Source organism: Etheostoma cragini, chromosome 5 (genome assembly GCF_013103735.1).
Source record: "Etheostoma cragini isolate CJK2018 chromosome 5, CSU_Ecrag_1.0, whole genome shotgun sequence".
Lineage (NCBI taxonomy): Eukaryota > Metazoa > Chordata > Actinopteri > Perciformes > Percidae > Etheostoma > Etheostoma cragini.
Genome location: NC_048411.1, coordinates 23,300,501 through 23,372,589, shown reverse-complemented (window position 1 = coordinate 23,372,589; position 72,089 = coordinate 23,300,501). Strand labels below are relative to the sequence as shown.

At 39.9% G+C, this 72,089-nt stretch overlaps 1 protein-coding gene and 1 long non-coding RNA gene across 2 annotated transcripts in view; one reads left to right on the top strand and one right to left on the bottom strand.

Annotated features, from left to right (window-relative positions):
- LOC117945313 overlaps window positions 1–8,659 on the bottom strand; it is a 24,126-nt gene extending 15,467 nt beyond the window's left edge. The window contains exon 1 of the long non-coding RNA XR_004656771.1: window positions 8,649–8,659. This is a non-coding gene — a long non-coding RNA (uncharacterized LOC117945313). The remainder of the gene's footprint in view (window positions 1–8,648) is intronic.
- A 7,521-nt stretch (window positions 8,660–16,180) lies between these two features.
- On the top strand, window positions 16,181–60,767 carry rtn4r (reticulon 4 receptor). The gene is made up of 2 exons (XM_034872317.1): window positions 16,181–16,742; window positions 58,336–60,767. The coding sequence occupies exons 1-2, from the start codon at window positions 16,721–16,723 to the stop codon at window positions 59,715–59,717; spliced, it is 1,404 nt and encodes a 467-aa protein (XP_034728208.1). The 5' UTR covers window positions 16,181–16,720; the 3' UTR covers window positions 59,718–60,767.
- Window positions 60,768–72,089: the final 11,322 nt, after the last annotated feature.

The following is a 72,089-nucleotide window of genomic DNA, read 5'->3' as shown; positions in this document are numbered from 1 at the left end:
TGGTGCACTAATGCACAATGCTATCTTGTGTACTGGAAATATATGACATGCATTGGCACTGGAAAATATTTGAAAGGGTACTTAGGCCAGAATGTCTAAGTTTATATAACACATATATCAATTGAAAAAGCAAACACATTGTCATAACCAGCGCGGGAAATTATGTTTTTTGGTCAAACAGGCACTGTAGCTGGCAGTAACCTCAGATCTACTAGCCACTCATGTATTTAACATCTCATTGACTTTGCTTGGCAGATATTTTTTAAAAGCAACATTTTTCATGCCATACACAATTACCGGAAGCAACTGAGGGTTCAATGTTGTGGGCACTTCAGCATGTGGATTGGATGGGCCAGAGATCAAACCACTGACCTTGCTGAATAACACGATCCAACCCACTCTACCATCTGATATACCGTCACATGAGTATTAGTCATACATTGCCAGACCTATCTCTACAGCGCTGTCAGCGCTGCAGTATGATCTGGCTACACCAGCTATTTATTCTGGGATTGGGTGGGGGTTGAGGAAAGCTCTGGCTTGTTAAACCAATTAAATGTTCTGGGTGGCGCAAGCAGGGATAGCCTGAGAAGAGGAGCAATGTACATCTGTTGAGCCAGACTACTTGTGTTCATAACATACATTATTTGTACTTTTGAAAATGTTGGAGAATTGCATCTTTTGTGAGAAAACTTCTTAGAATGTTTGTGTTAAACGCTTGGGCATAGTAAATATCCTCACTGCTGTGCCTGTTAATTCAAATAAGGATTGGAGTAATTGTCCATCATTTTCTGTGGATAAGGTTGCTGATGTTAGGTCTGGCATAATCCCCTCCTCCTCCTCCCCTTTTGTCAATCCTCAGTTTTTTCTCACCTATTTCTCCACAAAACTTAACTGATCTAGTGCGCTCTATGAAGTCTTCCTCTAGCCCTCTGGGCATTTTACCAACGCCATCAACGTCAAAAATGTCATCAGTTCAGTAGACCCTTATTTGGTTATCAATTGCTGTCTCGAATCTGGTCGTGTGCCCTATAATTTTAAGTGGCTGTTGTTCAGCCTCTCTTTGAAAACAAACCTGGATCCATCTCTACTCAGCAATAAGATAACCTATCTCAAAGCTCCCCTTCATATCCAAACTTAGAAAAGGTTGTCTCAAATAAGCTTACCAAAGCCCTAAACAAACATAATGTACTCAAAAAATTAAGTAAGTACAATGAAGTATTAAATAAAAAGTTTTTGACAGAAACACTCCACAGAGACTGAGCCTCTAAGAATTAAAAGTGGCATCATGATGTCCTCTGATACTGAAAATTGTTCTGTCCTGGTGTTGTTTGATCTCAGCTCAGCATTTAATATTGATGATCACTGTATCATGACAGACAGGCTCAGAGACTGAGTGGGCATCTCTGGGAGGGCCCTTGATTAGTTTTATTCATATCTTTTAGGTAGAAGTTTTTCTGTGCCTGCTGGCTTTTATACGTCTGAGTTTGCTGACTTATCATGTGGGGTGCCCCAAGGTTTGGTTATGGGACCAATTTTATTCTCCATTTAGATTCTTCCACTTGTGCAAATTATTTTAAAATGTAAAGGAATTTTGTATCACTGCTATGTGGATAATATTAAATTGTACACTTGTTTTTTTCCACCTTGGAAACATTAATAAAATAGGGCGTGTTGTATTATATGCTGAGTTAGAAATTATCATACATGCCTTTGTTTTCTCTCGCCTTACTAAATCCTCTATAGATTGTTTGCAATTGGTGCAGAATGCTGCTCCTGGGTTGCTGACAACGTCAGGGAGGTCATTCCCCATTAACCCATTTCTGGCCTCATCGCACTGGCTGCTGGTTAAATTCAGGATCCAGTACAATATTCTTGTCATTACCTACAGAGCCATCAATGGTCAGGCACCGGCTTATATACGTGATCTGCTGCACTCGTGTGTTGTTAGCAAATCACTGAGGGCCTCTGATCAGGGCTTACTGGCTGTTTCCCATACTAGGCTGAAAACAAAACATGGAATGTGGAACACTTTGCGTCTTGTTTTAAGAAGGCTGCCTCTGCTGACATTTTAAAAAAGCAGCTAAAGACGCATCTTTTTAGTCAGGTGTTCGTTTAACAACATTATTGACTGTATTGATATGTAATCTTTGCTGTTGTCTTTTACTGTGACTTTCTGTGATTTATTGGGCTTTTTATGAATATCTTATTTTTTTATAATAATGTCTGTATATTTATTTTTTTGGGCCCGTGAAGCACTTTTTAACTCAGATTGTGATAAGTGCTAAATATAAATTACCTTGACTTTCTTTCTTACTGGGGGAAGCAGTCAAAAGCCTTCCTGCCTACAGCCTCAGCTTCATGCACTCATCAACACTGTATTTTGCAAATTGTCAACCTGAAAAAGGTTTTCCAAGTAGTACAAATTTATAAATAATGCATTCATTAAGATGAAATGCTCCATTTAAAGAGCACAAATTATATCAACACAAGATGAAATGGTCCAGTTAAAGAGCACAAATTATGATAAAACACATTGTTGCATTATGCTGTACAAATTAAATGCAATCAAAGGAAATTGATTCACAATAAACATAATTTTCAGACACGCTGTATACAATTATGTAAGATGTTGCAGACATACCTGTTTTAACTTCCATTATTCTTTGATGTCATGGAAATGATGCCTGCTTATCAACTGAAAATGTACCTCCTTTGTGTGTTCAAAGGGGATGTAAATCACCATTTTCCATAATATCACAGAAAATACTGCTTACATCAATATAAAGTAAATGCCTTAACTTACATAAGATATGTATGCAAATACGGGGTCTGCAGTTGACAGCTACACTGTGTCAAAACATGTCTCACATATAAAGAAGTCTTGGTGCTCAGTTTGTTTGAGCAAAAGATCACCACTAAAACATCACAGGTTTATGCCAGTTATGGGCACATTTAAGCTGTGAATTTCTTTGTTCAGCTGGAGTGAATCATGCCTGAAAGAAACTGTTTCATTATCACAGCATAATTGAAGTCAGCAACATAGCATGATTAATCAAAGTGTTTTTTCCAAACCGTCTAGAATTCTCCCACATTTAGAGGAGCACATCCAATTATGACATCACAGGCACATCACAACAAATTAGACAGGGCGGTTTCCATCTAATGATGTTTATCAATTGATGTGTAGATGTAGAGACTTAATCACATTTCCTTCACTCTGTGTGAAACTTCACGGCTAACACATTTGTGTTTAGTGATGCTGTAAGTGTATCATGACTGGAAAAGTTATCTACATATAGGATGTTCAAGTATCCTGACAAAAAGGGAGTTTTTTAAAACTCTACGCAAATGCATGTTTCCTTTAAGCCAATTAAGGTATTTTTATGAAAATACTTCTTTCATCATTCATCACAAAGCAAGTTGGCCTTGTCAAGAGTCAAGAGTGTTTAACACAACACCTTTGTGAATAGTGAAATGTGTCAGAAACACAGATACTGGCTCGGGGTGCTGCTGGTATTTTTCTACCAGCCCCTGCCAAGGATTTAGTCCTGTGAAGATGGCCTGCCGAGCTGACGGTAATTAAACTCCACATTTCCATTGATCTGCTTCATCTCTTCCTACATCCTCCCTGCTGCCTCCTCCCTCATTCCTATTCTCAATCTAAAGAAGGATGCTGAATAAATAATGCAGGTTTCCAAGCGCGGGTGTGTTAATTGGCCTGTCTTATGAGCCCAGAGGGTTCCTGCTGACCTTTTTGCAGAGATAGCCAGTAGCCCCGGTTCAGACGCTGTAAGCCATGAGATTGTCTTGAGGCCAGATCTTCTACTTCAGCAGGGATGGCCTTTGAGCACATCATCCCAGGTCTAATACCCCCTTACCTATAATCACGCCAGATAGCTATAATCACTCCAAGTCTAATTGCTTAATTCTTAATTTGAAAGTAATTTAAACCAAGCAAACATCAAGCAACCCATTGTACATTGCCTTCCATACATGTACAGTAGTTCTACACATTAAAAACAGGGGAGCATCAAGTACAGGCCTACTGACCATTGAGAAGCAATGTGGGTTTAAGAATAAGATATGCTAAATGAAGAGATAGTGTAACTTATAAACTGCTCCCATCCAATGTTTTCCCCTTTAAATCAATGAAATTCCAAGCCTCAAGCATTGCTAACCTTAAGGTTACTACTGCCCACTAATTGATGTGCATTACTCCATACAGAATTGAAGCCCACACATAATGAATCATCATCATTTTTGATTAATGCAAGTAATGATCAGTATCATCATTTCAAGCAGCAATGTGCTTTGAATGCTCGAAGTAGTACAGGGCGTTCAGGGTTGGACTGTCTTGATTTTGCTTGAATTCTGCACATGTATTAATGCTTTTTTTCATCAAAACTTATACATTTCTACTGATAAATACCAGAAAAGCCCAGAAGAGCCCCATTCCTAAATGCTAACACGTGGCCCATCTCGGTGTGGTGCCTAGCTCTGCAGATGGCAGGTTCAAGAGTTAAATCTGTGACTGTGAATTGTGTCACAGGCTGATGTGAGCCATCAATCACTTGTGATTTTTTCAGAAATATTTTGGACATGGAGGGGTGGCAATGCACAATGCAAAGCTGACTCTTGAACATCCGACTGTCATTGTTGTGGCACAATCCATTGGGATGTCCCACTGGTCCCTGTTATGAGAATAATGGATTTCAATCCATTGTTCATTAATTCACTTCTTTACTAAACTCATGAGTGCCTTGTGTTTAGTAGATAGAGCACCATGCTCTATCAAGAGATGATGCCAGCATGGGTAGGAGTCATTATTTTACTTACTGTAGAGTGGATCATGAATTGGTTTAAATGTAAATACTGGTAGCCACATGTGTTGGATAGATGCTCATGCCCAGTGGAAAACACCTTAGCTCTGTCTGTTGTGAAATAAGTAGGCTTCTAATATGTGTTGGAGAAGGCTTTAGCCCCTTGGGACTTTTTGGGATTTCATAGGCAAAACTGGCAAGTAAGTAGATGTATCCTGCCGGGCTCAGGGTTACAGAGCTTCCTCTTTCACTTCCTGCCCAGGGCTACTTTGAAGCCCATTGTACATGGTCAAATTCCTTAAATCAAATGGACTGCCTTATCTGTAATTAATCTGGAAAGAGTACCTGTGAAACGGACAAGGAAGATTTACACAGTATTTCTAGGAAACTGTGTGTGTGTATGGTATGTGTTTTCTTCAAGGCTTGGGCTGTTTTGGCAGGCAGGGGAGATTTTTAAAGGAAATGAATAGTTGTCAAGCCAGACTGGCAGATTACTCACAATCTGAGAAATATAGCATGTTTTTTGTGGTTAATCATGGGCATGGATCATTCTTTTTAGTGACCAGAGGCATGCAATCTTGATGCTCGTGTCTTATCGCCTTTTGTAAGATTAGAGAAAAAAGATTTACATTCCATGCAAGATTGATTGTACATTTTCACATAATCTTAATATTTCACAGGAAATCATATTCTTCTGAAAGATTTAACAGCAGGCAACATTCAAAATCAAACATAGACACACCATCAGACTGTATCACTCTGGGTCTATCACTGTGCAGCACATTTATGCCACACTTTTTTTTATCGTAGTATTATACCATCTTCCTATCTAGGGAGTAAAAAGATCTAATTATATGATTTCACATTATAATCTCAGTAACTGTGGCCAGGGATTGCATTTGAATTTTAATATTGGACTCCAGCAGATTGAAAGATCATTAATTGATAAAGCTGTCTCAAATAACTTTGTGGCGTATCATGTTACATTTAGTGAAAAGAAATGACTTTAGATGGTAACTGTCTTAAGGAATTTGACATATCAGATTGTACTGGGGAAAGCACTGCATCATTGCACTTGTTGTGATGCTTTCCCCTAAAACGAATACAATGAGAGAACAGAAAAAAATAGACTAATCTTATAATCCAATCTGATTTAGAACCACAATGAGATCTGTCTTCACTCAGCTTGTGAACATCGGAAGGTCCCAAAATAGCCTGGAATTTTGAGGAAAATCCTACATTTTCTGAATAAGGTTTAACTGAGGCAACTGTTTGTCTGTGGTTTAACTATTTCCTATGGAGAGGTTTGTAATGAGTGTGACTTCTACATTTAAAAGATAACTAGCAACTGTGTCTCTATAACCACACTTTGGGTACATCCCAATCAGTTTTTCAGGGTCTGAATGTAATAGTAAGGGAAAAGATCAAGTCTAGAGCAGGAGTAGTTGAAATGAGGTTGTAGTGGAGATTACATTATATGAAGTGAGGCAAATTACCTAATTCCATTTAGAGACGGTGTGTAATCGGCTTTATCTACCATAGAGATGGTATTAGAGCCCTAAATAATCTAGAATGAGAAGGATTTAAGAAATAAGTAACCCATAAAGTAGTGCCTCAGCTGGTGCTTGTCACTTCACCTTGTAGACTTTTAATCTGACCTCCATCGACTTCAAATCCAAGTCAGTGCAATCTGGTTTCTTTATATGAGACTCCATTATTCAGAGTTGTTGCTTGGTTCGGGGCAAATCAGGACAAATTGTAATGGAGTTTGGCTGTTACACAGTGACAAAAAGCAGACCATTTAAAAGCTAAGTGTTGGATGTTAGGGCGGTTGAGCTTGTTTTTAAAATGCAATGACCACACACTCCTAAATAAGAACCAATAAATAAATAATGTTGACTTTAAGAAAACCTTTCAAGTGACAAAGAATAGCAGAGATACATGTAAAATACAAATATTTAGAAGCTGTGGATAATGCTCTTAAAATGTTGTAAAATGATTGCCCGACCCCGGCTACTGCCTTAAAGGGGTCCTAAAGATGATTACTGTGTGTCTGACCGGAAAGATTTACTGAATCATAGACTCTTGATCATGTATTTTTTTATTTCAGAGTAAAGCCAGCATTTCAGTTTGATTGGTTGGTCCAACACTTTGTTACAGAATGAGATATCTCCAAATGTTTGTTTAGATATTCATTGTCTCTGAGATGATTCCCTCTAACTTGACGTTTCATCTAGCACCAGCAGTAGATCAAGGTTTTCACTTATCCTCTGAACTGTCACATCACAAAAAAGATTTGCACCAAATTGTGCACAGGCATTTGAGTTTGGTGATCCTAACTTTTTATCTAGTGCCACCATCAGGTCAGCATTTCAAGTTTTGTAATATTTTACATATCATAAAAACTGCTTTGTATTTGCTGCTAATTATCAAATGTTACCATGTTGATTGGCTAAACTAATATGGTGAAGATAGTAAACATACCCACTGAACCTTAGCATGTGACATTGTTATTATGAGCATGTTAGCATCCTGACATTAGTATTAAGTTCAGAACACCACTGTGCCTATAGCCTAGAGCCTGAGAGCTGCTAGAGTGACTGTAAACTATCAAACTGCAACTTTTGAATGATGATGCCAAACTTTAGAAAAACTACATTAAATGTAAAAATGACTTAGTCAAGGTTTAGTAGACTCTACTTATTTTTTGTTCCAACATCGTTTTGGAGCTGCCTTCCCAACACCCACAATTTATTTAAAATACATTTCAGGTGTGAGCAGCTCTTCTGTTTCTTATTTGCATTGCACTGTGAGGGACTAGTGTCCATCATAAGTCAATTGTTATTAGTGTGCAGGCTGCATGTTTGAGTTCTCTTGCTTACCGGACTTATCTCCGCTGTACTGCGGAGGAAGGTCTGGCAACAGGAGCATACACTCCTTATAGGAGAAAAGACATTCTGCGATGTTTCCATTTCTTTAAACCAATCCCTATCGTTTGGGCAGTGCTGAGTCCAGGACGCAGCAACCGTGGTTCTGTAAAACAGTCATGGGAAGGAACTTGTTTCGGTGGAAAATCAGCCCCCCAGGAAAGAAAACAGCACGTGCATGCAGGTATTTGCAAAAATTGGTGCTTCACATGGACAAGTGGCAACATGACAACATGAACTGAAAACATGAACTGTGTGTGTGTTTGGGTGTGTACACATGTGTGTATCTGTGTATGGGTGTGGGTGTTTCTCTGTGCATGCATGTGTGTAAACATTGGTTGTTCACATTGGTGGTGTCAACTTGACAACATGAACTGTGTGTGTGTGTTTTTTTGTGTGTGCTTCTGTGTGTGCGTGCATGCATATGTGTGTGAACATTGGTGGATTAGCTGTACAAGCTGCAACGTGACAACATGAATTGTGTGTGTCTACAAGCAAAGGAAAGTGGAGTGTGGAGATGTCTTTTATCTCCTGGATGATAATTATACTCTTTCCCATTCATTTCCAATGGAGTCATTTTTTACCGTAAACAAAAACCAGTGTGACCAAGTTGAATAAGTCACTCAAAATTCAACAACAATAGTCACATTGAATTTTATGTGTTCAAATGCCTTATGTGAAGGATATCATACCGTCTTGAAGAAATCTGATGAAAAATGCCAAAATAATAGTACAGGGAGTGTACCATACATTTTTTTAACTCAAATCTTCATCTTTAAATAATGACTTACCCACTATTATCAGCCACCCAGAGACTGAGAAATGTTAACTACTTTATTGAAGTACTACTAGAGATTTGATTTTTCTATCTGAGTGAATGGTTTTTATCATATGGAACCAAAGGTCAGTTTTGGATCTGTGGAAATAAGGTCCTATAGCATGAAAATTTCACTTTATGAGGTTTTTTAACATTAATATGCGTTTGCCCAGCCTTCCTATGATCCCTCAGTGGCTAGAAAGGGTGTTAGGTGTAACCCGAGCCCTGGGCATCCTGCTCTGCCTTTGGGAAAATCAAAGCTCAGATGGGCCAATCTGGAATCTTGCTCCTAATGAGGTCATAAGGGGCAAGGATACCTCCCCTTTCTCTGCTTTGTCCACCCAGAGAATTTGGCCTGCCCATGAGAGGGAGACATCATGGCTTTCAAACCACACCCCAAGGCACCCCCAGCCTCCACCTTGCCCCCTCTCTCCTCCTCAAAAGCTACAGACTCAGAAATGGCACGTACTAATGTAAGCTGTGGGACTGGCTCTAGTGGCTGTTATTCAGCACAATGGCTGGATTTTGGGAAATAGACTTCAGATACAGTATTAAAAGACCACTATGGTCTACAGAAAAGCATCCAAAGAGCACCACGTTATGGGACCTTAAAGATTTAATTAAGGCAGACAGATGAGCAAACTTAAGAATAACATCAACAATGTTCTCGCTTCAAGTAATAAGTTGTCGTCAAATACAAACCAATATCTCTCAATCAGCTGCAAGATATTTTCCTAAACTCATGTGGTCACATGTTCGTGAATCAATTGTAAAGTAAGTTGGGCGATTTTGGATTTCATCATTTAGAACAATTGTCATTTATTTAACGTTAAGATTGTGTACTCTGCTGTAAAAGGCAGCGGGAAAAAGTAACAGCTGACATCTGCTATCTGTGCCCCCATCACCCAGTAGACGAGACCAAATCAAATCCTCATGAGACAGACGCACAAAGGCTGTGTTCATCCAAGCATCACTCTTTCTCTCTCATTCTCTCTCTCTAGCTTACGTTTTTCCCCCTCTCTGGCTCTCACTTGAAAAGGAAAAGAAAATCAAGGTCAGGCCCCCGATCACGTGAAGTTGCAGGAGCATAAATTTCCACACACTTGTCCTTTTCGACCCACTGACAATCTCATGGAATGTAGCCTTGTCAAGCAAGGTAATGACTAGTAAAGACATATGGCATGTTTGCATGGGACACTTTGTTACTGCCTACTTTCCTTTTCCTATCTCCATTCCTTTTTCATGACACACACACACTCCTCAAATTCATATAGGAAGTGATGGGTGGGTGCTTGATTCATGAGTCAAAAGCCACAAGTCCACATTGTCAGTGTTTGAGTATAGGAGAATCTAATTAAAATGGCAATTGGAAAGAGAAGAGAGAATGACTGAGACAGGGAGAAAGTGAGTAAATCAGCATAATTACAGCGTAATGCAAACAACTCCACATTGTCTTTATTCCAATGAGTTAATGAGGTTACAGACTAGAAAAAACAATTCCATCACTGCTGTTGTCTTCGGCAGGCCACCGAGGAAAATGAGCTGTCACCTGATCTTAATGGCGACAGGGTTTTCACCCAGGCCAGAATTAATATCTGACTCCCAGGCCTAATGAGCAGAAGCAGAAGGAGCAGAGTGAACTCTTTGCCCTGCAAGTTTGGTGAAGAAAGACTGGGATCAAAAAAGGGCCCCGGGCCTTTGCAACACACCAGCCCTTTTTTTTTTGTCAATAACCTAGCTTGGAAATTAGTAACTCTGCCTACCGAGTGAATCTTTCCAAGCACCTCCCTACGGTACAATCTTGAATACATTTGTGGCTGCATGCATAAAATGACTCATCAAAATTAACCAAAGTCAAATTATGAGTAGTGGCCCATAGGGGTCCATAGGGTGGCGGACCTTCTGGCATTTGCCCAAATTCCAGAAAGCCAGAAGTCAGTGGGGCAGTAGTCTTTATATAGCTGACAAATTGGTGGGGCACCATTTAAAAAGATGGGCTACATACCAGTAAAACTAGAATACTCTGTATCTCACTCTGTTAGGATGACAACAAACAGCATGGTTCCACAGAGTTGTACAGAGTTGTAACATGAACCCAGTTGTTTAGGTGTCAATAGATGACAGCAAGCCCGGTTACAGGCATTGCCCTCCATCTGGCCAAACAAGTTAACGTCATGCATTGATGCATCCAGATCCATTCTATGACAACAACAGAGTAGGTACACACTCAACATATGGACCACCACCACAGACGCAGGATGATAAAATGTTTTTTAACTCACCAGGGCTGAGGGTTCACTAAAGAGAAAGCTGACGCTGTGGTTCTTCCTCTTGGCAAACTTAGGTTATTTTGTAAGCTAACTACTCCATGTTACTTTTACCATCGGTTTGATCAATAACAATAGACCGAGGCTTGTGAGCACCAAGGCATTTTAATTCCAGTTTTTCCTCCAAAGGGTTCAAACCTTTGCTTGAGTATAAAATTGACTTTGATATTTTTTCCGAGTTAGCTAGCGACGTTAACACAATCTACCCTTTTCAATCTTCTTGCCGACTGCCAATCATATCTGAGATGTGGAATGACACTGTCTACGGGCTGCCAACCCCACTGGCCATCACAGTTTTGTGATCTACATTAAACACACTAAAACTCTAAGCTTGCATATTAATCATTTCCCATGTACAATGCCCATTGCATTGTGTGCATTGTTTTTGTTTCTCTCTCTACTGACAGCACTCCAAATTTACAAACAATAGAGCTTTGTGTTGAAATCGACCGGAATTCTCCTTTAACATTGTTTTATTAGCTTGATACTTCAGAGCTTCATTTTTAAAATAATTTATATTTATACAAATGTTTAATTATAGTTTATATTAATGCTATTATGTGCATTGTTACGAGACCTATTGCAATCTGCTTTCAACTATCAGTTTTTAAAAATAACACCATTGCTCTTAACTGGTTTTACCATATTTCACATACACAACATACTGTTAAACTTATCCAGCAGGGATTCCTTACTTTCGGGGAAATAGATTAATAATAATGGATTTTAGAGAATGAGTTTCGTTGCCTAAAGTAACAAATGTACTATTCTAGCTCAGTTATGGCCTAGCCATGGCCAAATGCAGCAGAGGATGTTATGTAAAGGCAAAAACCAGCAACTCTTGTGCTATTCTTGATCAGTTACACATTTTGGAGGAGTATGGAAGAGATGAATGCTCAGTGAAGAAGGCAATATACGCCTTGATGGGAGTTTATGATGGATTGATGACCTTGACATACACATAACATGAGTTACCATCACCAATCATTTTTTCATCCCATAGTCTGGAACGCTCAGTTTGAGCTTCCATTCACATGCTGTAATTAAGTGGTTCTTATACTGGAGCTCCAGTGGCAGTGGGACACAACTAACTTTTCCATAACCAAAGGAAGTCATTTATGCCAATGTTCTCCTTTTGATCCGTCAGACTTGGGATGAAGAGAACAGTGGAGCCTCAGTCTAGAGGACCGCTTCCTTTGAGACCCAACAGCTTGACTCATTTCATTACTGTTATGAATTAAAGATCCCCAATCTCCATTTTTTTCCATTCACATGGCAATGATCCACCCTTAGTTAATTTAAACTTGTTCGTTGTGCAAGGCCTCCAGCCTTAAAGCTCCCCATGATAATTTACCTGTGTCCTTTTCACTTGCTGCTGCATTTCATTGTGATATACTATAATAGAATGAGCAGAGGAGGAAAGAGTTGGCATATCTTATAATGAGCTGGGGGAGGTATAGTAATCAGTTACAGTACACATTTTACTTTCCTGGCACAAGGAGTCGCCTTAACCAGTGGGCCAAATGAGTGTTGGGATATATTAAGAATGGGTTATACTCTGGTCATATATTGCTGTAGCAAATTTGTGGCAATCATGTCAACACTGTATCTGTGACTTAACTAACATCCTCTTTTATGTGCAACTCAATTTCTTCTTTATTTAATGATGTTTCTGTTTGGGTTACTTCCCATACACAAACAAAGTTATTTCACAGCAAGTATGTAACTTGTCTCCAGAACTGGGTTACTTCAGAATATATTTTCTATAGTCTATATTTCTGTATTTAGATGACAGCAACTATATGATTGTTGGTTTAGGGAATGCAGTGTTTGAGTGTATTCTATCTGTTGCCCTCCATCCTTTTTAGTTGTAGTGATAACAGTATTATTAATGATTTTTCTCTTGAGAAAAGCCTGTCAAAAATCCAGCACAAGAAATGGCACGTTGCCTGTTACAGTACACTTTGGCGCACACAGTATACAAACACATGACAGGATTATGCACACACGTGGTTGCATTCAGATAAAGGAATGCTGTGACGAGCGTGAAAGGTGAAAGCATTTCCTATTCTCACGGGGTGACCTCGTTCTCAGCAGGTTGCTGTGGCGGCTTTGGACTGTTTCTCCACTGGCCATCTGGCCCTGCCGGTCTCCACTGTGAGCAAACACCAGGCAATGGGCTCACTGGCATGTTCTGATGGTGTGATTCAATATTGGTGGTAGTTGTAAACTTGGGATTAGCCTGTTTCACATACCCCCCTTTTCACTCGACTACACCACCCACCTGGCTGGGGTTTCCATTCACCTGCTCCCTATGGTAATCTGTTGGCTTTTTTCTGTCTTAGTCTACATACTGAAGTATAAATAACACAAGCATTTGATAATGCGCCAGTGTGCCTCATAATACACAAAACATAGTATTTTCTGTATGTGTCACAATTTGAAAACGACTACGCTGCTATTCCAAGTGAAGGATTGAGTGTGCAATTTGGGAATTTTCCCATATTTGACATGATGTGCATGCCAGCCAGGGATGGGAAGTAACAAAGTACAAATACTTTGTACTGAAGCAGATTTTTGAGATATTTTACTATTTATTTTTGTGCCAACTTTTTACTTTTACTCCTTACATTTTTAACACTAATATTGGTACTTTATACTCCTTACATTTTAAAAACTTGGCTTGTTACTTTAGTTTAGGGGTAGGGATAATGTAGTGTGAGCCAGTTGTTATTGCGAATAAAAGCCAGACAGGGATTGAATTATTGTTATAATGTGCTGCAAATTGTGCCAACCAAAACATCACAAACTGCTGGCTTTCAATAATTTACCATTGAATTTGAAAAAACGCATAGAGACAAATGCATCTTTTTGTTGTTATCAAAAGCTATTTGTTGTTTGTTTCAGAAATTTTATTAAGTTTACGTCACTTACATTTGTTCTTCTGCTAGCAATGACCATGCCTTGGGTCTCAAGCATTTAGTTACGTGTCCTAAGTAACGTTAAGGTTAGCTAGCGTTCAATTTATTTGAAAATAATGTAATATTAGCTGATAAAATACCTGCATAGCTTTATATTCAAAATAAATTCAGTAAATTCACAGTGCTCTAGTAATGTTAACATTACTCAAGGCCATTCTTGTTTTCAACACCCCTTAAGTTAACATTAACGTTACTTGGTCTTGTCTCAACTTTATTTTTTCCATATTTTTAACTTAAATGTCTCAAACCTCTCAGACGTAAGTGAGAGGACTTATGTTTGAATTCTCCCAGAATCACAAATGTAGCTCAGTGTAAAGTCTTTCAAGAAGACCTAACTTTTAATAAGTGCACTCCTAAATCAATTCAGCTGTTATCCTAATAAATATTCATTTTTGCTGTGTATAATTGTCACATATATGCAACTAGTCTCTCCTGATTTAAATATAGCTCAGCGTATAATCTTTCAGGAAGACCTAATTTAATCATTGCTCTCTTCCTAAATGGAATCAGTTGGTGGAGGTGTTCACCTTCCAGCTTAACCAATCAGAATCTTACAAAAATTGCACGGGCCAATCACAGAGTCACAACCCTGCTTTTAAAAATCAGTTTCTCCCTGTGCTATGCAGCTGTCGTTGCAGGCAACCCTCCACCTCCCCTTCCATCTCCAGTCATCTACTCCAGCTGACCGGTCCAGAGCCTCCTTTGGTCTGGTCTTCGGGCTCCTTCGACGCCACCGCCGGTGTCTAGATTCCATCTGGGGGTCTGATGGTTCTCTACCGCTACATAGATATACAAAATATTCGTATGGCGATGGAGTCTAATCGCCAAAGACTTTGTACATTTTATTGAGCTGTACAATAAACCTAATTTGCATATTTGCATACATGTCTCTCCTGATTGAATTGAACTCATATCTTGCTACTCAGTCAGAATCATTTTAACTTGGAGACCCAGTCTCTGTGACAATATTCATTTATGTGATGTTTTAGGCATTGAGGCAGAAATCCATTTAAAATGCTTAAAAAGTTAAATCAGTACTTCTACTTTTACCAGGGTATTTTAGCACAAGTATCTGTACTTCTACTTCAGTACGGGAAGTGAGTGCTTTTCCATCTCTGTTGCCAGCAGATGGAAATATTCCAGATTCCTTTTAGGGAACACAATAATAATACACAACATTGTCTCCACTGTGAATATAATAATTTATCTCTCTAGCAAACACAGCCAGGGAAGCATCTTACTTTTAAGTTAAGGCTTCGCTGTCTGTCCATGGACCTGTACATCTATTGTTCATGTTTTCCAGTAGGGGGCGTGTGACACCTAAAGATAATAGCACCGCTGCTGTGAATCTCATCCTGCTGTATTTCAGGAACCCAAACATCAAGCTGCAGACTAGAATAACGGTGAACTGGTCTTTGGTCCAATCAGGATGGTCAGAGTATGTCTCTGCGGCTCAATAGTCGAATTACTTTGTAAAAGCAACCATTTATAATACTTCGAAACGGAATGTAGCCTATAATGTGGGATTCTCTGCAACGACCCGCTATGCTTCCAGGCACTTTGACAGAAAATCCAAGGGAAAATGTTTTCCTCATGAGTTGAATATAATTATAACAATGATAATAATAATACTAATAATAGTAATAATAAAATCTTTTCTGAACAAATTAAAAAATATGAGTAAAAATATATACAATAGGGACAATTGAAGGGGGAAGAGGATTTCATTTCATTTCTGCCTGTCCGGTTAACCAAGCAGAACTGAAATCTTTGTTTTTTCCCCCTGCCGGTTTATGACAACTCCGCCTACGACATCACAGCAGGCAAATTGTCCAGTTCCCAGGAGGAAGCGCGGGTCCCACCAGCAGGCAGGCTCTTCGCCTGTCTTTTGGGTGTATTTTCGTATGCAAGTGCGTGCCTGGCCGTGTCCGATCCAAATAGATTCGCCTCACGTCACCTTACCCACCCACCACCGCCACCGTGCACATAAAACATTCATCAGAGCGCAGCCCTGCAAAAAATGACTGTCTGAATAAGTCATTAAGTCTCTGATTCACTTTGGGAAAAGTAATCAGTTATGCATAGCCTATGTGTTTTTTGTTTGTTCACATCTTAGCCTTAATGTAGGCAAAAAAAAAAGGTTAAAAAAAATACAAATGAAAATTCCTCTTTCAGATGTAAGAGATACATTTTTTGCAGCGTGATATATACCTATTAAACATTTATCTCTGAATTCTCTCTCTCTCCCCCTTACTCTCTCTTTCCGCCAAACGCACCTCGCTGCCCCGCCCTCCATCCACCTCCCTGTGGTGAATGCCACACTGACGCTCACCAGTGCGGCTCACATCCGTGCGCATCCACTACACTTTTCTCTATGTAGCCTACTTGGGAAATATACAACGGGGCAAGTGATAGGATTGGATATGTGCTGCGGTTTGAAAACATGGATCCAATACTGTTTTTTCTTCTGTGTCGTTCCTTTTCCACTTCTGCGTTAACACTTTGAGCTCTTCTCCGGAGCTGTTTCCGCGTCCTATATTTTGGGGAGGTGTCGGCTGGTGTGTCGAGTCTACTGATTCCAATTTTGGATGTTTATTGCGGACTAGTTTTGAATCCCTCGTCCAAATGACTGAGCTCGGGTGCAGTTGGAGATGTGGCTCCCCACTCGGGAAGACCGACGGCTAAAGTTTGAAGGGTGCAAGGGTGTCCGTTTCCCACCGTGCACTCGATTTGCAATTACCAATAAATTGCAATAAATAGCAGATATCCTGTCTGTCTCCGCACACGCTGGGATTCATTTGACCTGGATTTATACAGCTTCTGGATTTCCTCCTACATCTAAATCATGAAGAGCTTTATTATTGATGGTAAGTGAGCCTTAGACAATAGGAAATATTTGTAAAGTTTTAAATATAGCCGACAGGATTATCCTATTTGGTTTCTGCGCAATGATAAAATCCACATCGGCAGTGTACTGGTCTGTAGAGAACAGATCCAACCAAAGATAAATCTGATGTCCTAACTAGAGTTTCCTCTGCTGGCTCCTCCGGGGTTTGGTTGAACTGGTAGGTTTCCTGACCGATAATCTACGCAAAACATCTTTAATCTGCACAGTAACACACTATTTTCTTATTTTTTGGAGCGGATTAAAAAGCAGCGTCGATATCAGTTATGGATATTGCGGCTGTAAACGACCTTGACTCAGTGTCTGTTAATTGAGTCATAATTCAGAGCAGATTTGTGCATGTCTCTTTCTTTCTTTCTCTCTCTCTCTCTCTCTTTGTGTGAGTGCGTGTGTCAGTGCGCGAGCGAGCGCGCGTGAGAGAGTCAGAGGCCGTAAAATGTTTGTGGTGGTCAATATGCTTTGCATGATATCGCAACTTAACCCGGGCATCCGATCAGCCCGTTTGGACGTGATGGACTGATCTATTTATGAAGTCTGCAGATGGTCCGCATGGCGGCCCAATAATACCAATTTACTCTCCAGTTCCTTGGCTTATGAATGGTGTTTCTGAGGCATCGTCCCACTCAGAGTGCCGCCAAAAAGATAGGAAATTGAGCCTCACAGCTTTCACCCACTGGACGTGGGGGTGTTCTAATGAGGACAGAAATGCGTCTTCATTCCCGCCGGAAATGTCTAAGAATTCCATTTCTTGGCAGAAGCATGCTTTATTGTATGTGTGCGTGCACGCATGCGTGCGTAGGTGGAGGAAGGAGGGGCAGGTGGGATGATGCACCTGGCATGTCAGTGAATGTGTTCCTGCACGCCTGATTGCAGCCATGCAGTGTGTTGTGTAAACATGCTTAAAGTGCAGAGAGAATAAGACATGGCATGGTGCGTGATGTTTGATAAGCAGCAACAGGATAAGATAAGTGCATGTATCCAACATCCAATTTGTTCCATCAAGAGCTTGTGAAAGCTCCTCATCTCCACCCTGCCCCACCCCTGCACACACACACACACACACACACACACACACAGAGTGCTTATGCAACATGCTGTACACACTCCCTCTTTCTCACGTTGTTCATTACTTGGCTAAAACTGCAGGATTATGGAAAGGAAGCCACAGATTAGTGTGGGCCTACAGAGTAACTTTGCATTTCACAACTAGCAAAATCAAAGAGGCGCGTCTACTTGTGCATTCTCTTTGATATGTCACAGGGTGATGCAAATTCAAGTGCACACCACTTCATTGGCACAGAATGGCTCTAGGTCCCTCAGACCCTTCAGGCAGGTTTTCATCATCCAATTGCTGGTGTGATTTAGCACCAGGCTTCTGACACACACCTATGTCTGGTATATTTTTTTTCCCCCACTGCAATTATAATTGGTATCCATCTCTCAAGGCTTCTGATTTGGCTGAGAAAATACGGCCTGTCTTGTCTTGTGTTTAAAGTGTCAGAGTGAGGGGGGACTTTAATTTACACTCTTCTTCACCCAGTCAGCATATGATCAAATGACTCTGTGGGAAAGCTGATGCTCGGGGGTGCCATTGCTCCCTGTCTACTGCCAAGCAAAGCCAATAAAGCCCAAATGAATGGATAAAACCATTATAGTGGAACTGAAAGCTTTCTCTTCAGGAGTTTTAAACCACTACACACTGAGGGCATTTTTTTCAATTAGTTAACTTTTTTTATTGCTTTGGTGGTGCCTTGCCAAAAGCTCTGTCCTATTTTTAAAAAATAGGCCACAAGATGCCACATCTGTGGTGGCGAGATAATTGTTTAGAACGTATTAAGGCGTAAAGAAAAAAGATGGCTCGCAAAAAAAAAAAAAATGACAATGGCTGATTTGCATAGCAGCATTAGGTGGGATCAAACATCGCGCCGTAAACTGACAATGAGACACCATTGCATCTTCCGCATCCTGAAAGGGAATGTGAAATTGATCCATCTTTGTGTTTGTACGGGTGTGTGTATGAGCACAGAGGGAGGGCTTGGAGGGATAATGTGTGTGTAGGTGTAGCGTTCTATGAGAGTGTGGGGAGGTGTGACGGAGGGAGAGGAGAGAAAGAAAGACAACTAGAAAACAGGATGCATGTGAAATTGAGAAGTGTGAAGGTTGTGCGACTTATCATGTCTGCCACTTTCGGGCCACCATGTGTTTTCCAGTTAAATGTCTGTCATCAAGTCAATATGTCATCTACATCGAGGCTGTAGCACAGCGATAAAAAAGAATTAAAAGCTCTGCAGTTTTTGTTAACATTGACTCCATCAATGTGGAATGTGTTACTTTCCAAGTTTTTCTTTTTCTCTTAATTGGTCATGGTCAACAACAACACCAATAAAAGCACAACTCCTCTCTTGAGGCATTCAAGGAGAAATATTTTGAAGTTTTAATTCCCTATCGCACAAAATGACGATAATATATCTGTAGCTGGAACGGTTGTCCAATAGAACTGACTCATTGATTACGCTGCCATGTGCTGAGTTTTCTGGCTTTCATTATTAGCTTCTTTGGTCCCAGTCTCCCCGGTCTCATTTATTCACTTTTCTCTTTACTTTCAAGTATTTAACAATTGAGGACTGTGCTTTGAGCAAGACCTTTCAGCTGCGATGACTAATACGCCTCATTACCTGATCCAGGGACCAGCAGCTCCAAGAAAAGGAGATAAGTTTAGCCAATGTTGTTGCAATTCCTTCTGGTAACCAATAGAGGTCGATACATGTCACAGATTTGTTATTTTCCCTTTGGGATGAAGTTTTTGGGGCCAACAGGAGTCAACACAGCACTCATAATGAGTGTAACATGCGGTTTGGCTGCAACCTAAGACCAAATCACACTGAGGGGGATAAACAGAGGGTTTTGCTTGGTAATTTAGTTGTGCACTGCCACAAAACACATCAACATCATCTTCTTGGGGGCTTGTAGCCCAGAGGTAAAATAGATTCCCCATAACCACAAGGTTAGGAGATCAATCCCAGGTCATCTGACCACATGTTAAAGTGTCCCTGGGCAAGACATTGAACCTCAAGTTGCTCCCTGAATGCTGTATGTATAACTGTCCACTGCTCCTAATATTAAGGATGCGTTAAATATAGTAATAGCATTTCAGTACATTGCATTGTTGGATCATTTTGATCTTTTCTGGGTGGTGACTGGATCCTGGAGACATAAGTGGTAAATACAGAATGTGTTTAAGGGAACCAAACGCAGTCTAATGCAGACATCGTGCTTTTTTCCCCAATTGGTCTTTGTCTTATCTGCACTCACACTGCGTTGTTTTGTTCTATCAAATAGTCAAAACCATTCACATCCCAAGATTTACCTGTTCCCTCAGATTCCTAATTAAAGTTTCTTAGCACCTGGCAGTTCAATAATTGTTTGATAATGGTATGTACAATTTGTGTTAATCCCTCGAAATGTGTCTAAAATGTACTTCAGGTGATGCATTACATGATACAACATAACAACAACTGTTTTCATATTTCTTGTCAATTTCTCACTGTCTGAAGAATGAAGATGTCAATATAATGTGCTACACAGCCTTGGTGGTATGAATGCCTTAGTTACAGTGACAGAATGCTGCATGCTATCTGAGAGTGGATCTGCTATGTTCACTGCATCCTGATGAGCATACTCCTTCAGGGGCTTCTTTTAATTGGCCGCGCCTTTCAAGTAGCACTGCATTTGTTTATACAGTACACACGCACACGCACACACACACATATATTCCCACTGATACACACACATGCAGGCATGCTGGCCTCAGATATCCTTGGAACCATGCACTCCAGGTTATCCCAGCCTCCTAGTCCTTCATTGCTAATCAGCAAGACAGAGAAACTAAGTGGATAAACACGTAAAATTCTATTTATTTATACAGAAGAAGCTATGGGGCGAAACATATACAGAAAGCAGGAGAAATTGAATATGCTATTCCCCCAGATTAATCCTCTCTCTAGGTTATTATTCTACTATCAGAATTATGGAGGGACAATGAGCAGCTGCCACCACTCCTTAAACTCCTCTCCTAAAATTAAAATTAAAAAATAGCAATAACTGTTAGCTCTTGTGTTTAGCAGAGTGTGGGAGAAGAAGGAGGATGAGAAGAATTAGCGTTTAGCAATTGTATTGTGGTAAGGCGGGTAGAGTCTTTATGGGGGATTTATTTACAAAAATCCGCTCTGACAATGTATCATAATCCTTTAAAGGTGCCTATGCATGAGAGAGCAGATCAAACCCTCACATGTGCCTAAGCCCAACCCTTAAATAAAAAAACAAGCAGAACGTGCACAAAATATATAGTTGCATCAGAGCTGCATTCAAACCAGAGTTGTGATACATGCCGACTGGTTGAGCCAGCAAGCAACACAAAAAACAACAACCAGGGGAGCAAATGTGCTTGGTCCCTTTAACATGGCAAAAACAATATCTAGCTGTAACTTCTAGCATGCATAAACAGAGCTGGGTCATTTGTTGAACACGTTGCCCATCTCACTCCACTGCACAGTGTCATCTTTCAATCTGGGGTTTCGCAGTTGTTCTCTGTGTCCTTGGAACTAGCCCTTTCCACTTTTCTGTCTGTGTATCCAAGAAAGTCGCATGGTTGTTCTAATCCTATTGCGGATGTGAAAGTGTGCATTGAGCTGCCTGAACGTTGGGGACGCTGATTATACCACAATAGGGAGGCTGACTGATGGCCTAGTAAATTGTTAATTAGACAGAGCAGAAGCCGCTCTTAAATTAGACGCATGAATGGAGCTGTTGTCAGCCTTATAAAGCAACCTTGCTCCGCTCCTCTTCTTGCAGGTTTCAGTGCCACTCGCATAAATAAAGTGGTTGGTTGATCTAAGATGTGAGCACATCGTTAGCAGAAGGGTTAGCATAACTTATCAACAAACAGATAGATAGATAGACAGATACTGAATTATCACTGAAATATTAAAGAATTGTGATAACCTTTTCCAATTGTTGATATTTTTCATTTGGTTAGAATGGACGTTTTTAATTATCAATGCCGACTGAGAGTATAAAAAAGGGACTACTTAATATAAAATAGAGATAGTTAAACAACATAATGAATAGAGTATATCATCAGAATGTTATCAGAAACAGTGTCTCATGCTGTATTTGTCAGACCCAGACTAATAGATACATCATTTACAGATATAAGGCAAGATTGATATGTCTCAACTTTGGATATACAATATACCTTGTGTACATTACAAACATTCAATTCTCATAGATGTACAGCAGAGAGCTTGATGCGAAGAGGCAGGTCCATCAATACTCGGCTTCAGTAAGCATGGAGGACATTTTGATATAACTGGTCACATTTTGCTGACATACAATCTGGTCTAAAGTCTGCACTCAGTCAATATCGGGTGCTGCGCTTTTACAGCACAACAATTTTAGAAGGAGGATATCCTATGGAAGAACCACAAATCTTTTATGGATAGATAAATAGAGGATTCTCTGGTATTTTTAGCCATGGTGATCTTATTAGCATTAGTGATGGGAAATGGACTTCTTACCAATCCTTGTGATCATCCTTGGTGGGTCTGCCTGTTCAGCAACTCAACAGATGGGAGTTGGTGTTTTGATGTTACTTTGCTCTCTGAATCTCTGGCACCAGGTTGTTGAGGTGCTTAGGCCAACGGGGGTCACCTTTCTCTACTGTATACATTTTTTAATCCTTTTCTTTTGTGTTATTCATCTTTATTCCAGACAAAGTTTAAAAAAAAACCTTTAGAAGGACTCTGTGACAAATAGCTGCATAAATCTTTTTATGCAAAGGCAACTGTATGCTGAATTTACAGACTGCATATCTTAGCAAGCTTTCAAAGTGTATTTCTACAGCGTTGGGAGAAAAAAAACATCTTGAGGCCACGGAGCCCACTTAATGATAGAGAGGGAAGCTTTCTCAGACAAACAGGCTAGACAAACCATCAATTAATAAGCAATACAATGCTGAATTTGACATGCCTTTCCAAAACTAGGTCCCATATTTGGCCTTTTTTAATCACTTTTTTTTCTATATTTATTAGAACAACAGATAAAAGAGTCTCCATCATAACGTATTGTGCCCATTATCACATCCTACAATATTTCATCAAGAGACTTTAATTGTCTGGGCTACAGTACCTGTCTTTGTCAGTCTTGTTTCAAGATAGTGATGCTCATTTGTAGAATTTTCTTTCTAAAATTTCTTATCATCTGAAGGCAGGTAGACCCAGCGGCAGCGGGGCTTCCGTTTGGCTAAATTCCAGCTGCAACAACTGCTAACTAAATGTTTGTCTCTGGAGCTTCCCCCTCTGTCCTCCCAGTGAGGTAGTCTCTTATAGCGGAGCGGAATGGAATGAGGCAGAGGGCTCTAGCCAGTTAATTCTTGTTTCATTTGTGGTCTGATAAACAGTTAAATCATCAAATTCAGTGTCCCATATCACGTTATAACTGACCATGGTCTGCGCTAACCACTGTGATAAACACACAGCGTTTTCTGTGGCTACTTCACAATTAAAGTGTTTAGCTAGTTGAACATCTTCAATGTGAAGCTGCATAAGGTTGTTGCATTTGCATGAGCTGTAACTTACAGCTCTGACATTATGTAAAGAAAGTGAACAGTAAACAGTGAGGCGGTTATCAATGAGATGAAATAGTGCACGAAGCCATGCATGAATCATTTCCAAGGATTCAAATCCCTCGTAGGCAAGAGGGAATCACATCCCAGGCGGGTTTCGTCACTACTAATAAAATACTATGTAGAGAGATAATACTGAATGTAATTTGGAACAAATGAATTTTTTTTATTTTAGTTTGTTTGGGAATATAATTTAAGTCAAAATGACTCGTTAAGATGTGTGCCTTTCAAAAACTCAGTGACAGATTGAAACAGTTGCATTGCAATGCATTCACAACAGTAATGTGCCCCTGTGAGCTTGGTAGGTAGTTCACAGCTGAAATATTTATGGAAAGCCCTTCAAAGGAAATAGGTCGTCACTCTTCTGGCTCAGAGGAAATTGATCTTTTATAGATGCGAAGACTCATTCTGTCGTAGTTGCTAAAGATATATAATAGATACCTGTTCTGTTGGCTTTACAAATTTAAGGTGGCACAATTAACTTTGTTTCATACAAATAAATGCATGACTTCAACAGCAGGTGGGAGTAAAAGGATTTGTCGAGCGGGAAATGCATAATCTGGCAGCAGCTGCAGGAATAGAGTCTTTCCAAACATACAAGTATAAAAGTGGAATCAATGAAGATTCCCACCCGTCTGCTACAAAAGGAGTGCCCTGTAACCTTTTCTTTGAACGAACACTATTGTTTATCTGGATGTAATTGGACAGTGCTGACCTCGCAAAGCAAAATGCAGTATGAAGGGAAGGTACCTCCCTCCAAGCTAAAATGTAACATCTGTGTTCAGGGATGTTCATTTGAATCAGGTTTTGCTCTCAGTCATCTCAGGGGCCCAAAGTAGGTCATTCCTATTAGAATGTAAATCTGACGGGTGTGCTTCATCGTTACATTCTTTTGGTCCCAGTGGATTGTGTCAATTTTTTTGCAATCTTTCCTTCACTCTACCTTTCGCTTACTCCCTTCTAGTCCTTCTTCCGTCTCTAATGCTACTACTGTCCCACCCACATACACACTGTCGCTCATCTTTCTGTGTTCACTCTCAGGTGTAAATGCTGATTATCTTGTGTAGATAACAGGCCACGGCAAATTAAATGTGACCACAGCTAGCCTGCCAGGACGTCCATTATAATGATATCTGTAATCTGTTGGCCTCAGGGGAAGCAGTGGGGAGGGGTGGGAAGATAGAGGGATGATGAGGGGGGGGGATTCAGTATGTAGCTGGTAGCTGGCCGGGGATAGCAAACATGGATTTTCTTCCACTGATGAGGTTTGTGTGGACTAAAGGACCATATGGCCATACGTTTAAGTCCCATGAATCAGAGCACCATCAACAGCTGAAATATCCAAAGCTGAGGTCATGAACCATTGTATACAGTATGTTGTGTTAGTGGAATACCCCGCCTTTTTTTTTCTTCTTCCACTACTTTAACTTAACTTTATTGCTAAGTGTTCCTTGGTGTTGTGTTAATGCACCATAAATGTTGTTTTGACATATGTATCCTTGCATTTTCCCTTGTAAAGTATTAGTTTTACTAGTGTAAGATAATATATTTCTGTTCAGCCATATGGTAGCCATTAGAGATCATGACAAATACCCGTTTTTTGTCTTTATTCAAACAAGTGCCGCTGTTAGAATCTGTCAGTTGCAAAATGTAGCGAATTTCTCCAAGAAAATTCTACACTGGGTGTCAGTATACTATAGAGGTTTTTGTTCTCCGTCATGTTATCAGTCAGTGTTTAGATCCAGTACATCATTTTGACACAACCTTTAACACTTTACAGAAGGTGGGAGACCTGTGTAAAAAAAAAAAATAAATCCCAATGGAACCCCTTTGACATTTGGGATCGGAGAGCAACAAAGAAAGGATTGATCTGATGAGTGAATAGATTGTTCTGGGGATATGTTGCTGTCATCATGCTTGGCTCGGTTTCCAAAACCTCTAATCAGAAATTGTGCTTGTTTTCATATGCTTGCCCATGTTCCCAGCAAAGCCTATCATCACAGCAATTTTTCCAGTGAGGGGAATGAGCAATGCCAACTTTCTCTCTCTCTCTGAGCTGTAAACAAATTATGCTGAGGAGTCTTTATGATGTCTGTGTGAGAAACAAAATAATCTGAGACCAATGCTGACGGTCCCGCTGTGCCTTGTTGGGTCCTCAGACAGCAAACACTTATGGGTGTGAAACGGTGCCATCACTGGAAGGAATAGCTGGCTGTTACCGCAGTGCCTTCCAGATGTACATATGGTGTATCTGTGATGTTGATTTTTTTTTGTGTGTCTTCCCTGGCAGTATTTACCTGTTTTGCATCTCTCATAAAAAACACAGACCCCGCTCCACTTGTTTGGATAATGGATTTTGATAGATCCAGTTTTTTTTCTGTTAGTATAAATCAAAGCTGGAAATTTCCACGTGGAACTTTCAAGAAGTAATTGATGAAGATGCAACTGCCATATGCACCTTTAAACGTAATATAATTCAAATTGATCCCATTTAGTCAGAGAAGGTTAATTTCACTGACATGATTTTATAATTAGTCAAACAACTGTTGGCTTGTGTTTTGATCTATCGCATCTTTAAGCTCTTTTGTCTTGTGGAAATTTCTGGTGGTTTTTAATAAATCTTTCAGTGGTTTTGCCGTGGGTAATTGACAAGTTATGTTTTCTCCCCCTCCATCGCTCTCTTGGAAGGCATTAGCATATTGAGTTTCGGGCCTGACTGTGAAGCGATTCCCACCATGCCTTTTAAAAGGCATCGCATGAATAGGTGGCACATTACACCGCAGAGAAATATGAGACAGGAGAAAGAGCACACTCTTCCTCCACTTTTCCTCCCAGCTTATACACACTTCAGCAGGATGAGCTTGGCATGCACACACACACACACACACACACACACACACATTCCCACTGGCTGTTAGAACCCCCTGCTGCTTGCTGACTCACACAAGGTTTAGGAGGCGGACCGTATTTCAGGTGGGGTGAGTGGTACATGTTACATTCCCATCTCCCACGGTTAACTCTGGAGAAACTGCCGCGAAATAGGTACACCTTCACCCCGCCAGACACGTAAGTCTCCCCTGGATTTTAACTTTGTTTATTGTGGCCCTCTACTGTTACACTGACATTAGGGCTGGACACTCTACAACATCTGATCAGAAGTTTTAAAATCACACCTAGGAATTCATCTACTCAATACTGGAAACAGAAATCAAAGTGCTGGAGTACTTGGACTCCAACTGTCAGAGTTTAGACAACAGCCCAGTGCACCATTCAATTTTTGCGACAGTTTATAAATGTTTTTTTTTTTAAATTAGCAACAAAAAACTGATTTTCAGAGTTTTCACTCGCAATACACCAGAGTGAAGAAAAAGGAGCTGTACTTTTATCAATTATCTTTTCTGCAAATATCTTCATGTTCAAAACCGTACTTTATCTGAAATAAATAGGGATACTGTACACTTACTGGACATTTGATTAGGTACACCTTGCTGGTATACATGGTTGGACCCCCTTTTGCTTTTAGAACTGCCTTAATTCGTTGTGGCATGAATTAAACAAGGTGCTGGAAACATTCCTCAGAGATGTTGGTTCCTATTGACATGATAGCATCACACATGACACGCATCTCCCGTCTAACCACAACCTAACCAGCCTTAACCGTTAGTACAAGGCGGGAAGGATCCTGTCAGGTTTCAGCAGGAAAGTAGCGAGGCTTAGACCCAAATGCATGAGTACAGAGTTTATTAACAAAAACAAACAAAAAGTTTACAGAGGTTAGCAAAAACGTACACAAAAATATCCCAAAAGGCAAGCAGGCCAGGAAGAAAGGAACTAGCGGATACGTTCATACAGCACAGCGCAGTATAGGACAGGACAGGACAGGACAGGACAGGCCAGACCATAGAACATAACAGAACAATAATCCGACAAATCATTAAGGAAACAGAGACTAAATACACATGGTAACGAGGTCAACAAGGAACAGGTGACACAAGGAAATGGAACAGGTATAACACATCAAGGTGAGGCAGACAAACACATAAGGTGGGAAGACAATGCAGGAAGTAAAACAAGACAAGACTAGAGAGAAAACAGAATAACAGAATAATAAAAACATAAATCCCCCCACTTATTGTTGGTTGGATTTGCGAGATCTCGCATATGACACGCTATGGAGCCAGGTTTGTTTCTTTATTACATGCACACACAAAAAATGATCTGAGAGAAAAAAACATGTTTGAGAGAAAAAGTTTTCATATCAATAGCAAACAGTTATATTTGAGACTAAAAAAGTTAAAATATAAATGATTTTTTTTTCAAATTAGTTCTGTGAAACAAAATCTGTCTCAAAATACTTTTTTATATCTCAAATATAAAAATATATGTAGTGTTTGGTATCAGTGTGAGAAACATTTCTCTCAAATGTGTTTCTATCAAAACGTCTTTGCTCTCGATGCCATTTCTTGCTCTTGTCTCAGGATTTTTCTCTCAATGTGAAAATAATGTCATGGGCCACGTATGTTACCTTATCTTACCAGATGTGTTTTATTCAGTGAAGTATTTTTATCAGATAAGCAAACGAACAAGCACGATCCGCTGCTTATTTTAGTAAAGTTACATCCCCGGTATGATACACAGGCATCGTAGCTTTAGCGAGACGTCAGCCATGCAACATTGAAGTGTGTAGTCTTTCTAATTAAGTATTTTCACAGTCTTCTACTTCAATAGTTTGACAACAAAAAGAGACTTCATTCGGTTGAAAAATTATCTTTGAAATTGACAAACATCATTTTTTTAATCCATGGCTCAATTCAAACGGGATCAAAAAATAATTTACCTCTCCCCGTTCACACCCGTTCATATTTTTTCAAAACATAGAATTGGCTCCCTATACTCCATGAAGTCTTTAGCTCTCTGCTGCTGAGATTTCTGCCTCCACGTAAATACAACAGGGGGTGAGTGGGATTTTGTTTTTGATGCTTAAAGAATCTAACATGTACAACATGTCCTTCCATAAAAAAATAAAAAAATCCTTGTTGCTTGAGTTACAGGATGATTGTCACTATCAACAGTTTTCTTTTGGAAGTATTTTCTTCTTCTGAAGGCAGAAAATACTAACCACTAAAACTTGGTTTGCATGCTTTACATTGTTGTGTACCATTTGGAAATTTGTAGTTTATCTTTACCTATTTCGATTTTGGTCTTAGTCAGTCATAAGTTGCTTTCATTTTGATTTTCTCCACAGTACAGGTAATCGTTATGTACATTTTGCTTTACACTACAATTTATCTCTGAAGTTCTAAAGGCGTCTTTATTGTGATCAATTAAAGAGAGTTGTTTTTTGAGAAAAGAGGATGACTATTGAGGATCCCTATCTCCTATAGAGGTATTGTTCCATTAAAAAGGCATCTTCAATTAGGACAAGACATATATACATTCAGACATTCTAGGAGGTCACTTGTGGTATCACAATATTTTCCGTCAATGGATTTTATCTGCACACAGAGTCGTAATAGAGACCTGTTATTTCAAAAGCTTTAGCATCATGCATTAGAAACCATAACAAGCCATTAGCTTCCTCCAGTGTCAGAACAGTGCATCTCACCACCAGCCGGGCTAGGCATTACTCAGCAAATGCAGGGACTGGAGACTGGAAACTTTATTGCAGATGAGGATATGAAAGAAGAAATGGTTTACTGACATGGACTTTATGGGTCTCTCTTCCTCAAAGCAGCCGCAGTTACTGAACCCACTGGGTTTTCTATATGGGGAAGTGTTTATTGGGCAAACATTGTTGACTAATGCTGAAGTAACAATGTTTGTGTTGCCAGTATTCTTTTTTGACAGCTTTCACTCCTGGAAGACTGACAAAAGTGGGCTTTTTTGTAGCTTTTGTTAATTTACCAATTTTGCTGTACCCATATTCTTTGTCTTTCCACTCATCTGAAGGATATGTTTACTCTATTTTGACAGGGAGTCCCTTTCGTTCCAATAGGCCCCGCTGATGTTTAATCTCCTCTTGTGGAAACGTATTCTACATTATGTAACTGACACTGAAACAGCTCCTCTATAAGGATTCCTCTGTAAATACAACAGCACTCTAATTATGTCCTTTTCATATCAGAGCAGTGAGTGAGTATACTGCCTGATATGATTCTGGAGTATGTGATACCTTCTTTATTACTGAATGGGTTGATCCTGCCTGCCTTCTGCCATTGCCGGGAAGACTATCCTCCTGTGTATCACCTTCTCAATGAGATAGAGTTGGAGCTGTGCATATTAGGACTGTATTACAGTATCGACTCCACATCCATTTAACTGGAGAATCAGCTCCGTTTACGACTAATTAAAGCCATTAAAGGGGGCACACGCTAATGCATTTTTGTACAGATAACAGAAACATGGGCGGCAGTGGCAGCTGGGCTCGTTTTACCGGCAGGTCAAGATGAGAGTAATTAAATGGGTATTACAGTCCCAGTGTGACGTGCAAGCCAGCTCTTAGACGAGGCAAGATGGAGGGTTGGGTGCAGGGTCCTGATACGGATGTCATCAAAACTCTCGCACTTCACACTTTTTGGTCCCAAAGCTCTCCTCAAGGACCCTTGGAAAACAAATTGAATGTCTATAATGAAAGATCGATGTCCATCAAATGTTTTTTACTACAGGACCACACTGATCAGTGATGATTTGAAATACAAGCAGGACAGTTGTACCTAACAAAGTGAACAGTGAGTAATTATAGCCTAATTAATTAGAGGGGGTTTTCAAATCAAGTATGCCACAGAGGATGTACATATCAACTTGAACATGTGTAAATAGAACGTATATGGGAGATGGCTAACATCCATATGTGTACTATAATTATTCTAGGAACCAGCAAATAACAAGAAACACAGAAAGAATATGGCAAAGTTTAGAAAAATGCATAGATTAGTAAGGAACAAGAGATTACAAGGACATATTACAATTAATATCACAAAAACAAATCCAAAGTAAAAAAAAATTTTAAGATTATTCGTTGGGCATTTTTAGGCTTTTATTTAACAGGACAGCTGAAGACACGAAAGGTTAGAGAGAGGGGGAATAAAATGCAGCAAAGGGCCGCAGGTCGGAGTTGAATCCGGGCCCGCTGTGTCGAGGAGTAAACCTCTATGTACGGGCGCCTTGTCTACCAACTGAGCCATCCAGGCAACTCAAAGTACAATATTTCTTTATAGTCCATTAAATGCTCTGGTAGTTGGAGTATTAAATTAGTAAAACTCTATTATTTTACTTGAATAGATGGATCAACATCTAAACACAAGCATTTAAATCATTTGATTTCTTCATCTGCTGGTTAGCAATGATAAGTAGTCCCCTCACTCAAAGTGCTTTGAGTGTCTACGGTAAAGCGCTATATAAATGTAATGAATTATTATTATTATAAGAATAAGATATAAAAAGCCTGCAGCAGGTAAACGTGTGGAAAACAAGATAATTAGGTGTTTGAGGAAGTGAGGAAAAATCAGCTTTTAAAGGTGTTAAAACCACAGATGCTGGTATTGTAGACACTCATTTGTATTGCAGTATTAGCTGAAACTGCCTCACTTTGAAGCAATTTTTAAGAGCACTTCTTTGAGTTACACGTTCTGATGCTGTAACACTTACAGTTTACAGCATCAGAATTTCCATAAAATTGTCTGCCGATTAACTGAGTTTTGTATTGCAATGTACCAATTTTTTTTTCTAACGTTGTAACATTTTCATTATTTGCACTTCTAACAGAAGATTATATACGCTAAATGCAGTAAGGACTTGCATTATGGTTACAACTGCTCACACGTAGTCATTATCACTGTGCAGAAACAGTGACGGACAACAGCCTGCCACCTATGAGCAGAAAATGTTTTACTTCCCCTACTTGATGTACACACATTCCCATCGTACAAATTATTAGGAGGATGATCTATATCCAGTGGTGGAAAGCATTACCGAAGTAATTCAGCCGTGGTGTAGAATTACAGCCACTAGAGCCAGTCCCACAATGAGCTTTCCTTAGACACACATTTCTGTGTCTGTAGCTTTTGAGGAGGAGAGAAGTGGGGAAAGGTGGAGGTTGAGGATGTGGCCTTGACCAACTGCCACTTTGCTAGTTTGAAAGCTATGATGTCTCTTTCTTTCTCATGGGTGGGCCAAATTCTCTGGGCGGGCAAAGTAGAGAAAGGGGAAGTAACCTTCCTCCTTATGACCTCATAAGGAGCAAGACTCCAGATTGGCCCATCTGAGCTTTCATTGTCTCAAAGGCAGAGCTGGATACCCAGGGCTCGGTTTACACCTATCGCCATTTCTATCCACTGGGGGACCATAGGCAGGCCGGGGGACACATGTTAATGTTAAAAAACCTCAAAAAGTGACATTTTCATGCCATGGGACCTTTAACTGAAGTATTTCATGTTACTTACTTCTACTTCGCAATATTGTAGAGGAAAATATTGCACTTTTTGCTCCATTACATTTATTTCACAGCTAATGTTATGAGTAATTCTGCAGATTAAGGTTTTAAATACAAACTTTATGATCAGTATATAAATTATGATGCATTGTTATACATTAAACTCCTCAACAGTATATACATTGCTACAGCACAGAATGCTGCATATATAGTAATGCACGTGTAATAATCCAATCATGTAACACCACACTACAGTAAATGTCTGTACTTTTACTAAAGATCTGAATACTTTTTCCAATGCCGTCTAAATCTTTGGAAATCCAGCCAGACAGGTGCAGTCTGTGGCTCTTTGCAAGGGAGGACGAAGGAATAAGCAGAAATTACATAGATTAATATTCATTGTCCAGAAATAGATTAGAAAAGACTAAACACAGCTTGGTTTCTGCCACACGAAAGGAGAGTGATTTAACAGTTTATCCACTAAAGTAAGCTTCTGCTAAACTGAGTTTGCAGCTATCTCTTATTCACTGTGCTGAATACAGGAAAGGGGAACTTTAATTTTAAGGATGCCAGTCCAGATTAAAATGCAATGAGAGTGAAATTAACCTAAAATATCAGTCACACAAAGGTAGGGGAGAAGGGATAAAAATTCAGGTTGGAAACACTGATTGTTAGAAAGACCACCTACAACTCATCCATTTTGGACTGTCCACATTTTATTACACCAAACCAAATAAGGTGTACGGATGTTCCACAACTTAAGGTCTCTTAAAAGTCCTGACTGATTACAGAGGATAGCGTATTTCGAAATTATACAAGTTAGAAGGGGGCGTTATAATTCAATCACAGAATTGTTAGGGTCATTCTCATTCAGATATGATTAGATCTGCATGAAATTTGAGCCAAGCTGAATGGGACATTTTGCACTTCACTGATATTTTTTTATAGAAATTATTATTTGGATCTTCAGTCAATAAACCAAATTACACTCTCTTAACACTGAATTTCGATGTTCACCAGGGCATGCTAGTTTGTGAATTGGCTTGATTCTTTATCGGGCTCCACAAACGCTCCAAGTAACTGCTTTAATGACTGTTTTCCATGTCGGCAACGAAATCTCCAGATTTGCAGCTGTATTTCTGATGTGGTGTGGAAATTAAAAGAATTACACCAAGTGAAACTTGTTCTGAATAACAAATAGGGGTTTTAAATAAAGTCCATAGAAGTCAACACAGGCCTCCTGTGGGCTGTTCCAATCAGTGAGACTGTGAGATAAACCTTTCTCTCAGTCATCCCCATATATAATTAATCAGCCTTGTGTTTCTTTGAAAGTTTCTTGTTTGTATCTCAAAACTTGTAGTACATTTTAACCGTGTCCCCTCAACAGGGGAATACATCCTTCGTCCTTCTCTGCGGAGCCATCTGGCAGCATAATGTTAGCGATCGAGTGTCACAAATGCTTCCTGAGCTTCTCTAAAAGAAGATGTCAGCTGCTCTTTCCCCATGTGACGTTGCTGTCACTGAGATAGCATATTTAAGATAAAATGGGATCTTGTAAGATGGTGTAGCAGGGCTGGTGATGGCGCAGAAGATCAGACTGCAGTAGTAAACTCTGGGAACTGAGAAAGACAGAAAAGGAGAGGGGAAGCACGCATATTAAGTCACCGTCCTGATTCTTGTCTCTCTTTCACTACTTTGCACACGTTACTTCAACTTTAAAATTCACTCTTTGCATGTAATGATTCCTCCTACACAATGTCCCTGTATAACCTCCCCACTAAAGCCCTCATGAATCAAAAAGCTAACCTGTTTACATTCTGTGCCGTCAATCCGTCATCCTGATTTTTCTCCAACTGCCTTTACCTTGATGTCAACCTGATAAAGGTGTCTGCACTGCGTATAATTCATTTACATATGGTATATTGCTGGTAATAACTGACACAACATATTGACTGGGCTAATTGACTTAGAAATGATAGTAGTAAGAAGATAAATGATGGGGTGCCTGTAGTATATTTGTGTCATTAGCTGCATACTGTACCGCTTTGAATACCTTCGGAGGTGCTCAAACGGGTTATCTGTCTGAGAAGAGGTAATGAAAACAGATTAAAGTGACTGATGTTGGCATTCTTCGGTTGAGGCAGAAATCAAAGGGGTGATTTCCAATGGCCCATTAAGCCATACATAACCTTGGTCATATGTTGACATACAGTGCAAAGGGACATTTTGATTTCATGCAGTTTTGACCATCAATCTCGTCCTTAATAATGACATTGCACTCGCCAAATTAATTCCTGAGATCTAGAAAGAAGCAGTCAGGTTGTAATTTTTTTTAAACCCAGAAGGTTATTTGGAAGAAAGATGAACAGTAAATATTATTACCCAAATAGTTTTGCAAACATCCATCGCAGTTTACAGCTTCCTGCTTCAACTAAAACACTGACCTTCACTGTCCCGTTACTGTTTGCATGCCAACATTTTCCAGTGCATCATGGGATTATTGTAGACATTTCTAGTGTGCACACTTTTGGCTTAACATCCAAATTAACACATCACTTGTTTACGTCAGATCACCTGTCTATTGTCTCAGGTGTTCCCAGAGAACAGAAATTAATGTTGGCGATTTAATTTTGTTTTTTTAAGAATGTTGCTTGTTTCTTTTGTTAACATGAGTATGTCAAAATAAGTGATAGGAATGACCCAAGACCAAAGTTGTACTAAACATAGGGCTGCATCTAATGATTTTTTTTTTCATCCGCTGATTATTTTCGGAATTTAATTGTTTAATAGTGTGTTCTATAAAACCTTAGAAAACAAAACTGGCCATCACAATTGCACTTGCACTGACTCCCTTTTTTGTTGAAACAGAGCTGAATGTCGTTTGCAATCATCATATGAGTTATATTTTTCCAGACACATGAGCGCTCCTTTCAGAGCAATAAAAGGCTAGTTCTATAGTGCTGTTCGACTTACAAGATGAGGATTAAATACCAGAATTTATTCCCTGCATTTAGTAACTTTTTGTTCACCTCAAAATACTTTGGTGTTTTTTTTAAGCTTTAAAGAATGCAGCAAACAACAGGATGGTATTTTTAAAGTATTTGTGGAGTGTGAAAAGATTTGACTTGACTTGTGTAAAATGCCAATGTTTAACTGCAGGGTTTGATGTTAGAGGAAATGTCAAAATACAGTTCTAAGAGAAACAAGTAGGTCAGAAGTCGGCGTGGGACCTCGGTCTAAATGCATTTACACCACCAACAACGCCCGGGATTCCCCGGGGACCGCCCTTTTCTCCAACTCTCCATTGTTCTGACCTCTCAATAACCCGAAAAATATCCTTTGGTTCTACAGCCCACTAGTCCAACGTCCCTTTGTTCAGAAAAAAATAAACCCACTGCTCCGACATCCCATTGTTCTGACAATATAGGGTTTTTAGAAAGGTTAGAATAACCGATTGGTTGGGGTTAGGCATTTGACCTTGAGTGGTTAAGGTTAGGATAGCCAATTGGTAAGGGGATAGGACCTCTACAACAGGGGTTACGTTACGTGGAATTTAGGACACTAAACTGCACGCAAACCAGTTGTTATTGTTGATTCAGATTTTAGATCATGGGAGGTGAGCCACATAAACCAGGCTATAAGGTTGGAAAAATGGGATGTCGGCGCAGAGGGTTTATTTTTTTGAAACTAAGGGATGTCAGACTAGTGTGCTGTAGGATCGGGTTATTGAGAGGTTAGAACAATGAAGCGTCAGAGAAATGACATGGCACCGGATTCCCCAGCAATATGCGTAAAGGCAGTGTGCTTCTAAGTACCTCACAGACACATGTTCAGATTTCGGATGACATCCGTAGTCAACAGGTGCCAGAACATAACAGCTGCTGCTGCTGTGTCTCGCCTGCTCTGAAGTTGCCCTGGGGAGCCTGGTGCCAGAGTTGGTTTGGGTTCATCCCGCATCCTGTTTTGCATTTCTGCAAAGTTTGTCATGGCAGAAATGAGACATGGACATGAAAAGGCTTACCGGGTCTCATCTTCCTTTTTATTTAGGAATGTGCATGGCATTTGGTTTCCTCCCAGAGGGTATGGGCAAATTTTGTATAGAGCAGTCATTTCAGAAAAAAACAGCCTGACATTAGTGAAAGAAAAAAAGAAAGAGAGCTTATTATTTAGGATTCACTGTTTGGTTCTCAATCATCGCAGCAGTGAAAGATCCAAAAGTTCTTTAGGGTAAAATGACCTCTTGACCTGTCTCCAAATAAGATAGATGGAGAAGGTCTCCACTTGGCTGCTTTGGTGCCTATTTAAGGAGCCGACTGTCTGCGCTCCCTATTTTATCTGAGTCGCAGAGTGGCTATTGGAGTCCACATGATTGATGTGGTCTCATCTGTCAGGCTGTCACGCTCTCCTGATGAGCAGATACTTTATTGACTCCGTTTTGGGGAGTGTGTCTAGTCTCAACGCTAACAAGAAAGTATAAGCTCTTTTAAGCAATAAATTCCAAATAGTGACCTCAGCCCTGATCTTTAAAATGTTGATTTAAGTGTAATATGCCATCAGATAAGTTCTCCTGGTAGGATATTAGTCTTGAGGAGAGGCAGAATTTAAAAGACTGTTGGTGCTCGGTGCCAAATCCTATTGACATAACAGGAAAAACTGGAGTTTGAATAATGGCAATAGTTAAGGGGGCAACGGTCCATTGATGTTTGCTTTTGATCTGTAGTCTTTTTTCACCCCGACTATTGGCTCCAGTCTGCTGTGTGTCTAGCTGGTCAGCCTGCACGCTTCTCAGATAAACTAATCTCTTCGCGTAGGCACACATATGGAAATGTGTCAAACAAGAAACTATTTCAGACAGGGGCAACCTCTAGCTCACCCAGTAAGAGGGTGCACCCCATGCAGGCTGAGGCTTTTGCAGCGGCTTGGGTTTGAATCCGACCTGTGGCCCTTTGCTGCGTCTCATCCCCCACCTCTCTCCCACCTTTCCTGTCTATCCACTTTCACTCTGAAATAAAGGAAAAAAAGACTAAAAAAATAATCTTGAAAAAGAAGAAACTATTATAAACACAAACAGGCTTGCTAGTACATTTAAAATTGCAAGCGGATTTCCTGCTGTTGCTTTCTTATCCCTTCTTTGTGCTATGATATTCCTATTTCCTTGCAATAAAGTGATGGCTTTGCATTTTCCCTGTTAAGCTCTGCCAGCCGTTTCAGAGGGCAACCTTCACAAAGGGGATTGCACAAACCTGTGTAACAAGCTAGTTCAGTTATAAAGGGCAGGAGCTTATCTTGTCCATATAGTATTCTTTGGTCAGACTGATCTGGTGTTGAGACATTCGATCGTAACCTTCCTGTTCAGTTCTGTGTCAACTGATAATTTCTCATGGGGGAACGAGCTCTTAAAGTGTTCATATTATGGCCATTTTCAGGTTCAAAATTCCTTTTAGAGGTTGTACCAGTATTGGTTTACTTAGTTTTACCAAAAACACCATAATATTGTTGCACTGCATATTTCTACAGCTCCTCTTTTCACCCTGTGTGTTGAGCTCTCTGTTTATGCTACAGAGTGAGGCTTCTCACTTCTACTTCATCTTTGCTGGGAGTCGCACATGCACAGTACCTAGGTAAGTACTGCTAGCTAGTCAGTTGCAGAGTATGAGGGTGTGCCAGGCTAGCAGCTAAGCGAGTAAGATACCGTGTTACAAAGTGAAACGTTTGTCACAGAAGTAAAGGCCGGACTATAATAGCGCTGTTTAGAGCAGTTTGAGAAGAGTGTTTTCTGATTGAGGTAAGTCCCTTTGGGGTGGACTTTGTTTTTTTTTCACTTTGTAAACCAATAACATCCACAAAAAAGAAATCTAACACAATACAAGAAAGGGGAAATGCCAAAAAGGGAAAATATGAGCATTTTAAGTAAAAAACCAGCGGATATACTGTAGAAAATCAATTTTATTAGATTTTTTCTTTTGTGAGAAACATGTGCTTTTCTTCCTCTGGCCTTTTCTCTTTTTGTATCTTGCACTGTGTAAGTGGAGTTGTGGTTAAGACAACCATTTTTTTTTTCCACTAAGGGAAGCAGAAATGATTACATAATAGTTGTAAGTATCAAGGGGATGTCAGCCTTGTTTTTCTGTGCCCTGTTAAATCATAATGAGAAGACACAACAAGGGACTAAAAGTTAAAGGCTTGAGGTAGAAATCAGTTTCCAACCTTTGATTAGAAATTCCATCTAATGTCATCTATTGTCATCCGTTGTCACATTATGCTACCAAGACTGGCGGCATACGCTGATACCATGGTTGTCTGTCACATTACAGTCGTTTGGCACGGATTTAGACTATTTCTCTGTCATTTAGTGTAACATTACCATGAATAGTAAATTTTTAATTGTGAAATCATATAACCAAAATAAGCAGCTTGTTTTTATACAGACTGTTGGCGTTTTCTGCCCCAACCAAGAACTGGCGCTCAACAAGCAAGAACTTTGACTGGAAGCCAGCATCATAGACAGGGTTAGGGTTTCCAATGTTAGGATCCCCAGAATGTAGACCTTGTTAATAAAAACACCACAGAGTATTGATAATAACACCACTATGTTTTTTATAGAATAATGTTTACAATAGTAGAAATATGAGGTTCAGAATTAACAGTTGACTCGTGTAATGTGCATTGGTTTAGAGGTGAAATGTTGAGTAATTGATAAGTTGATCAACAGAAAATCAATGCTTGACTCAGACGAACAGATCATCAAACTAGAGAAGGTGTACACTTGCATTTCTGCTTGAGAAATATAATGTTTTTGCCTGTGGCACATAACTTAGAGCACTAATCACGTGTCTGGGAGTTTGATACCTAGCTCCTCCTTTCCACATGTGTAAGTGTCCTTGGACAAGACACTGAACTGCACTTTTCTCCCGATGATTAGGCTGCCAGCGCCTTGCATGGTAGCTCGCTGCCATCAATGTGTGGGAGAGTGTGTGTGAATGGATGAATAAGATACAAATTGTAAAGTGCTTTGGATAAAAATATTATATAAAGGCTAAACTATACCATTTCTAATTGGGATAGCTGTTGATCTGTTGGTTAAACAAAACAAGTGATGTAGTGACTTACTTCTGGGAACTTGTGATGATCAACTAATTTAAAAAAAGTAATCAACAGATGAATCAATAATGAAAGTAATCTTTACATGTATCTCTATATTGGTCCATAGCCAATAAAGTCCACTTTGTTGTTGATGCACTGGCCAAATTTAGGTTCTTATACCAACATTTTTTTGTAATATTTCAATACTTTTACGTGAGGGATCAGTTTGGGAAATTAATAAAATTGATGCCAACCCATGGCTTGGCTAATTGTTTCAAGCTACTGTTTGGTTTAAAAATGGATTATTGATTAGGGTTTTGTCCTCTTGTTTGCTGTTCTTATCACCTAACTGGAGGATAAATCCTTTCTTGACATGGTGTTGATTATAGGATTTTACCTTGGTGAGGGCCAATCACACTGTTCATTGATATTTTAAATAACACCACTGATAACCATGTTCAGCTGATGACAGCTAAGCTGCTCCAGTCACATTGCTAGGATTTTCTTTTTATACCACTGGCTACTAGGATTGGGGCTGTCAAACTGCTAAGCTTAGCTGAAAACAAAGAGATGTAAGACACAAAAACATTTCAGAACATCTCTCTGATGTAAAGCATGGACACAAGGACAACATGTCTCCTGAATATGCCATTTATCACATGCACAGACAAATGTTGCTTGGGCAGCTGGAAAAGGTTAACAAAAATGGAAATGTACTCCATGTAAGACAAACAGCACTGCAAGCGAGAGCTAATGCTGATAAACGTGAGGCTGTTGTATAAGACCTTTGTCTTACAGTTTTTCCATCCAATTTCATTTTCATTAAAATACCTTTTGTTGTTTCCTTTGTCCAAGCATGTTGAATGTAAATAGTCTTTTGTGTTTTCTTAATTTGGCTTGCCTGGTGCTGGCATTTCAGTGTTGAATCATTGCACATTATTAAATCAAATCTGCTGCTGGCAATACAAAATCGAGAATTTCCAGAGCCAAGCGGAAGGTCTAGTTAAAGGATAAAATTATTTTTTTATCTTTCAAATAATTAATCTTTCTATTAATGTCGTGCATACTTTGATGTTGATTCAGAAGCTTGCACCATTAGTTATGAAGCTGTGTACTTCTCACTGAAAGACATACTTTTTTAATGGCCTTTGATACCAGACCTCTTTATTATTCATCAACAAACTTGTAAACCCAGTAGCAGACATTATTCATATGCTTGATTCCCTTTTGCACATAATTTTTTCTGTCTGTCCATCTATCTATTTAAAAAAGGAGGGGAAGGTGGTCAAACGTCAACCCAACTTTTATTCATGACTATACGGCATAATGTATTCTCATGCCACAGTTATTATTAAAATAGGACAAATGATGTTAGATACAAAGATCTGATTGTGCAAATGATTATGTCAAAACAGTGAACACTGAAGGCTTTAAAAGGATCCTTGACCATTAACAGCAAGCCAAATGAAAATTAAACCCCAATTTGGCCCAATTATTTCACTTATTCCCAATGCAGCTGTCAAGATTTATTGAAATGAGCATTACTATCATGAAACCAGACTGGAAAAAATAGATACCTGAACAAAAATTAAGAAAATGACTCATGGTTAAAGAAAAATCTCAAAATGCTATGCGCTAAACGCAGGTGAAATATGAACACCACCATATTGGCAGACTTTAAGTATGTTTAAGTACGCAACAGACATAATAAGACATACAGACATAATACCTTGTATAGACAGAGAGTGCTTTGTTTGGATGGCATCAGGCATGGGAACGAACACTAGGGGGCAAGCTTAAGCCTTTCTCACATGTACATAGCATCTTTAGGCAATCATATCTCCCCTCTCTCCCCTATCCTTTAACATTTTAGATTGTGTTTTCAGTGGTATATGCATGGGACCGACTGGGAAGTCCCACTTTTGTTCATATTTATTTGGGTGTGGGTTTGTGTTTTGATAAGCCACCCATATTAATCGTAGACCAAAAATAACATTTACTGGACTATGTACTATTCTGACTGAGCCAAGTTGTGTGGACTTCTAACATTTGGATTATAAATTGGATTGCATCCATAAAACTTCCCCTCTATTTCTTCCCTTCCCTTCCCTTCCCTTCCCTTCCCTTTCCTGTCTCTCTCTCTCTCTCTCTCTCTCTCTCTCTCTCTCTCTCTCTCTCTCTCTCTCTCTCTCTCTCTCTCTCTCTCTCTCTGCAACCTATACATACACACACTGTCAAGTCTGTTGTTGCAGGCCGTCTAGTCTTTAATTGTTTAAATTTCTGTCATTGTGTGGTGGCTACATTTGCTTTCTTTCTCCTTCATCTCTTGCCCCGGCCTATCATCTCCCCTTCTGCTGCTCCCTCGCTATCGAGAGTCTCTCTCATTGCATGGCGACTCCTCTGCAGTGTCTGCCCCAAGCAGCTGATGACTGCTTTCATCCACATTTAGCTGCTTTGCGTCCGTGTATCCGCCTCCCTGTTTCCCACAATTATTTGCTGGTGCGGGAGTGGTGCCTGCCTGTGTTTGCTGGTCTGTATGCTGCGTTGGTCTGTCTGTTGTTTGTTGCTGGGGATTGGCGAACAGATGGTATGCTACGTTTCCCCCTGCAGAGGAAGAGTGCTACAAAGCACAGCATCATGCAAGATGGGTTTTACTGCAGAAACGACTACCACATAAGAACTTGCATATTTAGTGTTTTCTAGCAGCACAGGTAAATCAGAATGGCAGTTTGTGAAATAGTGACTTACAGGGACACATTTTTTTCGTTTTGTTCATGGTTGTGAGCACAAATTTTAAGCTAATGTATTTCAATAGGAAGCACCTTTCGTGATAACAGTACTATTACGGTAGTGAGGAGTATTGAAAAGGTATAAATCTGCGTAAGGAGGTTGGATGGGGTGGTGCACGGGTCAAACCACTAGTTACAACCGTCCCGTTGTTGTAGTGTGTCCCGTGTTTGGCGGTCTATCCGCCGACGTGTGGAATTTCATTTCCCTGTTGTTGTGTCCCCCAGAGACCGCAGATTGTGTAGCGGTCCATCCGCCGGTGTGTGGCTTTTAATTTCCCCGTGGTTGCGTCCCCCAGAGACATGGATCGTGCCCCAACAGCCGTTGTTCATTTTGTGGTGACCACCAAGAAATAAACGAGAAAATCGTGTTACTGTTGACGAATCATTAAATCAAATTAACGTCAACATTTAACGTGAGACTGGGTTCATTCCCAACTTATCTATGTACCGCCCTGCATATTGTAGCATTCCCTCCTGTTCTTTAAAAGGTTTTTTCCTCATATGTATTTGCTTAATATTTAATACTCTCAAGGCTTCGCTAAAAGTTTTCACACCAAATTAAAGCTGCAAGATTGAAAGGATTTTCCTTGACGGTTTTCAATGGATATATGGTGAATTATTAAGAGCTTTTTTATGGGAGCTACTTCTGCTATAGTACTTTGAGATCCCCAGTCTTTTGAAAGTGTCCGAGTTCTGTAGAGATTATGCGTTTCAGAAAACTCCCTGGGCAATGCTGCTGAGAGAGTGAGTGGGCTTACTGATGACAACTGTCAAGGGGCCCCTCTTGCTAAAATATTAACAAGGTGGATGGGTTCATTTCACTTAAAAGACTGAATTTAATTGTCTGCCAATGAGTGTTGCCACTGATATTGCCAAAGCACACAAATGGCAGAGATTGGAAGATTGGGACATATAAATATCCATGCCACCATTACCATGCATCACGGTATTGTGCCACTCACAGAATAAGTGCATTTTTAACTGCTAATGAATCAGTTGTGTTCAATCCAATACCAGGCACTCAGAAGCCAAGATTAAAAGTCTGCCTCTGCTAATCATAACAAAAGCCATGGGATTAGTCACTGGAGATAGAGTCAAGGTCCTTGCCCACACAGCTAATTGAGCTCTTATCTTAGCCCAGCCAGTAATGTCATTAATCATAAATGGCATGTCATGTTTGAGAAAAGTGTGGAAGCTTTATAAGCTCCTGATGAGCTCTGGAATTGCATAGTGCTTTGTTTTCATGCAGAGGCTTGTGGATACTATGTAGAGATAAGCCGATCAGGGTGTTCTGTTGGTTAACCTGGATTCATACAAACACGCTGTGATTTGGTGTTCTTCTTTATGACCAAATTTGTGCTTAATTCATTGCAGTACAAACCTCTTCTTTTGCTTTCTGCTGGCTGGTAAGACTGATGATAATCTCTGGGAGCATGATTTGTTGCTCTGAGCAGACACAGAGCCTCTATTTTCTTGTTTACCCTACTTTACCGGAGGCCGTTCACCATAGATATAGCCAACACAAATGGAAGAGCAAACATAATCTATTGTTTACCACTTCAGTTGCTGCATAGCTATTTGTAGATACCCTGTAGAAATGAACTGGTGTACCTGTGAAGCTACATGTAATGTAGCTAACGCTCAATGCTTTCTGCCTAGAAGCTATTTTCCGCTTTGGAAAACGAGTGTATAGCCATTCACTGTTGTCTCACCTTTGATTGAGCAGATTTTCTCCAGGGGGAGAGCGGAATTATCATAGTTTGTGCTCCTGTTTAAAACCACGCATAACTTTAATTGCCAGCCCATGATGGGGTCTATGAGAAAGCTATAAAACGTGACTGCTCACATCATTGCGGACTAGTAAATTAGCATGACAGTGGCGGGTGGCTGCGTTGGGAGTAAGGGAGAGGGCGGTGGTGGGGACGGCGGTTATGAGCTCAGCAGAATGATTGAAATTCCTGTTGTCAGGTGATGGGTGCTCAGGTGATGCGGCACAACGCTTGCGCCACTCTAAGTAGAACGCAGTGCAGAATGACTTTAGAGGTTTTTATATGAGAGAGGATTAGGAGGGATTTTGTCCTGTGCTTTTTCTCTCCTGTTTATTGCCAGAGCCAAATGTCACATGTAACAAACACATGCATAATGTGAAGAGGCACTTTTACAAACCACCAGCTAATGCAAATGCATCACACGGACAGAAGAGTACACATTCTGCCACATAAGCTAACACAAACAAGTAATCAAAGGAAGTTAAGTGGAAAAGTCTTGCAACCAGACCCTTGGATGTGTGCATGAGTGAGCAATATGTCAGGAGTATGATTATGTTATGGTTATAAAGAAAAGGAAAACATGTGGAAGTTGATCGTTGACCCACGGAAGTTCCTTTACACGTCAAATGTATTTAAAAATCTAAATTTAAGCCTGTCAGTTACTTTTTGATTACTGCAAAACACTAAGTAATTTGTAACTGTCACAGTTGAATAGAGCAGGTGAAAACCCAAATGCAGGAGACAGTTGACAACAGGAACATGAAAAATTCTGCAAAGCTGGTCTCAACATAACTAAAAGCAAGGCTTCAATAAAGACTGAACTGAAAGCCATGGCTTAAAACTAATCTAACGAGGGCATACAGTGCAGCTGGAGAGATGGGCGGAGATTCCCCTCAGGTGAGGGGAATGAGGTGATAACGCATAAACACAGGTGCGGTGGTAAACAGGCTCAAAAACATAAGGACAGGAAGTAAAACAAGACATGACACAGAAGAGTGAGTGAAGCAAAATCCCAAGAACATGACAGTGATTTCTGAATACATAAGTGCAATATTGAGATAATTTTACTTTGATATTTAGTTAGTTAAGGAAGCAACCAGGACCTCACGGTGCTCTGTACCTGGCTCACAATCACCTTTTGTCAGCTAAACTTGACTTTTTTGTTAACGATCGTCACATGGAGGATATTTTTTTGCTATACATGGAAAGGAGACACTACAAAAGATAGTAAACCGGGTCATCATTATTCTCAATTCCTGATATCATCACCTGCTAAAAATCAAAGAAGGCAAAGATTTTCTAAGATTAGAATTGACTTCTTTAATAATTGATGTGTTGGTAATATTATGGACTGATTGTCTTTAGTTTTATATCTTTCTTTTTCCCCACATTTGTTCAACAAATCAATACTCACATGCTTGTCCAATACTGTTTCGCTCCTGAAATTTAGACATTTGTGTAGATGGGAAAAATGATTTAAAAACACATAGGTGTTTTAACCTTACTACACACTAATAGGACCAACCTAGGTTTATGACTCTCACACATATGGTATTGTGTTGCATTGTGCAGAGCATTAAGTCTTAATCAGTAGGGCATGGATGAACCAAAAGTACCATTAAAAACACTGTAATGCATTTGTATTATTCAGACATATCAGGCCCATTAGCACAAGCACTAGAAATGGCATTCATTTTACAAGCCAGCAATAGCTCACAAGCTGGAACTCCAGGGAGAAAGGAACAGCTGAAGGATGCAGTTTAAAAATACCAGATTGTTTTTCTCCAGGGCTGGGATGACTCATTACCCAGGCAGCAAAGCAGGGAGTCTTGTCAGTTGGGTCGTCCCACAGTAGAGTGACGCGCAAATTGCGCCAGCGCATCACTTACAGTGCTACAGTCGTTTTGGGACTGTGACAACAACAGAGATACACACACACATACACTTGTACACTCCAAAAACTCCCCATAAACCCCCAAACACCTGTGTTGATATCCAGGGAAGTGATGTGTGCAGATTGCGGAGAGTTTTTTTTTCCGGGAGGTAGGCTAAAGTCTCAGGTGGTTGCCATATGGTGACGTGTTTATCCCATCTTCTCATCTCGTGGCTCACTTGTTCAGAAGTGAGGGGTGTTGGGAGATAGCCTTACCAACCCATTGCTCAGATACTGCTGTGCCACTGTGACAACTTTCCACTATTGGATCTTTACTCTGGTCTTATCTGATGGCCGCACTGCCGTGAGGTGTTGTGAAAACGGCGCTCTCACGTCACCAGCTCTCCTCCTATCTCTCTGGATGCAGCCTAAGGAGGTGCAAGGGATTTGTTGAAGGAGATTGAGGGCATTTTGGGGCAGACTACCATGGCACTTGGATCATTCCTCACCTGGGAGATAAAGGGCAGAAATGATGTCTTCCCAGCTTGAACTGAGCTTTGGGCCAGCGTTAGACCTTTCCAGTGAAAAAGGTGGAGGCCTCTGATGTAAAGAACTGCCCTTATCAGGCCAACAGGGAGGAAAATGAGGAAATAGCAGAAAGGCTTGTGTGAAGAAATGTAACTGATTTGGAATTTGGCTGGGTGGGAATGTTCCTAATGTCTTTCAGTCTTTATCCCCTACTTTTCTATTTTCTATCCTTTCCTCCCTCTATCCTTCTTATCTAAGCTCCTCTGCAGAAAAATCCATTTTCCTGCAGTAGGTCGCTTTGTCTGCGCAGGGTGTGGCATACTGAGGGGGGTGGTAAATAATGCAAGGCTTTCTCCTCTAATTCTTCCAGTGGACGGAGCACTCACTAGGACCCTCTCAGAAGTGGGCTTATTAAACTAACCAGGCTGCAGACATTGCTTTTCTTTTTTTTAAGGAAGTGAGGAAGAAGTGAAAATGTCCCTAAAGAAAATTTCTGCTGCAAGGGCCTATTATCCCAATCCCTTAACTCTTGCACATTTAAACTTAAAGATTCCAAATGGGAGGTGCATGGAGCTCCAAAAGACACAAAGTGTGCCTTTTGCTGTGGTGCACTGCAGACATCCTGCATTCAGTTTGTGCCTCATCTCTTGCGGAAAAATATGATTATCTAGTTGCTGCTTCGAATTGGAAGTTTTGAAAGAGAGAAGCAGATGGCCATTATCTTCTGGACAGGATTCAAAGCAATGGTCGATAAAATTCAAGCATGGAAAGCTTGCTCACCTTTCTGAAAAGCGGCGCTGTAACCTCAATGTGAAAGTGACTTATTCTGGCATTGCCCTTTTTAGCATTCCCTCCCTTTTCTGAGTATCATCATGGATTTTATTTTCCCCATTTTTTTCTACAAATAAAGATGAGTGTTTTCTTTTTGTTCACCTCGTGCTTTCAACCAATTTTGTAGCTCCCCTCCAGTGTTATTTCGTTTTCAGACACGATTGTGCAATGGTTGTCATTTCTCTTCAAAAAACAGTGGAGAATAGAGACCTAGTGTGCTTGAATGTCTCTATTGTGCTAATATATGCAATAAATACTGTATATATGAGTCAAACAAGAGATGGCCAAATTCATTTTAAAGCTGTAGTTTTCAAATGCATTGGGTTTAAGTGGAAGGTCTAGGATAGAGAATGAATCAGTTGTATGCGGGGGCAGGGGAAGATATGAGATCCTCAGTAATGTCAAAACTCCACCTCCGCTCATAGAGAGTATTGAGGCCCCACGTATGGTATATTTATCAAATTTTCAATAGTTTCCATTGCACAACAAATCCGAACATATCCCTTTGACAACACTATTATGGAAGAAAAGACCTGTAAAAAAAAAAAAAAAAAAAGGATGTGAAGGGAGCAAAACACTGCTGAGAATACTGTTCTTGTTACAGGGCAGAACAGCAGAAGTAGGCCTTGTGTGATTGGCCCTAATATATTTGCTTGCAGGAACTGACTCAAAAGATGAAAGGAAGGGAGAGGTTTGTCTTTTTCAGGTCAACAAGCCTCCAGGGCTGCCTACACATCCAAAATAGATGGATCTACAAGAAAGCTGGCCAGAATTAGTTAAGCTTGCACAACAATCTACCTAACTTATTTATTTATTTGATTCCTTTCATTTTCTGCTACTCTCAGGATATCTTTCTTCCTCTGGCGATTTCTTACAGATGCTTGTGGGCACATTGCGTCTCTGGATTCCTTCCACTGCATGTCTGATGAGTCATATACGGGGACCAAAAAGGAATTAAACATTCTTTGTTTGAGATAATGGATAACTAGTGGTACCGTATGAGATGATGCTTGAGTACATGTGTTGTGAGATGGAGTAATCAAATATGCAGTGTGAATTGAGAGATTAAACATGCTGACACTTGGATGTGATTAAATAGAGCATGTAAATACCACCCGCACAACACCAACAAACCAGTCAGTCACTACAAACTGCAAAGTGGTCGCCACCTGACCACCTCATCCAAATTATCTGTCTCATTTATCTTTTATTTCATTTCATTCTGTCCACATTTTAGTGTGGAAACTTAGTGCAACCCTAAATGACTTTGACACTCCATTCAAACTAATTGTTTTGGTCTTGTTTTCTTTATCAGTTACCCAATGAAGGACTAGACACATACGGCCAGGTATGAGGATACTCCACCAACATAGAAATTTAAATGTACAAGTCCACAACAAATCTGCATGAATGGAAATTAAATATCAAAAAACTATTAAATACAAAAACTGCTGAACTTGTGTTTAAACTCTAAAGGCATGTGCCAAAAGAAGTTGAATAAAATGCAGACTTACATTTGTTTTTTTTTGTTTCTTGAACATGCATGAACCAATATTGTTCACTTTAGGGAAACAAGCTGTAAACATGTCTTTGACATACTAACAGCTTTTGAGTTGATATGGCAAACTTGTTGAAAAAACATGTCCCTTTTTTGTTACTTTATCTAGCAAACATGGAGAAACATTAGTTTTCTTTTGGAGTTGTGTGGCTATATGCTATATACGCTTTAGTTGCAAATGCTCTGCTAGGTTCTAAGTCTGTCCATCTTCTTAGTCATGTAGTGACCTAAACTATATAACTATATTAACATTAACTGCTTTAAATACCTAGTTGACGAACAAATGTGTCTTATCAATGCATTTAGATTTTTGTATTACTAATAATAGTGTAAGGAAAGTAAAAAAGTAAAATAAAAAAACATGCATGTTTAATTAAATGTGTGAATTTTGGGGTATCAGATGACTGGCTTGCTCAAATCTTTAAAAGCATATGGGTCTGTGTACACGTTTATGTGTTTGTGTGTTTTGTGTGCCAAGACATATGGGCATAGTATGTTTTGTATCCTATCCAGTGAAGATGAGTTCAGAGTTTGCAGTTCTTTGAATCCACACTCGCAAGTTAAAGCATTTCGGGGTTTGCCCTGTCTCAGTCAGTCTGAGGTGATTGTAGTTGACACATTTGCAGATGGTCTGCATAGTCAGCTTGCCAGTCCAGCAGGGTGCAATGTTGCGAAACTGGAGAAGACAGAAGAAGGTTAGATGATACATTATGGCAGTAAAAAGGGTGTCAAAAATGGTTTGTCTTGGGAAGAATTATCAGGCACATTTTCACAATCTCTTGCCTCAGGCAGTGGATCTACCTTTATCATGCATTGCTTGTTCACATTAATGAGAAATCTCACACTCAAAATGCCACTCTTTGCTGTACAGTAAGGTGCATTCACCTATGCACAACCTTGGCATGACTAATGTGTGTGCTTGCGTTTGTTTCTATCCTGGGAACAAGGGCTTTGCAAGGTTAAGTAGAGCATCCATGTCAAGAACAAAGAAGCAAAGGGGCTGGCAATTTATAAATCCCTTTTTCCCTACAACTACACTTTACACAACAGTTCTCCAAACCAACTACATGGATTACTCACAGAATGACTTTGGTTTAGTCTAGACTGGTCAAAGATTAAGTGCCTGTATTTTCACCCAATTGTAACTCACACAAACACAACACTTCATCAGGAGCTAGTTCCTCTTCAACCAGCACAACAAGTGCCAATCTAAGGGGGTTGTTGCCAAATACAGGAATTTTGTAGTAATGAAGCTGTTAGAAAGATGTGAAGTAGATAATGTTTGCACCTGCTCCACCTCCAGGCCTTGAAAACAGAATAGACCATTCTTTGAGAACTCAACTATGCCTTAAACAAAGACAGGCTACAACGGCAACAAACTTTGTAACCACTCATTACAGCGTGTTCTCTGCTCAGACCACCTATATGTGTTTTTGCATCCTCACTTGCCCGAATATACGATACTGCCTGTGGGTGCTGTCACTGCTGTCTCCCTCTCCAGCTGGCACTTCACACGAGGAGGTGTTAGCATTATGTGAAGCATTCATCCGATATTCACTGTACCGGGGCAGTTATCCATTTTAGATGATACAGCAGTGATTCATAAGGCTTTGCTTTTGTGGCAGTGCAGTGCTCGCAATCCTCACCAATTTTAAATTGTAGAACTGCATTACCAGACTAGTTTTTTTTTTTTAATACCTGAAATGTAAGGACCTCATTCAGAATATGATACACCCCTTCTTCTCAGAGCCATGAATACACACACTGCTGGAATCAACACCACTGAATCCAGTAATATCAATGTCTGTTGACTTTACACAGTAAATCAATTTCTTATTAAATGTACTGTATGTCGCTTATTAAAGTGGAAACAAGAAATGTTGAAAACTAAGGTAGAAATGCCAAAGTGTAAACAAATATATCTGGAAAGACTAGAAGTTAAATCATCAAAATCAGCATCATTATTAACTATAATCATGTGTTTAATGAACTATGGTGTAACATGTCCTTATATTCTTATATTCATATTCAATCTCCTCTTTCCATTCAATGGGGTGTTTAAAGCTTTTGGGCATGCAGAAAACATGCTATCCTGCATGGCAGAAAAAGACATGGAATGACTTACAGGAACAATCAAAAAGCTTAGAGTCAAGCTGTGGTACTTAGTTGGGAGGCTTGATACTTAGGAGTTACAGTCCCAACTGATATAATGCCTTTTCCTCATGTCTGGGAATTTCTTTGCGGTTTATATTTTCACACAAATACTCCTAAGTACTTGAGGAGGACAACATGTTCTGTCATAAACAGAAAGAGGATGCCTCCTAAAATGTTGTTAACACCTGTGCTAATGTCTGCCTGAGAGCTAAGCAGCACCAAGACACATGGGGCATGTAGTACTGTAGCAGCTGCCCTCATTTATTTTCTCTCCAGCCATGTGTAGATAAGATAAAGCTCTATACACTCTGTTAAGCAAAAATCCTTGGCTGCACCACTGTCAGCCCACACGGTACAAAACCCCCAAAGTAATGCATTCCAAATTTCCACTCCTCTGTGGCCTGAAGAGTGCATCTGGACACCCCCATACACTCATGCTCGACTGACGCCTGCATTATTTTCCGCTTACGATACTTGAATTATGCATTTACATGGTTTTACATGTGGAAATTGCCCATGTCTGTGACATGTGGAGGCGGGCACAAAGCTGGATTTGAGCCAGTCTGCTAAACCTCACGGGTAGACTTGACTCCCAACGCCTTCCATGGAGCATTTCATAGTGAGCTTTAGCAGCACTAAGGGCAACTTGGTTTGCTGCCAACTATACAAAAGTGTTGTGAGAAATGTGCAATTTTTGCCCCCTAATCCAGTGGTGCTTCGCTACCATTCAACAATTAATCCTCTGTAGTGGGATTTAACCATACCTAACTCTATTTCAGCTATTATATATAACGCCATTATAGCTTTAAATGAAACTAAGAAGAAAAAGTATTGTAATTTTAGCAACTAATCTGATTTATAGCGGTAGGAGTGCTGCCCATATATACAGTCAGTGGTGTAAGAAGTAAGGGAAATAATGTTTTCTGTGGCTCTGGAGGAGCTTTGTCAAGCCTGAGATATTTTTTAGTTTACAACACTGGAGTATTTCAATCTTAGCTTGTGGACTATAAATTTGTATTGGAAAGTCTGCAATACACACTATCATTGGGTTTGAAAGATATGGGCAATAACCATCGTTTATAGACCTTTCCTGTCTGGTCTTCAATTTGCAGTAGTAGTTGTGGGATCAATTGTTTTTGGAGTTTTACGCTTCGGAGTGGTACCACTTACAGTATGCAGGCAGAACTATCAGTGTTTATTATTACTATTGAAGAATAAATGTGCAAGCACAATTTTATTGTTATGGCTGGTTACGGTGAAGCAAATGTGAACTTTTGACGTTACCTTAAGCTTTACTATAAGTTAATTTAATCTTTAACAATGCATGCTATCCTATGTGCTAATGATGCAGTGTGTATGTAAAATATAACTAACAATATTTGGATGTTACATGTTGTGAAGTACAATTATAAAATGGCATAAAAGTACAAATACGGTACAAATACTTCAAATTGTACCTAAGCATAGTTCTTGAGTAGATCTACTTTATCAACTCTTTTTTACACCACTGTGGACAGCAACAACAAATAAAATAAATAAATGTTGAACACAACACAGTCTTGACTGAGTCAGTGCATCACTCAAGGCTCGATAGTAATTTGATGTCAGTTGTTGAAAGGGAGAACTCTTTCCTTCCACTTTCGCTTCCAATTGTTCTCCAGTCGAGCAGGGATTCGATCTGACAGCCCTTTGATTGCAAGCTCATTCTCTCACTGTCAGGACATTGCCGGCCCTCTGCCTTTCTCACAGACATGAAGACTCTCCCATGCCGGTGCAGTGTACACATGTTCACATACAGTATATGCTAACAGATCTATATAGACCCACTTTTTCCATACGCACACACTGTTGCATGCCTCTGTATTTCCTTCTGCCTGCCAATCTCCGGTTCCCTCAGTTATTCATGAGCCATCTGCTTGGGCAAGTGCTGTGTCAGATGCGTGTCAAACAGGACCTCATCTGTCCCCCCTATTGGTCTTCTAATTGTGTCCTCGTCTGCATGCTGAAGCCGCCGCTGATGCCCATGCAACACTCCATGGTTACCCAAGGGAGTTAGCTCTGCTCTCTGGTCCATCATGTCCTAAATAACCTGTTTGATCTGATGTGTGCATCTTGATTTAAGATTATAGCATCTGGTTCATCAATGTTGTACGGGAAAGCACAAATCTGTCTGTGTGTTTGTTTTGTGCGTTCTTTTAAAAAGTGGGTTGAAGAGGACTCATGTTTCCATTGAGATACAGAAATATAGGCAACATTGTCAATACTATACATCCACTCATTATTTAAGTCAAAAGTATATGGTTATGCACTCTTTATTATGAACAGAATCACATTGTAGTGGCTAACACATAATCAGAAGGGAAATTACACAACATAGCTGTTGAAAAAGTACGGCAATGAACAAGTTAAGAAATATGACCTTGAAGTAAGACTAATTGTGTTGTTAAAAAAAAAAGTTGCTCTTGTGAAGACTGTGACAAGATAAATGTGTTGGGCATTAAAGGGCCAATGTGGCCTTCTGAGCACAACCTTTTCCATAGTATGCCCAATCAACCAATCCCCCTGCAAGTCAGTGATGCCTGAGAGTGAAGACCATATATTCTCTTTAAAAAAACTTTTTTTTACGGGCTTATGAATGAAAGGTTCAAAGCCATCTAAAATGGAATATTCTCCTGGTCTGCCATGACGGTGTAACTGTAGGCTATTCTGTAATTCTTGCCTTTCAAAAGTAGTACTTCAAAAAAAGTCTACTTGAGTCAAAGTCAAAGCACTGTACTCAGAAAGGTACAACAAGACAAAGAGATTCATTTACAAGAACAAGATCATGTAATTTGTTGCTTTACATCCAAGACAGCATCACTCAAAACTCCATCAGAGCCAAAAGTGAAGGCTTGATGAATAACTATTGAAATAAAAAACAAAACAAATTTCCCGTTTCCCCATTGTACAGTGTGTGTGTCAGTTTCTACAACGGATTAAGTTACAGGAGAAGTGTCCGATTGATCCCACTTATCTGAGAAATGGAAAATGCCGGATTATTTGTCATAAACCAGTCCTAATCATCAAGGGTGGACCTGAACTTAAATAACATGACTGATGTTCTGGGTGAGTGTGATTAAGAAACATTTTTAAAATTACCACCCTTTGCATTCCGCAGCCCCCCCAGAGCAGATTTGCAGAACTTCTATTTTTGATGGATGCCAGAGAGCGCTGCAGCATTTCACCACTGGGCACATTGTGCGGGACAGGAAGTCGAGCACAGAAACAAAATAAAACATATAGTTCATTTTCAAAATAAAATACACTGTGCTCACGGCGGATAATATTTCCCTGCACTACACCTTGAAAATGTTATAATGGGTGGAGACAAGCCTGAAGTGAACAGGTCAGAGGTTTTGTGGTTATGTTTAAAGGAAACTACATCCTGTTATATTGTACGATCATATGTGAATTTGCCAGATCTCATGGGTCCTTGTGACTTCAGCTGTCAGTCATGGCAGCAGCCGTTCCACAACAAATCTGGACCTGGTGGGTAATGAAGGACCCACAGAGCACAGAGCCTTTACGCAGTTGGATAAAATCCAGGGTAAGCGCCTCGTATAGCAGCGTGGTTAATTTTAATTCGGCGCCTATATTATAAAATCTGTCCGGGCACGTAATGTCCGTGTAGGCCTGCACACTGCAACCATATTTTTGGCATCTCCTCTATTTCTTGCGCGATACACAAGCGTATATTTCAAGCCAGCCAGTTTATCACATACAGGAAGATCACAGAGCAGCAGGATATTTTGCTAAAATATACACTTTAAAATAAAAGAGCCAGGTTTATGGTGATTGTGGCTGTCTTGACGTCTCACAGCCAGACACGTGATCAGGCACATGGAGGGAGAGACTGACAGACGGACAGAGAGAGAGCGAGAGAGAGAGAGAGAGACACGCACACACACACAAACACATACAAGCTACATTTACCACAGTTGTCCCCACTCATTCTGTCTCTATCGGAGAGAGAGAGAGAGAGAGAGAGAGAGAAAGAGGGAGAGAGAGAGAGAGACTGAGTCGTGAGCAGTGCGTTGAAATACGCATCCATTATGAATGGTCAGGCTGTTTGCAATGACTGCAAAGTACAATACTACCAATTTAATCAAGAACATCCAAAAGCACCATGCATATTCAATACATTACATCTATGTTAGTTTGTCTTAATTAGGAAAGTAATGTTTAGTTAGTAAAGTCTAGTGCCTTTAGTCTCTTCAACATGGTGAAAGGAAGGAATACGGTGGAAGGTATACAGTTTTTATTAATTCAACAGCAGTATTGGATCAGACTCGGGTATCGACAGATACACAAAGCCGAGGCATCGGTATCGGGATTAAAGTCAGCTCGGTGCATCCCTAGTTTGCAAGTCTGTTCTGCACCGATTTACTGCCCTATTTTACGTTCAGTTCACAAAGTTATTTAAAGCTACATTAGCTGTGCTAAAATCGGACATCATGCAACTGTCATATCCTGTACAGTTTATCTACGTTATTTCTTTCAACGTGATATAAAAACAATTTATGTATGCATGGATGGGTTCAAACAAGATACCTCATGACCTCAGACAAAGTATCATGACTATGAATAAATGCAGGCCAGCTTCGGAGCAACACAATAATGCATGATTTCAGAAAGAGGCTATGAGGTTCTCTGGAGAACTACTGTGATTCATCTCTGACAGAGACATCACTTCCACTCTGGGCCAAGGGGATAAGACTGTCATGTTAGCTGTCCCTGCCCAATCCCCAGGCCTTCAAAGTAAAGCCACCGTGATGAATCACAGGGCCCTCTGAATGTGCTGTCCCGACATGCCCTCCGTGTTCTTTGCAGGTTTCAAAGCATGAGGAAGGGTTTAAATGGGTGTTGTATTTTCACAATAAGACAGAAGAGCCCTGATAGTGTGTTTAGAGCTCCAAAACATGCCAGGGACATATGCAAATGAGCTAGACTCCTCGGCTAAATGATGCACTCACACAATAAGTAAACAAAGCTGGCTGTGCCAAACATACCACTCCTGTGAGCATCTTTCTGTTTTGCTAACGAATGTTTCTTCTAACGGCTTCTAGAGAATAGATACCGGTACTTTTTACAACTAAAATTGCAATTAGCTGATATTATTTATCTACAGTCATGCCCAAATTGTTCTTTTGACCATGGGACAAAACTCTTTCTTAAATCTGCACTAATGCAAGTCTTTTAGGTGAGTTGGCAAGGTAGAAAAACTCAGGTTTCATTGCAGGTCTTTCAAATTTTCAAGGTCTGAAGCTAATGGAATACAATCTTTACCTTTGCGATCAAAGAAAGGGACACTGAAAGGCCAAGTTTTTTTTTGGTAGAAGACCAATATCAACCCAATTTTAAATCGTAATCAGACTGCCTCAGCGACCTAACATCATCTTGGAGAAATTCTTTTGACAAATATTCCGAACAAGGGAAGCTTTATAATAAAAGAAAACCGGTCGTCCGCATCTCTCTAACCTGCTATATATTGTCAGGCTCATCTTGTAAACAGAAGGGCTTTTCTTGGAGGAGAAGGAGGGGGGTGATGTGATGTACTTTACTCAAAGTTGAAGGGTCTACAGTGTCAGTCGGGAGGAAACAAAGAGGCTTTTCTGCTCTTAAAGAGAGTGATGATTGCTACTGTGCAATAATATAGCTCTCAGAAGAAAGGTCACTGGCAGGAAGACAGTGCTTGGAGCCATCTTTTGACACAGCAGATAGGGGAAGATTAAGTGTTGAGACCAAAGCTGGCAGAGGACGATAAGGAATTCATTCTATTTTTTCTTTTTTTTTAACCTTATTGCTGTTTTTTAAGATATTTAGGTTTGTGTCAACACCAGCTGTGAGGACAGCTAAACATAAGTTCCTTTTTGTGTAATCTTGGCAACTGTTTAGATTTGGAACAAAGACAACACAGTAGTGATTAAAATAAAAGGGGGAAGACCAACACTGTTGACCGATCAATGGTGTGAAGGTTACTGGACATTAGCTGTCCATAGATACAAGTCTCTAGAGTGAAGGTGAGATGTGTAACTAAGAAGTCATGCAGAGGTTATTCAGAAATGTGAACGAAAGAGTTCAAAGATTTTAGGAAGCCATCACTCCCAGATATCTGCTTGGAAATCTGGTAATGCAATCATGATGCAGATGAGAAGATGGTTTAAGAGGAAAAAAAGGGGATTGGGACGGAGTTGATGACATTGTGGGGGTTATGCTGTCATTCAACAGATGCTAACAAAGACAAGACATTTTATGCTGAGAGCAGAGAAAACTAGGCTTTGACATGCAACGCGTGGGTGGAAATAGCCTGTTAATGAATAGACAGCAATGGGGGGAGGGGGAATGAAGACAGCAGAGGAAATACACAAAGCGTGCTGTGCGATAAAATATGGCTATTGTTTGGCAGTGCTGAGGGAAAAGTGCTGCGATGCAGAAAGGGTGGAAAGCCTTGACAGCTTTCCAGTGGCAGTCTGACGGCTGAGCAGGGAGATTGGAAGGAAAGTGCAGCAGAGGGCTGCTGTCAGGCCACACCAGAGCTCCGTTTAACAAGGTCCAGAGATGAGCTGCACCACAACACATTGCAAAGGAATGAGAAGAGGGAGAATGAAATAGAGGGAGGGCTGAGAAAGGCTCATGCATTTCCCAGAGCCTTGCTACCTGTCGTGCCTGCAAGCCTGGGATTCCTCACATGTGCATGGAAGCAGAGATTGGAAATCCTCAGTAAGGACAGGGAGCAGAAGAGGATTCAAAGATTTTAAGCATTACTTGTCATAATATGCTGCTACTAGACATACCTGTGACACTTTCCCACCAGAAGTCCCTACATAAAGGAATGTGTGAGCCCCAATAGCTGCACTTAATTTTTACAAAGTAAATGTCAGAAGTAATCATTTACATGTGCTAATCCAGTCGATTTCACTTACTGTGCCACTGTGTAACAAGCTGATCCATGGCAGAGGACAAGCTAAAATAATTAATGTGAGCAAATGCAGGAACACGCTTTTATTAAACATGGATGCCTTTGGGGCAAACACATACTTTGTACATGGACATTTACGGGCCTTGTCCTGAGTGCTACCACACCTCTTGTATATCTCATCTTCATGCCGCAATAAATGCTTCAGTCATGGATGCACAGTGGAAACTCTAGCAGTGCCTTTGTAGCCATCTTTCCACCTTGGCCCCAGGCATCAATCTCTCAGCCTGGCATGAAAGCTTATCTCCCAGCGTCAGGCTAAATGTCAACCTTAGGAACGCTGAAACACCAAAAGTTATGTCCGCCCTATTAGAGCAAGCTAATTCCACATAAAAGCCACCCAATCATTTTTAAATGAGTCCGCCTTCACAGGATTCTCTTTAGCTTTTTAGGTCCTTATGTCAGCAGAAAGAGAAGGGAAGAGCTGTGTCCCCAGATCCAAATAACAATAACTTTTAAAATGTTTGCTGAATCACAGTCATGTACAGAATTCCCTATTCTGTAGTAATATGCTGAACTTTACAAAAAATGTTTTGGATTTTTCAAACTTTAATTGATTTGATTTGATTTGATGGTAAGCACAGTGTCATAGGTTTAAATTGCGTATTTGCTCATACTGTTTTCAAAAATGTATTTTCAGTCATATAAATAAAAAAAATAAAAAAATCAGTTAATGATGTTGTCTGATTAAAATGTAATGTGTTCTTTCAAAAGTTCATGCATATTACATACTGACCTTAATTCATCTATTTCTGCAGATTTCTGTGACTATATTAGAACTGTGACTTTTAATATTTACATACATTATGTCCTAACCCACAGATTTTTCTCTTTATCCATAGGGGGGCGACTCCTGTTTCTGGTGATGTGGCTGAACATTGTGCCTCAAAGTGACAGCTGCCCTGCCAAGTGTGTGTGCTACAGTGAGCCCAAGCCCACTGTGGCCTGCCAACAACACGGACTGTTTTCCATTCCTACTGAGATCCCCGTGCGGAGCCAGCGGATATTCCTTCAGAGCAACAAGCTAACGGTGGTGAGATCCACCAGCTTCAGCTCTTGCCACAATCTTACTGTTCTCTGGCTATACTCCAACAACATTAGCTACATTGAGGCTGGTGCCTTTTACGGCTTGGAAAGACTGGAGGAATTGGACATTGGAGACAACAGCAACCTCCGCTCCATCAACCCTACAGCCTTCCGGGGCTTAACTAAGCTGCACACCCTCCACCTGCACAGGTGTGGCCTGTCGGAGCTCCCTGTTGGGGTTTTCCGAGGAATGTTCTCCCTACAGTACCTTTACCTGCAGGACAATAACATTCTAACCCTGCATGATGACACCTTTCTGGACCTTGCAAACCTCACCTATCTCTATCTGCACAATAACAAGATCAAGATAGTAACAGACAACATGTTTCGAGGCTTAATCAATCTGGACAGGCTGCTGCTACACCAGAACCGGGTTATCTATGTCCAACCAAGGGCCTTTAGTGATCTTGGTAAGCTGAAATCCTTGTTCTTGTTCTTTAACAATCTCACTGTCTTGACGGGTGAGACCATGGACGCGCTGGAGTCTCTCCAGTATTTGCGTTTGAATGGTAACCAGTGGATCTGTGACTGCCGGGCGAGGACCTTGTGGGACTGGTTCAAACGTTTCAAAGGTTCCAGTTCTGAGTTGGAGTGCATTGTTCCCGAATTCCTGGCAGGAAAGGACCTGAAACGACTGAAAAGTGAAGATTTGGAGGGGTGTGTGGAAACGCCTCAAATTCAAACCCATCTCTTCAACTCCAAGGGACAGTCTGGGAAATTCTCTTCCACTGAAAATCCTCTCGGGGACCCCATTCCCAGATGTTGCCTTGGAGATAATGACAAGTCCTCAATCCTGTCTGGCAAAAGCCGCCAAATCACTAACAACCCCCTTAAGGAAAAGGAAAACATGTCTAAGACTAAGTATAAGGAGCCGGAACGAACAAAAAATGAGACCCAAAACAAGCAGAATGATGGACCACTGGGAACCTTGTCCAACACCCTTGACAAGTCTTTGGAAAATCTAAACCCTGACCTTATAGACAATCTGGAATCATCTACAGCATCAAACAAAAAGAAAAAGAAGTGCTCCAAAAAGCCCAAATCAGACGCCCACTGTATCAAAGGCCGAGGTTCTACTTTGCAAGTGCTGCACTTTCTCTTCATTCCCATGATCTGGATATCTCTAGCCATGTCTTAGGACTCCTGATCTCACTCTGAACACAGGACTCAAGATTGTTGATGCTCATGACAATGATAAAAGAAGATGCAGTGACATCTACAACAGACACTCACTAAAAAGCAAGGAGTTACGTTGACCCGTTGTGGGTGTGGACAAACAATGATCATGAAGACTTTAGAGTACATTTAACAAAATGGATGCCTTTACAGAACATTACAGATCTAATGTATATAATGAATCGGTGCCCAAAATTGTTTGTTCTCTATGTACTTAACTGTACTGTGTCTAAGCTACACTTCGAGGACTACTCCCTTTTTCCCTCTCAAAAGCTTTTACTGCTTAGACAGACCACCGGAAGACGAAAAAAAGAAACAAGAACAAAAAACAAATACTGGAAATCAGAGACGGAGCGCACACAAAGAATGTTGGGTCCGATGAAGATAAACAATCTCCCCCCCATTATTTATTGAAAGCGATGCATTTGTTGGGTAGTGTTATGTTTTTTATGTTTATAAAACAAATGTTTTATCTCCCCAAAGTTTAGTTCTATTTTCATGACAGAAAGGGTTTATGGGTAGCATTTTACAAAAGAATGCTATCAATTTGTGTATGGAGATTTCAATGGAACCATAGATATGCATTTTATTTTACTTGTGTACAAGTATGAATATATTATGAATAAAAGTTCTTATTTCTTAGATCTTTTTGATATTGTGTGGTATTTTCAGTACGAAAAAGAGCACATGGACTCTGATGTCTTAAATGCAAAGATTTGCTGCCTTTGTCTTGTAATTCAGTAATGAAATGTAACTAAGTACATTTACTCAAGTAATGTACTTGGGCATTATCTGCTAATTTATAATTCTACTTCACCACATCCCAGAGGCACATATTGTACTGTTTGCTCCACTACGTTATCTGACAGCTTTTCATCCCCTTACTGTCCAGTGAAAACCATGGATTTCCAGATGTGTTGATTTTGAATGTTTGTGATGAACTGAAGGATTAAGTGTTCCTTTATGTTGAGAAAATGCTCCTAATTATAAGCTGAATAAACTATTAAAAAAGCCTCTTGGATTAGCTGGAAAATGCATCATCACAAAGCTGAAAACAGGGCTGTTTTTCTGACACAAAAGTTTTTGTAGAGATACCTGGTTCTCACAGGACATCAACGGTACAATGATGATCTTATAGAATATGATGCATTTGTGTATATTAAACTACCAGCCACTATATAAAGGAGGTAAATAGAGCCCAAACATAGCCAGCTGCAGCAGTAAAAGGCAACATACACATTAATGCTGCAGTAATATTAATCCAAAAATATCAGATATCATAGTTAACACTGGCAGTGAGCATTTTCCTGCACAATAAGTACTTCTACTTTTCATCCTTTAAAGTTCTAGTTAGAAAGATTTGAGTTATTTCTAGCAGCAGCTTTGGCGGCAAGATGTAATTGCAGGTGGGCCTCTGGGACCTCATTTCCCAGAGTTCCAAATCCAAACAGTGTCAACTGTATGATGTCATGACGGTGTCAGCTCTCACATGTGTGATGCCTTCACATGCTGCAGTAAAGTCCAAATTCTTGAGGCTGTACAACATTTTTCCCCTTTATAAGTAAAATAAGTGGGTTGTTGGTGGTGCTGCATTCCCCTGAAGCTATCTGTGGGCTAGCGGTGCTGCCAAACCCACTGGGGGCGCCCTGACTGCTGCTGCTGCGGGCGGAGAAGAGAGCCCAGCTTCTCTCAGGCTTTATGGGTGGCTTCCAGCCTGGCTATCATTTCCTGAATGTTCCTCCAAAAAGGTGACTCCGTGGAAAGAAGGTGGTTCATTACCTGAGAAGACAGACCGAGCCAGAGGTGTCTGTGTCCCACCTAAGATGCACACATAGACCGGCCGCAGTCAACGGCAACGGTTTAGATGTGATCTCAGTCAACATTAGCCCGATGCTCTTGTGGGTGTGTGAGTTTTTTGTTCAAGTCGAACTGTCTTCTTTCTCTGTCTGTTGGGCCGCCATTGTGAGTCAGCGATGATGAAATGTAGGCGCCTGAACTAAATACGATTTCTTTGCATATTTCCGAGTAGCCTACAATGGAAAGCAGCATAAATGGCAGTGACAAGCTCCACCTTTGCCAGACAGGGAACCCAACCTGTGCTGACTGTAGACATTAGACGGTATGATAATCTTCAGCAAATACTGTATATTACGCTTGTCAGGATATTGCAGTGACAGCTATAAATGTATTATTTTCTTAAATGTCTGGGTGCAAAACATCTACTTTGTTTACATTGAATATATTGTATCTCATTTTTAAACACACTGCACACTGGCAGGTGAGAGATTTTTGAACTGCACTTTCTGTCCTTGAAGAATGAGAAAAAAAACGCTCATACCTTAGGAACGGAACAGTAAGACAGAAACCCACTGTACAGAAAGTGGTAGAAAAGTAGGGTTGCAAAGAGAAGGTTTTTTTCTTCAAAATTGAAATGTTTAATATACTTAATATACAATTTTATTGACAAAATAATCCCAACAATATTCAATAGATTGAGCAATGATAAAAATAATGTGTTGCAACCCTAGTACCCCAAGAATAAAACAGTACTTCTTGTACTTAAGACTTGTTATGTATACTATTAAAACTGTTTTAAGGAGATGAAGAAAGGTCCCATTAGGAGGGACTGTATTCTTTGTAAGATTGTGTCAGCAAAACTGCTCTGAGTACCAAAATGCATTGGAATTTTCAAAATGCATTTCAATTTAGCAAATAACAGCAGGTCATATAATGTATCACTAACCACACTGAGAGCCAAACAACACTCCTCCTCCCAAACAGATGGTGGGCCTATTGTGGCGTGTTCATTGTTTTCAGGCTTGTAAGGAGCTGATGACGGACTGCTTTCTCAAATGTGGCCTCATACCAAACCTCAGGCATCCAGATATTGTTTGTTTTCTCATAAGCTTCAGGACACTCGCATTGCAGTGCTAACAACAGATAAGACCTGTGTGAGCTCACATCCAGTTAAATGATGAAAGAGCAGTGAAACAGCAGCAATAAATGGAAACTAAAATTGGCCTTTTACTGATGTGCAGTTTGAACTTTTCACCTGAAGTTCATCTAATGTAACCACCTATTTTAACTTAGATCTTATATTGTTTAAAAAACCATTGGTCTAATAACAACTCATTTTGGAATGAAATTATCAGGCCTCTGATCTTTTTTTAGTTATAACCTCTGTTTGTGATACACTCTCCTAAGGCTTTCTGAAAGATCAAACAAAGCAATGGGCGCCCTGATTGCATAGAATGTAGAGTGGGCGCCCATTTATTGAGGTTTATTCCTCGATGCAGTGTGCCCAGGTTCAACTCCGACATGTGGGCCTTTGCTGCATGTGATTCCCCCCGTCTCTCCTATTACTTCTTCAGCTGTTCTGAGATTAAAGGCCTAAAACCGCCTTGTAAATTATAAATACACAAATTATTCTTTAAAAAAATCAATGATTATGCCATAATATGCTATAAACAAGGTCAACATCAAAAATTCACAGATGAAGTAAATCTACAAGTCTTAAGTGACTGCTGCACATGCAGTATGAAGATGTTGAATAAAATGCCCCCGGCAGCTTGACAAAATTCTGCATATCGTTAGACCTAGTTATGTATATCACAAGCACTGCCACATTTCATATAATTTTAAATGAATTATTAAACATTTTATGAAAAATGAAAATGCTGTGGTAATATTCAGAAAGTGAATTCTCACATCACAAAGTTGACGTTAAGCGCAGAAGAGACCTTCAAGGCGTCATATTAAGTACTGTTATGCTTTTTCAACATAGCACCAGATTTACCTTCACATATGTAATGTTTGAATACATAATAAATAAAGCTTTGTCACTTTGTCTTACAGTTCTGGGGCGGGTTGCCTGTGGTGGGTCCATGCTGGCTTGTCCACATGTCAGGATAATGTAAAACTTATATTCTGTACTAAATTGAGTCAAGTCATGTCAACAGCCCTCAATAAATCTTGCATATAAGTGTAAGTGATTTGAATGCAGGATTTTCACAGATCCCTGGAGGTTTCCATTGTCGTCGATTAACCTGGAAAGTAAGAGGACTGGAGGGGCCCTGGAAAGATATCGATGTTGAGTAGAAATCAACAGGGGAAATCAACAAGGCCCTCCAACCGAGTCACACTACCCTCCGCTGAACCACAAGCAGCTGCAGGCTGAGAGGATGCAAGTAATTGTGTCTAACTCAGTCTAACCTCTTGTGTATTTCTGCTCAGGCAATCATCAAAGAAGCAGTCCGTGTCTGAGTTCCATTCATATGTTAAACTGGTAAAAATGTTGTTGTGCATAATGGCCTGCTACTCCTTTATTCTATGTCCACACTTATACTGTAATGTGCAAAAGAGTTTGACAAGACTTCTGCTAAGTTGTGGTAAATGAACAAAACATCTGTAAACTGAACATAGACCCTACCCTCAAAAGGGAGATGTTTGAAATGTAGTTGTAAGCTCTAGAAAAGACTAGGAAGTGAACTTCCTTTTTTAAAACTATTTTCCATACATGCTGCTGCATTATATTGACATGATTTCCAGCACATCTCAATTGTATGGCACAGATAAAAAACTTATACTTCCAATATATTGCATAAAAGAACTTAACTCTTACCATCTTTTCAAAAAACCTCATATTACATATTTTACATGTATTTAAACCACAAATTTAAGATAAATGTTTGATGGAAGGACATTCTTTTTTTTATTTCTAAACATTTCCTATTATAACAAAAACCTATAATACTACTACTAATAATAATAATAATAATATATAATAAATAAATAGTAAGTGTTTTAATATAAAGTCTACCATCTAGTATTGTCCAAATTAGGCTTACAGTAAAGTGCGTTTTATGCACGTTTGCCTGATAGACCAACATACATGGCACAGTTGTTACCTACGTGTCCCACCGCAGCGTCCTCCACTTTTACTAGATTTTGGTTTTCTGTCTCAAGAGACAGCAAGTGCTGTATTAAACCCAATCTCTGGTCTGAAAATCTCTTTAGAAAGTAAAGGGATGAATCATGATGCTGATTTCATGATTGTCTGCTGTTAGTGATTCAGCTATGTTGGCTATCACTGCTCATGCTTCCATGTTTATTCTTCTGCTTATTTCAAATCACTGCTGCTGGTTTTCATTTAGCAGGAAATCAGTGTAGATGCTGTTGCAAACCTAACACTTTAAAGTGCACTGGAAGGAATCACCACTGTGTTCTGTGATACATGTCCTTGTCCTGGATTATTACTTAAAAGGAACATCTTTGATAAACAAAAAAAAAAAAATCAAGTGTCTTGACTTTAAGTTCAAACTCTTAAATAAGCTTGATCATTTTAGACTTTGAAAAAGACACTCACGCTGAGAGGGAGCTAGAGTTTCTCCCGGCATTAATAAAATTTGGAACATTTGATACAAGGACCAGCCTTCCCGAGTTGATCTCATCACATTTCATTCACACTTTGGCAAACTTATTTGTGCCTGTGCACATACAGTGTATTTAGATTTCTCATTGCCATGCAGCTCTCTGTGGATTTTCCAGTGTGATTTCTTTCTTTACAAAAATGTGGCTAGCCACTGATATGTTTGGGGTCCCAATTGAATGATTTTATGATGTAGTGTCCCCCAGATCAATACATAACCAGACACATTCATAGACATTAGAAAAGAGAGGATTTTGAAAGTTCTGTGGGCGTGGTAATGAGTCAATGCTCCAAGTGGGTTGGTAAAATTGGACTCTTTGCACTTTTCTTCCTACTTTGGATGGCTAATTCCCTTGTGGTCTTCATCACTGCTAACTCTACTGTTAAGCTAAATTTCTATCAACATAACCGCAAACTTGGATGTGATGTTTATTTTGTCTGACCGTACTCAACGAAAAACATCTAAACACATCCACCTAAAAACAGTATAAACATGATTACATTCAGACCCATTTTCCGAGTCCGTGTCCATTTTTGGTGTATGCATCCCATTAAGGATGTAGCCATGGTCTATATTGTGCCAACGACCAATTCTTTTCACCTGATAGTGTGGATTTTTACAAGTGTTCAGACCAAACTGAAAACATTTGCACAGTTTCCCAAAACTAAGACTTCAGTGTTGTCATCGCAAACTCTGAACAGCAGAAATCTCTGGCAAAAAATGCACAGCCACACAATGTAACGTCATCTTGAAACAGACTGTCTTGGTCTTTTCAAAGTTAAAACTTTTTATTTTATTTTACATTATAATAACTGTGCCATATTTTTTGTTTTGTTTTTTTAAGCAGTTGCACATTTAGTTTTCCCATCCTGTATAGATTTAAATATTTGTTCTTATATTTTATTCTTATTTCATTCCTATTATTATTTTATTTTTTTCATGTACACTGTATGTATGTATATTTTTTTCTCATTTTTTATCTCATTTATATTTATATTCTGTGTTGTGTGACCAATGTACGTGTGCTGCTGTAACACCGTAATTTCCCATTTTTTGGGATAAATAAATATCTATCTATCTATTTATCTATCTAAAGGGGATTTTTGGGGCCTTTATTATCACAGGACAGATGAAGACATGAAAGGGGAGAGAAAGGGTAATGACATGGAGCAAACCTCAGGTTAGAGTCGAACTGAAGTGGAGTCAGCTTGTTTGTAGTATTCCCACTGGTGCAGCCTATTCTTGTGTAGCAGATGCAACATAATGTTGTTGTTTTATCCACCACTCTCTTACCATCAGCCTCATAACTTACAGGGAAACCAAAGTGCCTCCAAACACCAGACCTGTTGGTTTTTGGAAGATCCCTCTAATTCTGGTCTGGTAAAAATCGCATTAACGCAGAGGGTTTTTCTTTGGGAGTAGACAGCACGTTGCCTGTTATGTCGTTTGGGCTGCCTTGTTGAGTGCAGCGGCACTGAGAACATTATATTTCAAACAATTTAAGGTCTTTTTTATTCTAAATTAAATAGGATTAGTCCAATAAATTGTTTGGTTTGTGTATTGAACCAATACACTTGTGTGTGTGTATATATATATATATATATATATGATATATATTTGTTTTTATTTCAGGACCTTCAAAGTTGAAAACTGTGTCTTGCTGCCACACACATACTAACCACTAACCCACACACACCAACCATCATTCCCATTTTCTTCCAGCTACGGCCAAAGGAGACTAAAAACCCATTAGCACTATCCTCTTTACAAGGACCCAAAGTTGTCTGCAGAGGCTGTGGGGTCTGACAGCAGTGATAAGACTGGGCCACAGCTCCATTTAACAGTGCCTAGAAACAGGATGGCCTGATCCTGCAGGCGCCTGCTGGACGTCAAGAACTTTCTCATCAGACTGAAACTCACCCTTCAGTCAGACTGTATTTATTGGTCTCAGTACCAGTTTTACCCTCCGTTTGCACTGATGAAGGGAAATAACGCTATGGGACACATCTGCAGTTAGGGTCCAGATTTAACATGGATGAGCATGTTGGCAGGGATTAAAAAAGTAAAGGGTATGAAAGAGACTCTGATAAAGTATAATAATCAGCACAGCAAAATGTTGCGTTTAGTTGTCATTCTGCACTCTGCAGTTGACATGAATCTTGCTTTCAACATTCACCAAAAAACATTTGTTATAATTTTACAATATCAGGGATAGGTCAAGTGAAAAAATGGATGTGAATATTTTGAGATCAAAGAACCCATTATTTATTCTTATCAAACTAAACCATTTTAACACCAGGATATTGAAGAAAAAAAGTTTCCCATACAATTTTTATAGAAATGATAAACCTCATGACACAATTAAGCTCTCCATCAAACTCAAAACAGCTTCAAAAACCTATTAAAAACCCTAAGCCTTTTTAGCAGGGGTGAGGCAGGTGTTATAACTGCCACTTCCGAAGCAGGCTGAGTAAGCCTGACTGACGTTCTTTTCACTGGAATTTGTTCAATGACCATTTAGGTATACTTCCAGACTGCACAGCAGCTGCTGAAACTTCAAAATAGCAAATGATAAATTCATGAATAAAACATTATATAAAGAGCCTGCAGAAAAAATTAACCACGATAAAATAATTCAATAATACTACAATGCTCAGCTCAAATGTTATTTATTTATTATCATCACTCTTACAAGGGCAGAAAAAGTAGTGTCTTTCTATAGGTTTTTAACACACATGTGGTAGGCTCATTTGTCTGTACCTTTCAAATCTGTTACAAATCACTGACTTCTAACAAGACAAGATTAGGTTAAGATTTGGTTAGGTATAGATTTAGTTAGGGTTAGGAAAAGAGTATGTTTGGACTAAAACTACTACTATGTTGTGGCACCTTTTTTGTCCTGGTTACATTAATAACACTTGGTTCAGGTTGAGTTTGCAGAAATGACTCATCTCATATTTTTAATTTAATTTATAATTATTAATATTTTGTTGTATTTTAATATCTTTTTCCTGCCCTGTACTTACACCCCCCCCACACACACACACACACACACCTTAACACTACATCAACAGAATACTTCACAGAATGAATGAATACCAAACTTTATATTTCTACTTTAACACTTGCACACTTTAAAAACCTCTACCCTCTGGACATTGCAGGAGTATTTGACCCTCATAACTGTCCTATATTTGAGCCTAGTTTTGTCCATGTTGACTAACGATCTATGAAATCACTATCAATCACTATTTTGTTTGTTGACTTCATAATTTCTCTGTATTTATTCATATGATTACATTTTTAATAGTATCATCACCATTTTGCAGTTCCAAATGCTAACTTTTCATGACATCTCAACATACTCTAGGACAAGTATTATTCGTGAGTTTATATTTCTGATTTCTGAAGTTTACATTGTATTGTCACAAGGTCTGCAAAAGACAATACTGAGTGCAAATGAATGTATCCCTAGGAATTTACTGGAAAGATTTGAAGAAATAAAGGTCAAGCAGGCTTTTTTCTTTACTCATGTGACTTTACTAGGACAAAGAGAATAAAACTGTTTGTTCCTGACTTTTAGATTTATTTATGTTTCTGGATGTCTCTCTGTTCACTCAAAGTGAGCCGCCTTCAACTCCTTATGTAAATTCTAGCAGACGCTCCATGTCTCTTCCAGAACACCAACACCAACCTTTGATCATAAGTAATAAGGCATTTTTCCTTAGCTTCAGTGAACGTGACTGAAATATTTGAGTTTATTGCTTGAGGCGAAGGCTTATATGAGAAAGTTTAGACTGCTTACTGCAGAGTCTCAGACTTCGATAGAAGGGCTAAAAGTGTTATTCTACTATTCTGCATACTAAACGCTCGGAAACTGTTACGCTCTCTTTTGATCAAATCTCACTCCAATTTGCTCTCTATCTTTCCACCTTTCTTCTTCTTTCTCCTCTCTGCTCACCTTTCCTCACAAGCACACATCACATTTTAATAATTCATGCTTTGGAAATCTCCTTGAATACTTAATCTATAAGGATCAGTCACTCAAACAAGTGTTTGATGTGTTTGGAGCCTGTTGAACATGCAGCTTTTGTAAACACTGCATGGACATCAACAAAGAGGTTCCAAAAAGTTTTTAAAGTATAATTATGTATGTAATTATCTACCTCGAGGTTTATTCCTCGACGCAGAGGTCCAAGGTTCAAATCTAACCTGTGACAAATTCCCTGTCTTCCCCCTGCTCTCTGATGACACAGCCTTCACGACCATGGGCGAGGGTAAGAATGAAAACTGACCGGTAGATTGAGATCTTTGACATCTGGCTCAGCTCTCTTTTCATCACAACGGTGCAATAAATTAAATGTAATACCGAACCTGCTGCGCCGATTCTACGACCAATCTCCCACTCCAATGTCCCCTCACTCATGAACAAGACCCCAAGGTATTTAAACTCCTTCACTTGGGGTAAGGACTCATTCCCGGGGGGGGGACCCGGTCATACGCCTTCTCCAGATCCACAAAACACATGTAGACCGGTTAGGCATACTCCCAGGCTTTCTCCAGGTTCCTTGCGAGTGTGAAGATCTGATCCGTTGTTCCACAATCAGGACGGAATCCGCATTAGTCCTCTTCAACCCGAGGTTTGACTATTGGCCGAACCGTCCTTTCTAGCAGCTTGGAGTAGACTTTACCAGGGAGGCTGAGTCGTGTGATACCCCTGTAATTGGCTCTGGTTCCCAGAGGGGAACCACAACCCCGGTTTGCCACTCCCTAGGCACCGTCCCAGACTTCTATGCAATGTTGAAGAGGCGTGTCAACCAAGACAGCCCCTCCACACCCAGAGTCTTCAGCATTTCTGGACAGATCTCATCAATCCCTGGGGCGTTGCCACTGTGGAGTAGTTTATCTACCACAGAGACTTCCACCAGGGAAATTGACAACAATCCCCCATCTCCTGCTCTGCCTCTACCATGGAGGGTGTGGCAGCTGGATTTAGGAGTTCCTTAAAGTGTTCCTTCCCCTGCTCTATTACCTCTTCAGTTGAAGTCAACAGGATCCCATCCTTACTGTATACAGCTTGGATGGTTCCCCACTGCCCCCCGCTGAGGTGCCGAATGGTTTTCCAGAAGGACCTTGATGCAGACCGAAAGTCCTATATGATACAGGGGGCCACAATCTTTAAGTCTACTGTCCATCACCAATTGTAGTGCTCTCTTAAGCCAACTCTAGAATTGTGACTGGATTGGCTTTAGCCTGCAGAGCCAACTCTAAAGGTAATTTCAGCAAGACCTTCATCCTGATCCTCTTTCAAACCATGAGCATCATGACTCTTTGCCATTAGTGCTATCATAGTGTTTAGTTTAGAAGAAAAAGCATGTTTAGATGCCAGTGGACTGAGAATGACAATTTCCCCATTCAGGGAAGGTCAAAGTCTATGGGGCTATCACAATATTTTATGCAGATGAAACAAAAAGATGAAGCAGATGATCCATCGGACACAACCTTGGAAAACTTGCACAAGATTTATAATAGAGCGGAGTAGTCATGGTTAGATTGAAATCAATACGGAAGACCTTTATCCAGGCTTGTTATGTCCACGATAAGTCTGTATGTTATGGATCTATCCAACTTCCTGGCCAGGAAAGGGGTGAGCTGTATAATTCAGAGGGGGATAATCTTGTGAACCATTTATGTGGGGCTGAGCTGCTCATTATTTCTCAATCACGCCTGGATTTTAGAATGTAGAGTGGCAATTTGTTCTCAATCCTAATTCAGCCAAATTAATGCTGCACGTATGTTCATACATAGGCCTGCACCGAGGGACACAGAGTCCCCACCAAAGCTGTGACTGGATGCAGCAGAGCTTTTGCAGTAGATTAGGCCCATTTCCAATAGGATTTGGTCCCGTTCACCTTATGAAAGCACTATGTAAATGGGTCTATCTAATGATCCAATTTAATATGATTAAAAGCTAGACATGTACAGGTTCCCTCCCTCTGTCTGTCTCTCTCTCATTTTCTCTTTTTCTGTTGGTCCATCCCTCTCATACACATACACACACACACACACACACACACACACACACACACACACACACACCAGTTTGTGGTGATCTGTGCTTATGTGCGGTTATTCTCACAAGGCTAACAGCACAAGCAGAGACTAATCTGCTCCTAACCAAATGTCCACAATCCAAGAGCAGGAATCACACCACGCCTACTGAGCAAACACCCACCAGCACTCTGAGCTGCTAATCCACTGTGATGTAACACACAAACAGAAACCAACCAGGATTAATATAAAGTGATAATCTGTCAAATCATGTTTTTAGTTTTAAATTCATAATGTTTCCTTTTTTATGAATGTCCTAATGTAATATATCTGGTGCCAATGGTCATTATTAGGAGGGTGCACTGGAAATGATGATACTAATATTCATTCAAACAGGGCAGCCAGTAGAGTTTTTCCTTGCATTTACTATTGTTGCAGCTTTAGTTCCTAGAGGTGGTGCTCCTTTAATTATCTGGTCAAGGAATGAATATATATGAATTGGTCTCCGCAGCAGTTGCAATTGTATCATGCACATGAGCCAAAGTTTACATTCCTGCATCCCTTTAATCTCCACTTCCTGTTGACCATATCAGTCCCATACTTTATGTTGAGATTTAAGGGTTGCTATAAATGTCTTTATTTTTTAGCCACACCGAATCAAACCAGTTGAAAACTGGACCAAGGAAGATGGACAGAAGCCATACAATATGAAGCAGCTAGAAGAACAATATGCTAAAGAAGATTAAAAAAAATACCTGTTGAATTATGATAGACATTAAAACAACTAGGAGCATGTATGAAGATTTAGAAACAAGAAGTCAATCTTTCAAACGGAGGGACAGTAACAGACTACA

Bases quoted from the DNA above. Each gene is read 5' to 3' on its own strand.
- rtn4r (XM_034872317.1), top strand. From the start codon at position 16,721: ATGAAGAGCTTTATTATTGATG. The intron at 16,743-58,335 runs GTAAGTGAGCCT...CTTTATCCATAG, and splicing joins GAAGAGCTTTATTATTGATG to GGGGGCGACTCCTGTTTCTG.